The 72,089-nt window shown below is 36.8% G+C and overlaps 2 protein-coding genes across 3 annotated transcripts; both read right to left on the bottom strand.

Annotated features, from left to right (window-relative positions):
* Positions 1-28,201: 28,201 nt before the first annotated feature.
* On the bottom strand, positions 28,202-57,518 carry LOC149790562 (uncharacterized). 2 transcript variants are annotated; one of them, XM_089972626.1, is made up of 4 exons: positions 57,466-57,518; positions 36,637-36,920; positions 31,501-31,586; positions 28,202-29,174 (listed from the first exon to the last, which is right to left on the bottom strand). In XM_089972626.1, the coding sequence occupies exons 2-4, from the start codon at positions 36,711-36,713 to the stop codon at positions 28,759-28,761; spliced, it is 579 nt and encodes a 192-aa protein (XP_089828752.1). In that variant the 5' UTR covers positions 36,714-36,920; positions 57,466-57,518; the 3' UTR covers positions 28,202-28,758. The 2 variants fall into 2 exon arrangements, 1 of the variants encoding a protein (XP_089828752.1); XR_016423868.1 differs by lacking the exons at positions 36,637-36,920; positions 57,466-57,518 and adding an exon at positions 35,681-35,750.
* On the bottom strand, positions 50,627-58,473 carry LOC149790561 (uncharacterized). Its single transcript, XM_089972627.1, has 3 exons — positions 58,251-58,473; positions 57,469-57,536; positions 50,627-51,114 (listed from the first exon to the last, which is right to left on the bottom strand). Exons 2-3 carry the CDS (start codon positions 57,527-57,529, stop codon positions 50,726-50,728), a joined length of 450 nt encoding a protein of 149 aa, XP_089828753.1. The 5' UTR covers positions 57,530-57,536; positions 58,251-58,473; the 3' UTR covers positions 50,627-50,725.
* Positions 58,474-72,089: the final 13,616 nt, after the last annotated feature.

The raw sequence follows: 72,089 nt of genomic DNA, 5'->3' as shown, positions 1-72,089 counted from the left end.
AATTATGCGATGTGTTCATCAAAACATCCTGTACCATCTGCTGTCACATATAACTGAATCGCATGCATCACTTGCTTTCTTTGCATCACTGTTGATAACTGGCACGTATGTCACAACATTCCTGAACAGTAGTCTGCTGGAAATGCACATAACAACAATCTTTTGAACTTATTTGACTTTACACAAATCTTTGATGGCCTTGTCAGTATGTCTTTGTGCTAAGTCGTTAGGTCTGGGAGAACATCTTCTATTGTTGGAATTGGGTAATAGTTTCTCTTCAAGACTTATTTAAAGGTTGTGGGTCAATGCGCAGCCGTATTATCTTGTTGTTCTTCATAACCATCATCATGCTAGAATTCCAATCTGATGGTTCTTTCGCCGGAGTCAATATTCCAAGTTTCACCAGTCGTTCAATTTCTGCCTTCAAGGTCGGCTTAACAACTACTGGTTTAGCTTGTTCCGTCAGTTCAAGGTGGAGTTCTCCTTCCAAGCGACATTCTCCACTGAATATTTCTTCATTCTCTTGTATGAGGTTTTATGTTGTCTCTACTGCCATGATATATTATTCATTTACAGTCATACGTTTCATTTTATGCACTGCTTGTTCTCCAAGTAGGGGTCTTGCCTTCCTTTGTACAATTACAAACTCTAAGATGTAAACCTTCTTATTCTTTTGATTTTTAATGTGTAATGTCCTTTTACCCAAGGCTCTTGTTTCACTGGTGTTATAACAAGTGATACATTGTTCATTTCTGTAATGTGTAATGTTTTTTTACCCAAGGCCCTTGTTTCACTAGCGTTATAACAAGTGTCACATTGTTCATTTCCAGATTCTTCAGTTTGTCATCATGGCATACTGAATTATAATCTGTTTCAGAGACTATGTTACATGTTGAGCCACATTCTAACTGGAAAATTACATGACTCTCATCTAAAGTCAATTTGGCAAACAATTTCTTTGGGTATAATTCCATCCCATCCACTTCTTCGACTGTCAACACAAATTCATCACTATAATTGTCAAGACCTGAATCGCAATCTGTAACATGTACCCCTTCTTTCTGCTTGTACTTCTTTTCTGGAATTTTCTGCTTGCACTTTACTGCAAAATGTTTTTTTTTAAACCACGGTTTGCACACATTTTCCCCACGGCCGGGTAAACCTCTTTCTTTGTTTCATGTTTTTTTCCCGCAGTAGTCACACTCTTTTCAGATGATTTTACTTTTTTGACTTTTCACTCTTCCTTTGAGCTAATTCCGACACTTCTTCCTGATCTATAGCCTTCAAATGTTCTTGCGTTTTTTTGTTTGCTCGACAAACATCTATGAAAGTTCTTAAGGTTAAATTCTTGTCTTGCAACAATTTTCTCCTGGCGCTGTTGTCTCTTATTCCAATTACCATTCTGTCTTGCAACAGACTGTCCTCTAAATCACCATAATTACACGTTTGTGCTAGTGACTTTAGCTCAGCGACGTAGGCATCAATGCTCTAGCCTGCTTCCTGTAGTCAACAAATGAAATTGTACCGTTCAAGAGTATCGTTTGTTTTTCCTGTACAGTACTTTTCAAATTTGTGAAGCACTTTTTCAGGTTTATCTTTGTCTCCATCATTCTCAAATGTCATGGCATTGAACAGTTCTATGGTGTCTGACCATAAACACGTACGAAGAGTGGCTATTCTCAGTTTTAGCGCTTTTTCCTGCCAGCCCCGTAGCTACTTCATAGTTCACCCAGGCTCTTTTGAAGATTTTCAAGTTTGCAGAAAAATTTCCCCGAAGCCCCAGTTTCAGCGGAAAAGATATTGATGATGTAGGCGAAGTTGTTGTTGTTGTAGGGCTTAACGCCATTTTTCAGCACAAGATAGGCTATACATGGCGGCCAGTATTAATGGTGGAGGAAGAACCCGGAAAACCCCCGGAAAGAACCACCGACCCACGAGAAGCTACTGGCAAGCTTTCTCACATAACCACATTAGCCGAATCCGAGACTCGAACCTACGCAGACAGAGGTGAGATGGCAGTGATCCGTAACGGTGAGCGCTTTAGACCACTCGGCCACTCGGGGCCCCTGTAGGCGAAGTTGACATCCTTCTGACACCATGTAACGTCTTTCTGTGACAAATTCTATACATAAGACAAGGCACTCAACACGGTTAGGACTCACGGTACTAATACAATTCCCATAGTAATCCTATGCAAACACCATGATATTAAAAATTAAATAACTTTAAAGTTCTGAGTGCCCGTGATCGATCCTATATTTTTTATTATTAGATATAAAACCTGTATGTCAGTTTCTTTGTAGAGGAAATAATATCAGCCGCAGCATTTTATGAACATGCATGTGTTTGAGACATGTTCTTTCAATTTCGCACCGAAGAGTCAGATGCTAATTTTCGTAATGAGTGTTCCAAACTCAAGGCTGTTAAAGGACTTCAATTCTATCAATAAAACAATGTCTCTATTTTTTGTTCATTTACAACTAGGATGAGCTCTCAAAAGATTATTTTTCCTACAACAGAACTTACATTATTAACCAATCCTGGTCAGCCAAACCCAGATATATTCTATTTTACGTTTTGATGTGAAGCATGTACACCTTCACTAGTTACTCTGCAGTATGTTGATAGTGAAATACCGATAGTCGGCTAGGAAGAAGAGCTAGCCTCCAATAGCTGTAAAAAACATGGGTTTGGGGCAAGTAGAATATCTGAAAATCGGGTTGGATGACAACTATTTTCAGTTTCATCAGCCTAATTAGTACACACTGTTTTGCACAAGTGTCATCTAGGAAAAGGGCTTGTGTTTGCACTGTGAGCATCACATGGTGTCACAAATGACCTTCGGACATGACAATTGCCGGTAGAAATTTGGAGGTGGGGTGCAAAAACTTGTTCTGCTATGAACTGCCATCGACTTCTTTGGTCAAGTGGATACTATTCTTATGCTTTATTTTAATATAGGTATCCAAAATTATGGACCTTTTTAACCTCACCTGTATATTTGATTTTTTATGCTAGGTCGCGGATTGCGGCATTAAATTTGTACATAAAAACTGGCCCCTGTCCCACAGTACATGTGGCACCGTTCTAGGTTTTCGAAAGGAGAGCACAACAGTAAGAATGGAAGTAACTCGTACGACCTTGACTAATACATGTACAGTTGTATGTGGAATCGGGTCACAATTAATACTTTCAGATCAGTACCCACGAATGTGGTTCTAGTCCATTTTTAGAACATTTTTACCTCTCTCATTTTGGTGGTGATAGAAGAGTTTTATTTATGCTTTTTTGGTAGGGATTTAAAGGTAACTGTTTATTCTTGATAATATGAGCTCAGGGTGTTGTTGTATGTGTGTATTTCGGCGACAGTGCACAGTGAGTAATAATGCCTTGGTGATGATCCGGAAGTGAAATTCGTGTTCTGGTTACATGCTGCTATGTTGACAGTCCAGCGTCTCAAAAAAGAGGAGGTCAATCTTTGACGAGAACTTCACCGTGAAGTTATCTTTGAAGGTATTTTAGATTACCATATGATTTGTATTGATTGTCAAACAGTTGAAAGGTCAGTACTGAGAAACAAATGTAGAGAACATATAGTAAAATTAATTGTGTTCTATGTCCTGTCAGGGCAGCATTGATTCAACTTTAAACTGATATAAAAAATGTATTATTAACGATAGACACATGAGATTTTCCCACCATGTGTATATTGACTGTAGCAATCAGAAAATATAATTAAAATTTAAAAAATCATATTCTTTAACAAATTAATTTTAAATAATTTAAAATTTAAAAATAAATTTTCCTTATAAATTCACAGAAATGTTATCTGTTGGAGATGACACTCATTATTATTAGCTGCAATGTATTTCTACACCATATAGAAGTTGCAACGGAGGATTTTATTCAAAGACTGTCAGCGAAAATTACATTAAATTCTGTAATAGCACATAATAGTGTTTGTAAGATATGGACAGGAAATGTAACAGCCAATGGATTATATGGCCTATTGCCATATAAGGATCCCGTGACAAACACATGGAAGTAAAAACATGTTGACAGACTGGCACTGATGGTGAAGTTGAGAAGTCTGACTATACCAAAGGAGCTAGATGCATCCCATTTATGCCATAATAATTTGTGTGTGAATGTGGATCATCTGATTCTAGAGCGTCATTCCGTTAACAATAATAGGCAGTATTGCAAAGGTTATGGTCATTGCATTGGCCATGGTGACTATCCAGACTGCATGATAAAGTTGAAATTGTAATATGGAATAAATTCAGGTATTATGATATATCCTTTACACCCACCCATATCCATATCAATTTATGTCTGGCATGGAAGGAAGAAAGGATGGATGGATGTGTTGAGTAACAAGGAGAAAAGAAAGAGTGTGGTCTTTATTTTAGTAGACCATGCTGGTATGACAGTGCTTTCTTAAATACATTCCTTCCTTCCTTCCTTCATTCCTTCATTCACTCATTCATTCATACAGCTAGTCTAGTAAGTAATGTCTTGTCATGTCATGTTATTTTAATTTTGAATTTTTTGATCTTTATTTATTTTGTTTTTTAATATCGTTATTTGTGTCTTCATATTCAGAGAAAACTGTTTCGACCTCTCCATATGTCTCATCAGGTGGTAGTAAGTAACACAACTGCACATTACATGTGTTGTGTTATCTACGGATTTCCACACTACAGTTGTTTTCCCTTCTTTACAATGTGTTCTTCATGGTGTCTTTGAGCACTGTCATTTTGCACATGGAATTAAGATAACTTTTTCTGTCTGCAGTGTCCATTGGCTCCTGCTAAACCTTTGCATAAGAGTGATCGCCCTTGTGCCTAGCAGTCCTTTGCAGTAGTCAGACTTCATATTGCCTTGCTGTGTCCTGTACCTCAGATGGGCCTGTATCATATTTCTTCGTCTTGCTAGAATACGTTTCCTGGTTTGTTGATGCGTTTGATACAACTGATGGTAAGTGCAGTCTTTATCCATTGTCTCCAGTGATCTCGGAGTCCTTGTTGAAAATTTACCTCCCAACTGTGTCACTTTCATTTTCAGTGATGATCCCAGGCTGTTATTGAGTCTGTATATTGTTGAATGCACTCTTGCCTCAAAGTTTCTAGAATAGTTATAATTTTTACGTAATGAAACAGTAATTGATCTGTTCCCAGCTTCACATTTCTGTGTGCTTGTGTTCACTTGCAGTCTTTCTACAACATCACAGGGGAGTTTCGTATTCAGAACTTCTAGCAGGATATTCTTTATCATTTTCTGTCACGTTCAGATGAGTCACTTGATGAGGGTTCAGGTATGCTGATCGCATCCATCAGCTGTTAGTACTTCCTCCCCCACAGACCTTTGAATAATGCCAGCATTTTGAGCAGTCCCCTGAATAACAGCGCAGAGTGGCATCCAGTACTTGGGGAAGTTGACATTTAATTTTTGTATCATCACCACTATTGTCCTGCATCAGTTGTTTGAATATCAAACCGCAACGTGCTTTAATACCCTGGCTGACAATTTTCTGTTTGAGCCTTTTTCCTTCTCTTGTTCTTATTCCTGGAAACATGTTTTCACTAAATATTGCAGAATTACACCGTTTGAACTGTAAACAACCCTAATGGATGGGATCCGACAGTCTTTCTACTTTCCACATTGGATGCAAAATGTTGTAAGCATTTGGGAAGCCAGCATCAGCCTGTGCATCTCCATCTGTTGCTGCATGTCTAATGAGAATCCCTTGCAGCACAAACTTGTTTCCCATTTCTCTTGCCATTTCATACTTTGAACGTGGTGCAACTGCTGACAGATTTGCTCTGCAGTCAACATGGCCTACTGGACATTGCACATAAAACCTTTCCCCTTCAGCCATGCTCCAGTGCAACACAGCTTGTTTTCTACTGTAGTCCCCACAATGTATTGCTTCTCTGTAACAGTTTCGCAAGCAATTCCAACAGCTTGTGATGAACTTTGACCAGGTTTCTTTTCATGTTCAAATCTAATTGTATTGTATCTTGCATCAAAAACAACATTTATTTGCTCATGATGCTGAATACCACGCATGACATTAACTTGTCTGACTAGTTTTAGCTTGTCTGTCATGTCCATTTCATTGAGCTCCACAGTTTCTTTGCCTACAATGTTGGAGGCCCTTTGCATAGATGTTCTGCTAGGTGGCGGAATGTCAGTGGCTGCAAGCAAGTATCTAGCCCTGGAGTTGCCCATTGGTGTATCTTGTAGTCCAGCTTGAAACATATTTACAGTGGCAGAATTTTTTTTCTTCACAGGTTTATTTGTTTTTATCTCCTCATACAACTTATACTCTGGCGACTTAAATCTGCAGTTGTACACATCATAGTATGCTTCCAAGCAAGTCCCCATTTTCTTTCATTAGCAAGTTGGAACTCTGGTCTGCCACATATGTTGACTTGATTACCATGGCGATGAATGATATCATTGCACATTTCAACATTTTGTTTCATACAGATCATATGTGTCCCATCGTGCTCATTCAGTTTTGTCTCTTTCAGGCCCAGTTTTGCTTTGGATGATGGTCGTAGAATTTTTGCAGACCCAGGTGTACCATTACAGTCTGGTGCCTAAACTGACTGGAGTCCCCCATTTGTCGTCTTTGTCAATGATATAAGAGAGAACTTGTCTGCAGCCATCCTTCTGGTCACTGGAACAGATGCAGCACTGGAACTTCGTAGAGTATCATCAGTCAGATATGTGACTCCTTTGTTATGTGGAATATATCCAGGTTTAAAAAAAGTTGTCTTCCTCTTCTTGTACCCTTTCATGGTTTCAGTTACAATAACTGCATGTAAAATACAAGAATTAACCTCTCTCACACACTTATATAACTAGGTAAGAATCCATGCTGTTGCTGATCCATTTGTTATTTAAGTACCAAATACACTTCTCTGAACAACGAATACATGAAAATGTTGATGATGGTTACCCTGATAACGGCGCCTGGATTGCAATTGCCCTTTTGAGGACTTTTTTACTTTCATGTACGACTGATAGCTCTTCATATCGATGTAATCGTCAGTTGTCTTTAGATTTTAAATTTGATAGGGGCTGAACTTGTCAATAACGACGCAGGATGATGATCTACCCCTTGGAATTCTTGTATCATCATAATCGTGGCTGGCAAGTTAAAAGAAGTTCACGGATGTGTAAATGACAGGAAATGTATGTACACTTTTTTGGGACTAGTAGTAAAACAAATTTATCGAACTCTCAAATAGTCGGGAATGATAGGTTTTAAATTGATGAGTAAATATGCATGAGGTGTTTGGGTGGCGTCGTCATACGCATAATACGATGAATGTGTTCCGAACTGTTTGAATAATACATGCACTTGTGATTTACCTCTTAGACTTTTAAACAATACAACAATGGTTCCTGACCTGTTACGGACCTGCAAAGAGCAACGGTTGTATTACAAGGGAGCCTACAAGTAGAACTATTTATATATTTGAAATCTGGGGACATCGCAACATTTTGTGAAGTTAAGTAGGGATCATCTTACTCGAAAAGGTTTGGAGCCACTGCAAAACTATATAATGTGTATCGAGACTGATTGATAAAATACATTTTGTGTAATATAAAATGTAGCACTATGACGATATCCTTTTCTTGTAAACCACAGTTTCATCTTTCTTCAAATATGCCATCGAAGATGAGTGTTTCCAACAAACAAAATGGATCTCCCTTGGCTTTCGTGGATTAATGTTTAAGCCGATTGCTGCTCTTTGTTGCACTACACGATACGTTGTGGTGGATGATCAGCTAACATGATTTGTGTCGATCAAACGTTTGACAAATTTGGTTTGGTCTGAACCACACGGTCGAGCTAATAACATGTTAAGGGATGGCGAGGATACGAGACCTCCTAACTATGACGATATAACTGATCGCCAATCACTTTGAGGACAGAGGAGGATGCAGCCATCACCATGATATTGAGAATTTTTTAGATTACCTTCAACTCCACAATACATTTTATACATTTGATGCACGTTTAATTTTTTCAAAAGATGTAACCCAAACAATATTTACATTTCATTAATTAAAACACTAAAACAAAAAAGGCATCAATGTCCGTACATCAACGAGGCACAATTTAAAATGACAAAGGCTGCTTGTAAAGATATACGGGAAGAATATTCTCAATCTATTTGTGTCTCATCAAATCTGTGTACACTCTCTGGTGCTGTTCGAGTCTCTGTGAAATTTATTGTCTCTAATTTATCATGGAATGTCATTTCTTCCTCATTCTTTCATATTTGTATAATGGTACTACTGCCATCGTGGACTTGTACTAGTTCTTACTCTGTTTCAGGTTTTCTACCACTGATTTCAATATGTACTGATTCTGTTTTTTTCATTGATTAGTGACACACAAAGTATTTGGCATAGTCAGCCGCTTCTTGTGCACATGCATTACAGCAAAGCTTTTTTCCAGTCACGTACATCTCTCCAGTTGTAAATTTGTTGGTGCAACCAACTAGTTATACACGCGTCTTGGTATGTATGAAGCGATGGCACAGCTAGATAAATGTCTTCTTCTCACGGAGTTTCGTCTGTTGCAGATATAATATATCCAAATTTTATTTGTATTGTAGCAAATTCACTTGTGTCGGAGTTTTTTACCGTTGTTTGTCAAGGTTTTTCCTCCACCAGTGATACATATCTCGCGATCAGAAATGGGGTTAAGCCCAAAACAGCGACAACTGGTATAGTAATTGTGAGCACAGTTGCTGTAGCAAGTTATTAAATTAACAATATTGAAAACAAAATTTGATGAAGTTCCTATAATGTTTATACTTCACGGTTTTAAGTTAATAATTTAAGCAGTCTATAATACTTAATATGCAGATATTCATAGATAGAATCTATCTATCCTTCCATACATTCGTACGTCCGTCTGTCCATTTATTAATATACTCTTCTATTAGGTAAACATAATGGACATTCTGGTCTAAATTTGTAATCACGATTTATAGCATTTACTGCATGGTCCAAATTTTATTACATTGCGAAAAAGCTGCGTTCGTCCGATGTACAGTGAAGTATGATATAGGTACAAGGGTGGTTATAAATTACACTTGTTTTCAGTACCTTTATAGCAGCCAACATGTGCAACAAACTGGCAGTCTCTCTGAACTAACCAAGCGAGCTACCATGTCTAGCACGGCGTTAAATGCCCTTATCGCTGGTGTCCTAAGCTATATTTTCTACAAAATCGTCGCATTTATCGTATGGTATAACAATTTACGACATATTCAAAGATTGTCCTGGACCAAAATATGGACACAGGCGTCTGGGAAACATGCACATGGTACTCTCTGTCTCTAAACTGGTTGTTCAGTCCTTGACCTAGAGCAAATATCTGGTAAGGGATTTCATTTGTGTATTGAGGGAAGGGGGAATATGCGTGGGAAGGCTGATATTGGAGTAAGGCGGCAGCTATAGGCCCCCACTTCAATTCATAAAAAATAGGCGTACTACATACAATAGCATCACCAGCGTTGCTCGGTGCAAACGTGGTACTTGACATGAGATCGACAAACTTCATTATTGAAGACGACTACTGAGTACCTAACTACGGTACGGAAAGCAGTCAATCGGGCTTGTTGCAGCAAGTTTCATTATTCAAAATAATTTGAGTTCTTATTACTGAAAATTAATTTTATTATCACTATATATGCAGAAGGTAAATCTGACCGTGATGTGGCTTATTCCGACCTTTGATATGTGTAATACTGACCACCATATATGGACCGTACATATACAAGTTTTATCTATAAAATACAAAGATTTTGTTTATCTTGACAGATTTAAAAGATTTAAATTATTTTTACTTTTTTTCAGATAGAGATATAGCAGATTGAAAACGATATTGTTATATAGATAATTGTGCATGTTGTTATGTAGATAATCGTGGAAAGGAGTGACATTTTATTGCTATTTAAATTTCTACCTGTACTTTTTATTTATTTGTTTTTAATTACATATTTATTCCTCTTTTTTCTTCTTTAAAGTTCAATGCAAACGAATCCTAATTCCACATTTTATTTAAACTTGTGGTCATGGTTGGAATTGTCCTCTGATGATAAATAACCTGGGGTAAATTCGATCGCCATAAAGAGCATTGCATATTATTGTTATTTGCCATAAAATGGTGCAATTTTTACTTTTTTAACGAGACAAAACATTATTTTAAAGCTGCGATAACATAATTGTCATGTTATTGAAAGCTATAAATATCTTGGGTGATTGACGCCTGACTAGGTTCCTGAATAAATTTATTTTATGAATCCGCTTCTGAACTCGGAATGCCGCTTCTGAACTCGCGCAGAACATTAAAATATATCCAGCGATTAAAGGCAATCTGGTAACTAACTAATATAGCTCTTCGCATGTGTGTATTGGACTCGATTTGTCCCTGCGCATGCCCAAAAAGCTACCAATTGCAATGGCATCGGCCTACCAAGTCGACAGGTAATAATGAATCAAATTGACCAAAATAGGTTGTATTAGAAACAGCGGCATGTATTAAATATCATCTCTGATAATAAAACGTTGTTCTCGTAATGGTCTAAACTCTATAGATTTCTTGTTATCAGGCTAAGCTTCCAAATGTGTAATTAGTTGATAGTTCCGGTCAAATCATCTTATTGGAAGAAACTAAGTGCAATCAAATAAAAGGAAATATACGATCTTATGATGAAGTTATCTCAATTTACTTTTGGCACAGATATATGGATGTACATCGACAGATACCTATGTATCAGTACCACAAACGAAAGGGTGAAAGTCCTCCTAGAGTGAAAGAATTATTCATTTCCAACTTTTTTTTAAACTGAGGAGAAAGAAAAGAAGAAATTATATGCTCGTATTCATTATGAAATAAGAACAAAACAAAATAGATATTCATACATATTTAGTACTAAGAAAGTATAACAGAATCATAAATAAATAAATAAATAAATAAGTAAATAAATAGGTACGTGTGTATTTGGATTTTTAACGTGGCTTTAATAATTTGAGTCATATTCCTACGATGCCAGGAGTGTGGTGGTTTAGATATTTGTCTAGCATTGGGGCATCATGACACATTCACATTATCCTGAGTATCCTGACACCAGACAGACCAGTCCTAACACTAAACAGACAGACCAGTCCTAACACTAACCAGACAAACCAGTCTTAGCACTAACCAGACAGACCAGTCCTAACACTGACCAGACAGACCAGTCTTAACACTAACCAGACAGACCAATCTTAACACTAACCAGACAGACCAGTCCTAACACTAACCAGACAGACCAGTCCTAACACTAACCAGACAGACCAGTCCTAACTCTAACCAGACACACCAGTCCTAACACTAACCAGACAGACCAGTCCTAACACTAACATCTTAATGATGAGCGCCAACCAGAAAGCAGCTTGTACCATTGGTATAGGTCTTTGGTTTGACTCAGTCGGAGTTCTAACACGCAACGTCCCTCATCCGAGTTGACGCTTAAACCACTTAATCCATAAGGGCTGTCAAATAAATAAATAAAATAAATAAAATAAATGAAATAAAATAAATAAAATAAATAATTAAATAAATAAATAAATAAAATAAATAAATAAATATATTCCGTAGCTAAGAGGTGTATCTGGACAGAACAAGAATTATACGTAGTCCCCCGGAAGTCATAGGTAGAAGAACAATCCAATCTATTACCATCACAATCCAATCTAGTACCATCGCCAACAGTACTAGCAATGCTTACAGAACATGTGCACATCGGAGGTTCAAAAGACATAACAGTCACTAATGAAAACCAAAACCAGAATCATGTTAAGAACTGAGGTGAATCAAGGGTACCCAGGCACCTTGTATGCTAAATGACGCCATACAATCGCAAATCATTCTATTTTGGCATAGCTCAAATAAAATGACATATCCATTTAAATAGTCAAATGACTATTGTTATCATCTTCTTGTTTGGTACCTTCCAAACGAAGCTGAAACTCGCATGCATTTAAAAATCGACAGTGATTACCACATCTGGGACTTGTATATTCTTTCCTTTTTATAGCTATACGAATTCGTGCAAACAGATGGCATTGGCGTCAGTTCCCGTGAATACCGCAGTTACTACTGGAATGGAATGCGCGCTGCCTGTATGGATGATTCTGCGCTGAGGTTTGATGGGTATATTTGTATTAGGCTCGGTTAGATATTATTGAGGAAACATTTTTACTGGAAAGAATTTTTTTCCATATACACATTGTTTCTTCTTCAAATACATTATCCGATCATATTACCTTAGGAAAAAAGATAAGAAGTAGGAAAAGATGCATGCCTTAAACCGGTGAGACTATATCTGGTACACTTGCCAATGAGATACAGCTTCTAGGTAAGCAGACTGGAACACAGACACCCTATGTCGTTAAGCGGCTTCAAAAGAGAAATAACTTCCCTAATCCTCGTCCTAATGCAACTGTAGAGGCAAGCTGTTGCTCCATGTTTATTTGTTCCATCAGCTGGAGATGATCAATGTTATAGATAATGGCAGTTACAGAATAGTTTCGCTGAAATACAATGCTTATGGCGCCTGTTCTAACTTCATGAACAGAAATACTTATTCAATACATGCGATCTGGCTTTATTTCCAAAATAACACACTTTATCCAGGAGGAAGGTGTCTGTGCTTATATGTCGTCCTTTTCCCTCTGAGTAGTAAAATGAGGTGTGGTCCACCTCGACGAAAAGACGGGATCCTTATAAATACCACTTCAAAGCATGCAATGGGCCATGTAGACGACCATTTGAGGAATTTCCCATAGTGGAGATATAATTACAAACGTCTGATTCCCTGTGAGTGATATTGATCTATCTTGTCGAAAGTGAAAGTAGTTCTGGCCCAATGGTAAAGCCTGTGTTTATCTGATCATGTTGCCGTTGCTAATACGGTGAAGAAGTAGGTCTTGCATGAGAGGTGAACCACTAAGGCCATTGAGAGAAGTTCAAAAGTGTCTTGTTCAGCAAAGTTAGTACCCATTTTAGATTCCACCATGGACTCTTCGCCAACATCATTGGGAATGTGAAATCTAAAGACAGAAGATTGGAGAGGATGTCATAGATCGTAGAGCGGTAGCTACAATCAAAGAGCCGATTCAGATAAGTGCCTTATGGGACCGCCCAACGGTTGTCTTCCAGGAAATTCGTGATTTGAGTATTTATGCGGAAGTGGTACAGTGAGTTTTTGGGCACATCATTGTGTGGAGATTTCCTATTAGACATTGTATGTTTTTATAGTGGATGCCAATCGCGCTTTTGCGATTTTCTCCACCACTGGATGTTAGAGCCTTTTTATGAGGGCTAGTTTAATATTAGATAGACGTGAAGGTTCAGCTGGGATTATACCACATCGAATTGTAATTGCTTGAGAAATGAGGGATTATCGCGATAAATGTTGCGAGATTTATAAGATTTTTGATCAAAAATGTTTCAAATTTGAGCCTTCCTCGAAACTCCCCCCAACACCCCCCCCCCCAAAAAAAAAATCACGATTGTCTCAGTACCTGGAATGAGACAACCCTATCAACGAACTTAAAAAACTCTAAATAACTTACTCAGCCTATCGCTGATAAGTTGTTTTTGATCGCGAACAATCGCAGGGCTTCTTTGCTGCTATAAATTAAATCATTATTATATCAATAATGGCTAACATAGGTGAAGCGTATACCACTAGATTAGCTCGAGAGCGACTAGAGGCAATACAGAAATATCTTCCCGTACGAGATAGTGTCAGACAAAAATTACAAGGACGACAAGAATCTCAAGTTGAATTTGCAACTGGTGCAGAACAATTATTTAAACCTGTTACAGCGGTTACTGAAAGAGTTGCGACGGCTGCTGCAAAAGTAGCAGCGAGAACTAAACAAAGAAGATTTTACGAGCACTTCCAACTGAGATGGCTGCCGCACAACCTCAACCTAAAGAAGAAGAAAAAACACCAGAAGGTGCTGTTGGGGAAGAACCAAGAAAATGTGGAAAAAAAGGAACTGGTTTTATGGAGAAATTTACTGAAAACGGTATACAAATAATAAAAGGAATTCAACCAATGAAACCCGATGAAATAGTCGAGTTTGGTGCGTTTGCTGCTAAAAGTTATCGTCCAAGAACAAGTTTTTAAAACCCGAATATGTTAAAGATGTAAGTCGTGATACATAGATTAATTGGGTGTTTAAAATAAATCGAAATGTTGATCAGATAAACAAACGAGAAATATTTTATACCACATATTTATCAGGAGTAAACGAATATGATAAAATGATGCATGAACAGAAACAAAAACAAGAACAAGAGCGAGAACGGAAACGAAAAGAAAAGGAACAAAAGCGAGAACAGAAACAAAAACGAGGACGGAGATAGAAAAATTTACAGCAACAAGAAGAAGAAACGGTGAAAGAATTTTACGATGAGCCTGACATTGGTGTTACTGGTAGTTGTTTGGGAAGTGATATTACTGCCTCTCCTAACAACGTCCTTTCTGACGTACAACGACTAGAAATTCTGATTGGAGGTAAACGAGCTGGAAACAATTCTCCAGAAATAACCAATGAAGCAGCTGATATTTGTCGACGATTATTTCAAGGCGGTATCATGGACATCAATGTTTATCGGGAACTCGTTGATGAAATCGTTGATGACTATCATAGTGACTAGTTGTTATCGCGATTAGATAAATGAATAACAAATAAGATGACTATACATAATGCTCACCGTGGACCTGTAGCGGTTAGGGTGATAAATTCGCGATTACCAACTTATAAAGCAACTTATGGAGATGGATTCGGTGATGTTGTTCAGGGTTTATTCAGAAGGATAGCCCCCAAAGCAATACCGATCGCAAAATAATTATCAGTGAAAGCTATTGACTTTGTTCGTATTAAAGCTCCTGGTGCTATTGGTAAGGTTGCCAGTAAACATTCTCGGCAATCAAGGACATACTAGCATGATTAATACTCAGACCGAAAGCGGTCTAGCCATAACCAGTGAAATTACCAAGCACTGAAGTGATGCCCGCAAATGTCAGTAAAGTAATAAATCAAGCCGCAAATCAAAAACTAGCAGCGCTGATAAATCAAGGGGCTGAACAAGTAAATACAAGTCTGATATATCAGGAAGTGGTCTTCATGTTAGACGATAACAAATTATAATAAAATGTTTAAACGTATATCCGACCCAGCGTTTGACATGGACGCACCAGTACTCGAGGATGAATCTGTGCGTGATTATCAGTATTATTCTTATGAAGCACATCAGCAAAATCAGCGTGGGGGGGGGGGACAAATTAAATTATAAGTTCACGATACAAGTAGATATTTCTTGCCCGCTGAAACATTTATTGAAGTCGAATGTGAACTTGTAACAGACGTTGTCGCTAATACAGAATACGCAGCTGATGTCAGAGTTGGGTTTCTTAATAATGGAATCATGGCGTTATTCAAAAATGCTATATACATGATCGATGGAAAAGAAATTGAGACAATTCATGATAATGTTGACATTGCTACAACAATTATGGGTCTAGCAAGATATTCAGATGATTATACTAGATCAGCTGGTCCGACTATGATGTTCGCCAAGGATAATGCTGACCATCCTTATGGGAGACCTGATATTGTAAGACGACCAAGAATGATTGCCGACAACGCTGACGCTGATGTATGGCCGGTGGTTCATAGCAACCCAAATTATAGTGTAGGATTTAGAACACGTCAATTAATGTTAAAAGGTTTTCGTAAAAGATTTTCATGTGCAATTCCACTGTCCCACATCTTTGGATTTTGCAGAAATGTCCGAAAGGTTATTTTTGGAGCCAAACATACACTTGTACTTACGCGAAAAGGTGATGATAATGATGCTATCCGGCGAGTAGGTGGCGCTGCTGGTAAAGTAATATTATTTAAAATTTCGTTATGGATGCCGTAATGACTCCATCATTCGTTGAAGAACAAAAGTTACTTTCTTTAATGGATCAAGGCGGTTAATCGATATTATCATGGTTAACAACAACTACCGATAGTGTTCACAGTGCCATCGACGGTTTATTTACATGGCATATAGCATCACAGCAAGGTGTTTTTGCACCAAGGTATATCTTTTTTGTTTTTCAAGATGCTGTACGATTAAACAATCAAGAAAGAAATCCAATGGTATTTGACAACCTTGGTGTCTCTGAAGTATCTTTAAGAATAAACGGACATCAAAATTATGTAGCACGTGGATATCATCGTTTGATGACATTTATGGGACGTGATCAAAATATTGATACTGGTTTGCAAATATCACATATTTTACAACGCTGTACCCGATTTATTACTTTTCGCTGGAACATCTTGATTTAGTTAAGCAATCTGTCGTTGTTATACATTTTCGAGCTCTCGTAAACACAGGTGGTGTTAATTACAGAGTAAATGCTGTTATACTCAGCGACAAATCAATGTTACTTGAAGGTGTTGGTGGACGAATGAGAGTTATTGATGCCCCAGTGGAAAATATGTAGACAATTAGATCAACCGCGATAATTATAAAAATGTCATATACTAACGTCGATGTTACCTTGACTCCTGGTCAGGCGAAAAAAAATACAATAAAAAAAACGCAAGTATATGTGGGGCAAAAATAACATTAAAACATGAAGAAATTGCTAATGGTGGTCCAAATAAATTACCGTTGACTACAACTCAACTAAAACATTTCAATAAAGCGCGAGAATCAAAAGTCGGAGTTCAGTTTGATTTAGCTCCAAGTGGTGTCAAACAAAATGGTTACAGCCGGTGGTATATTTCCACTTCTTGCAGCAATACCAGCATTAATTGCTTGTGCTGCACCAGCTGTCGCAAAAACAGCTGCGTTAGTTGCTGTTGGAACCACAGCTGGAATGGCATTAAAGAAAGCAACTGGGAAGGGAATTTTACACAAGGAAAGCTTAAATAAAGGATCATCTCGGACACAAAAACCAACAAGGCGCCCATAAAAGTCAGGTATGCCTCAGCGGGAACGTCTAAGACTACGAGTGGAACAATACGGAGCGGGTCTAAGACTACCAGGAACTCTGCCCTCATGGTACGGAAAGGGTCTAAGACTACAAGGAACTCCCCCACCCGAATGGTGTCGTAAACGTCGTTGAGAAAAACACAGGGTGTTTCACCATTGTCAAATTTTGATTTACTTGATGATGCTAAGCAACTCAAAAGAAAGAATTTTAAAGGTGTTTTATGCAAGATCAATTACCACAACAACCAAACAGCGTTGAAACATGAATTATCAATCTTGATGGCAGCGTTGGTCCAGGAACTCATTGAGTTGCATATGCAATTGATCAAAGTTGAATCATTTATTTCGATTCGTATGAGTTAGCACCACCAGTTGAATTTCTAAAATACATCAACGGATTTCAAATTCCAGTTTGATACTCAACGCTACCAACACAAACATTAACCGATCCACCAATATGTGGCCGTGAAGTAATTAATGTACTTGACGCGTTATTAAAATGAACCAAACCACCTCACAAAGTCGTGCACGAATATACCGCAAACAGATTTAACCGTTTATCATCGTTTTAAACAAGCCTTAAAGATAATATGGTTGATATTTACGGAAGATCTCTCAGCAAAAGTAAAGGCAAAAAAGGCGATGATATCGATTGATCAAAATATGCGACTAAAGATGAAATCGACAATCTTATGAACCTATCCACGGTTGACCGAGATGAGGTTGTTGTTTTTCACGACCGATATGGTGTGTTAAAAACCAGCAATATCAAATGGAATGACATAGTTCGACGAGTACACGGTGCGGCCATGGATAACATCCCTGTGTTTACTGACAGCTGAAAAATCAGAGACTCAAGTATATCATTTACAACCATCAGAGACGAAATCACAAAAAGTGTTGCTAATCGTTTGCAATTAACTGGCGATGAAATAACAGGTAAACTCAAGATGAATGGAAATAAAATAGTATCTGTAACAGATCCAACATCTGATGAAGATGCCGCAACAAAAAAATATGATGACGTTAACTACACCACCGTTGATGGTAAATTATCCACGTTGCGGGCCGAGTTTGATGTTCAAGTAAACATGTTTACGAATCTCCGTAGAAAGTTTAGAAAAATTGATGAAACCGCAGAAGAATTCTTTGGTACTCCGCTCACTGCTGACATGAAAGTTTCTGATATCAAGACAAACATTGACACGATTAAAAAAACACTCGAAGATGCCGTAAGTGGAATTCCTGAGATCGTTAACAAAATTAATCTGATTAAAATCCCACCCGGAGTAACTCCGGGGCAAATTACTAACATAGTATACACAGTATCATCTGGATTCTCAACATGGTCACAGCAAAAACAAACTCTCAAGCATACCGCAACAGTCACTGGTGTATATAGGCTGTCTGTGTTCAGTGCTGAAAAATTCGAGATATTTACAACGTATCCATGGAGTCATTCAACTGATACGTTTTCCGGGGTTGTGACTATCATATTAAATAGCAGAAGCGAAGAAACATTTATTCTGGAAGCAGCTGATAAAAAATTAACCTCAACATCTTATTGGTGGTGTCTAGAATTTGTATCTGAAACACCTCAGTTGGTTACTGCGTAAAATAATGATGGCGTTGACAGCGTCAACAACATTAAATGTTCAACAATATAGATATGATCAAGCACGTGAATGGCAATCAGCGTTAAAAGCCATCATTGACCAGTATACGTTGAAAGTAAAAGATACAAGCGGCGTGCAGTTGCCATCGATGTTGTGGTTTATTCATTATCTGCGTTAGTTGCGTCAACCGGGGTAGTATTATCAGCGCTAACGCCAGTAACAACTGCAGTAGCAATAACAATATGCGTTTCATCATCAGCGGCGTTTGCAGGTGTTTTTAATATTATCGCGAAAAAGATATCAAAGTGCACGAGCACAAAACTCAACGACTACGTTGAAAATAAAACACGTCCACAGCCGAGTACTCGAAATTATCGCCGCTGATATCAAGCATCAACGACACAATGATATCAGATTTCGAATTTGCCTTAATGATTGATACATACAATGAAGTCCTTGATAAACGCGGCGACGCAGAAAACCACCATTTGAAAAAAAAATGAAAATAATAATGACAAAACTACTTCAGCAGATAGCCGCAAATACAACTCCGGCACGAACAACAATAGGTAAGCTCAACCAAGCTTGAATTTGGTATTAATTTTCCAACTGCGATTCCGGTAAAAGAGATCGCGTTAGCACAGTTGCGAGTATACCATAGTTGGCCAAATATCAGATCAAAATCATTTGGTGGATTACCAGCAAATAATTCATTTGTGTTTGCAAATAAAAATAAACCAGATGGTACACCCGACTGGAACGTTGTTGGAATGTCCACCTGCTGCTAGCAAATCGAAGAAATCAATGAGGAATTACAGCGCAGAATAAAAAGTATCACCGGGAAGAAATCCAAGATAGCAATAACAGCCCATGAACCAACACTGTCTGCCGCGATAGAGGTAAACCCTCCCGACTGCGTCATTGATATATATCAGTCATCGATCAGAACAGTGTTATGATGCCTAAAATTCCACCTGAAGTACCATAAGCGTTACCAGAACCAAAAAAGTCTGATTTCATCATGGACAAACAATCATACCACGAAATTACCCCTTCGTAAAAACAACATTTAATTAACATAAGAACTTCAACGTTGGGTAGTGATTTAGATTCATCGCCGAGGGCCATATGGTGAGGTATTTTGATTATGAACTATCCGCCGCTGGAAGTGTTTCTGTGGTTATTAACCTAGAACAAATTATTAAGTATTTTGAAATCATTAATCAAGAACATAAAATACAACAACAGCGACTACGGCAACACTTCCAAGAATATCTTTTTGATATAGCAAGTTCACGCAGAGAAATCATTAAACAAATATAAATATTAAATCCGCTTCTATCCGACATGGAATATCTTCACCAGCTAGTAATTCAGGCAACAACAAATGCTAGACGGAAAGACCACAAGCAACAATTTCTTAACAAATACAAGATAACATAAGCTGATCTACCAAATTTTAAAATTCACGGGTATAACATAGACGAACTAAAAACATCCGTAGATGCTCTTATCAACGAAAACTTTTCTGAAGTACTTAAACAATGGAGAAAAACACTACCGTTACCAACTATTATCCGATACAACAATACTCTACACGTAGAAAGCCCACATGTATCTCCGGAAATCGTAAATATAACTCCAGCGATCGCTATCATTCTTGTGTGTGATGTAAATGATCGAAGTTACAACACAGACACAATGATATCAAATCAAGCGCAGCAAGGATTTATTCTTTATTCGTTCACACCGAAAGAACCACCCGGATATCTGATTGTACAAGAACCGATCAATCCGGTCTATCTACGATGTCATAATCCACTGTTATCAAGAATAAATTTCAAACTAACTGACCAGTCCGGGCATTTCTGGATTTAAGGAATGAACGCTAAGTATACATTTATATGTAAAATGCTAATAATCTACGATTTTCAAGGATTTTTAAATCTAAGAGTGTTATCAAGAAACAGTACCCAAAACAATAATTCTCCTCCTTGTCCTTGACAGTCAAGGTGGATATTTTTTTGTACTGACAAATGAACTAGACCCAAGCTGTAGCTCAGATTTCAATAAAAAACATATGTTACTGATCACGGTGATAAAAATAATTATTTTGTTGAATATCTGTCAAAATTGTTAATTCTGATAAGGTAATAGGTAGGCAAAATCGTGTAAATCAACTAATTTGTTAATTCTGATAAGGTAATAGGTAGTCAAAATCGTGTAAATCAACTAATTTGTTAATTCTGATAAGGTAATAGGTAGGCAAAATCGTGTAAATCGGCTGATCTCTCAATTCTGGTAGGGCAATAGGTAGTCAAAATCGTGCAAACTGACAGATTTCACAAAAAACACATTTTACAGAAAATTGGTCAGTGGTGAAGGACAAGGAAAAATTCTCCTGACAGTCAGGGACATACTTTCATTTTTATTTCCACAAATGAGTCTAACTTTCATTCTCATTTCCAGATATAATCTTTCTTAGTTGCATCACGCGAGAATTATCTGTCTTTTTTGCCTCATATTCACGACATAAATCTGATCTAATGTTTTCAATGGCCTGAAGAGATTGACAAATTCTTATACTTCACTTTCTTTTATTGTAGCCAGCGATTGACACATAGCCGTGTGAATTTTCTTTACGTGTCTGTACTCAGATGGCAGCGTGTATGCTCCGTCTTCTTTTCTTTCCTGCAGTGTCTCAAAATCAGAAATAATTTTTTCAGGATTTAGTTCATCAGATAAATTTATGCCGTCGCGCTCTAATTTTTTAATAGCAGAAAAAATATCATTGATATTTTTGTAATTCATTATATACTAAATATATATTCAAAACAAAAATATTTTACACCATTATGTTGGCCATACAACATCCAAGCAACTCCAGAATGGTGTCTTTTATACACTAAAGACGACACATCCTCATATGAGCCTATAGGGTGCTATATGACATCCTACCAGGCTCAGGAGCACGGAAACACAACCCCCATGTGAACCCCTAACCTGTCAAACAACAGTCTAGAAGGCTCAGGAGGGCGGGCGTTTTCACAAGGACGAAACATTCCCCATGTGAATCCCTAGCTTACCAAATGATATGCTAGCAGGCTCAGAGGAATACATCTAATGACAGCACAATATGTAGTATATATAACTACGGCACATTCCCCATATGAGCCCCTAGATTTCCTTACGACATTCTAGCAGGCTCAACGGGTAGCATATACTGTTAATTCTAACTTATCCTAAGGACAGCACAACATGTATATCTACACCATTTACCGTGCCTTCCCTAGATTGCCTTATGACATTCTGTTAGGTTTGACGGGTAACATGTAATCTTAATTTTAATTTATCATAAGGACAGCACAGCATACATTTTTAACTATAATCTTATGTGACCCCCTAGCTTACCAAATGATATGCCAGCAGGATCAGCAGGTACATATAATCTTAATTCTAACTTATCCTAAGGACAGCGCAACATGTAATTTTTAACTATAACTTAATTGTAAGGACAGCACAACATACGGAGGCCTTCTCTACATTCAACATATTTCAGCACACTCAGCAAAAGAGCACTACGCCGTGGTGAAGACGTGGGGAGAGTGTGAATTTTTTCTGTTGAAGTTCGAGCTTGGGGTGAACTCCCAATTATATATAAAATCGCTAAATATCGCCTACATCGACAATATGCCAGTCACTAGATTCGAAATCGAAGTGTCGAGAACGATAATTCAGAGCTCTAACAATGCGCCACGGAACCTTGTTATTGATATATGTTTCAGAAATTATTATACATCTTACTTTTGGATTGCAATAAAATAATACAACTTGAATTTAGTTCTACTTAACAAGTCAAATTTGAAAATTTATTCATTTTCTATATAAGATATAATTCCTATAAAATAGGAAATGGTGTGTATTTCAACATTATTGTGCAATCCTCTGGAAGTCAAGGGAGGGAACTCTCAACTTTTGCACAGTCGGGGCAAAGTTCCTCAATGCTCGCTTATATTTCTATAACTTTATTATCAATGATAAATTGATTTCCTGACACCGCGGTCAGAGTTTCCACGGATTCATTTTATATCGATAAAATATTCAGAATTACTGGCTCGTTTTACAAGTACTGATGCATCATGGGGTTCGTGGAGAATAAAACAAGAAATGTTACATCATTATTGTGAATCCGCGGATGTTACGATTAAAGATAATTATCGCAGCGATCAGATATCAGAATTGTCGTCGGCGGCATCCGTGTATGATCCAGTATCCCGGCACAAAACCGTGTACTTGAACGGACCGGGAGGTTTTGGCCTGGCAAGACAACTCGAGTTATTGAATTATTTCGACAGAATTCAGATGACATGACTGTGTTAACACCAACACAGACTCGCCAGGGAGATGAAACAAAGAGGGGTGAAATCATGTACTTATCACAGCTTTTTGAAATACAGCGGTGGCACATGGACTCCTGACCGAATGGGAGAGAAATATATTCCAAAGATCATCATTTGGCATGAAGTGTGCACAGTGTCGTTAGAAACATTACAAACGTTTCTTGATTGGTTGTTACTGAAAAATACTGCTGTGATAATGTGCGGCGATCACGGTCAACCACCACCGTTTGTTGGACCATCTCCACACGATTGGTTGAAGAATTTTGTAGATTATTACTCGGAGATCGATGTGACCACGGATCTATTGATGAAGAATTAAAGGAATTTAAGAAATTAATCAGACTACAACCTGATAAAATTCAGTGTAAAATAGCGCGTAAAATAATTCCAGAAACTTCTTTGAACGACTTTTGGGCAACACGTATACCAAACGATTTGATAGTGCCAAGTAGAAAGATAGTCAGAGACACGCTTCAACAGCGGTTATTTCAGTTACACAAGGAAAGGTGCTCACCATTACGTGTACCGTTGTGTTACAGACTAGCTGATACGCGACGACAGAATATCGACGTTGATATACCAGGACAGACTGAAAAACAGAATCTGGTGTTGAATGATATTGTTTTAGTCCCTGTCAATGTTGTCGAAGATGCGTTATCGCTGGACAAATCTCCGTGGACGCTAGGATATGCAATGACAGTACATTCATCTCAAGGATTACTTTAACTGACACGCGAGTTTGGATCGTTGATGATCGTATTGAATGGTCAAACTAAGTTTATCTCGCTGTACCTCGAGTTAGAAAAATGTCTCAACTGCGAAGGATTGTCATGGGCGCGTCAGAAACCATCAATGATGATATTGACAACGATATAATAAGAAAAAAATTACCTAGTTATAAACAATGCAACAAAACAAAATAAACGCGATTTTAATCTTGACGCCGAATTTATCTACGCGCTGAATCAACAGCAGAATAATCATTGTGCAAGTTATAATTGTAATTGTATAATGTTGTGTGAGTACTCGAGTAATAACCCAAGACAATTTACCTTGGATAGAAGAGATAGTAGTCGCGGTCATACACGCGAATAGACGATGTTGACCTATCTTGAATGTAATCGGCGTCGACGTGCTAGTTAAGTGATCGGGTGGTAAGTGTGTATCCTCGGGAATTACTTGTAATTGTTCACGTGTAAATCCACGTTGAGGAGCAGTTGAATCCAGTCTGTAGATTGCAGGTCTACCAGCAGATCTTACCACGCTGGAAATTTTATGTGCGTTGATACTCCAAATAGGACCAGTCGCTCTTTTTTTTTACCACCTTCAAGTTCACCATATCTTACAGTCACATTACTTCATACCGGCTGTGCTGAAACATCACGTCGTTGTATTGATATACGCGCGCTTGTGATTGCATTAACGGGTTTCAACGCAGTTGTTCGAGTTATTTCATTATTTAACGCAGTTATCACACTTGGTAATCTTGCAACCCATTCTAGAGACCTCTTGTCTTGAATGACTTCCTTCGCGTATTGATATCTAAATAACCGCTCAGTAAGTGTTCGATTAAATCGTTCAACAATTGCCTGATCACGATGAATTGCAGTATGTCCTCGTCTAATGGGGACGTTATGTTTTTTCATTACAGACGATACTGCGCCCTATAATTCTTTGCCAGGATCAACGTAGACCACCTCGTCGATAAATTCGTTTAAACGCAGAAGCAACTTCATTTGATGTTTTAGTTGATAACGGCTATGCTTCTTTGTATCTACTTGCAACGTCAACGACAGTTAACGATTATTTGTATGTTATTTGACGTCTTCGTATTTTAATGGTATCGTGTGGTTAAAATAATATATCAGCCTGATGAACTTCATTTGGCACGCTGACATCAAAATGTGCGTACTCGATTCGTTTAGGTAGTGATATATAAATTTGCCTTATTGCCTGTGGTGCTAACCACGCTTCAGCAGTAGAACGTTCGGCGAGTTTACTAATCGCTGTTCTACCTTTCCAATATCCTCTTGGAGAATAATAAATCGATTCCATTATAATAAAAATCGGTTGATTAATTACCAGCTTAGGAAACTCCCGTTTCCCAATACAAGCTTACCTTTCATTGCAGATCTTACTATCACTGCCATCTCACCTGTCTGCGTAGGTTCGAGTCTCAGATTCGGCCAATGTGGGTATGTGAGAAAGCTTGCCAGTAGCTTCTCGAGGGTCGGTGGTTCTTTCCGGCGATTTCCCGGGTTCTTCCTCCACCATTAGTACTGGCCGCCATGTATAGCCTATCGTATGTTGAAAAATGGCGTTAAACCCTACAACAACAACAACTATCCAATTTGCTAATAGTTCTTTAAAAGATTTATCTGTAATCTTATTTAGCGCATGAAATAATTTTAATCTGCGATATGTCTATGATGTAGAACTTTACTTTTATAAACTACATCATGAGCATGACAAGCTCGATCAATTTCATTTATTGGATATTCATCAGGTATTGGTTGATCTTGATTATCAAGTCTGATATCAAGTCTGGTTCAAGGTCCGCAGTAATTATATCCTGGGAGGTGTTTTTCTCCTGGGTATTTAGCCCACGGAGTCCCCGGTAATTTTCATAATTTTGCTGCAATATCACCTCGGTTTTTTGACACTGACTTGTCACCCGATTTATCAGCAGCAATATAAAAAAAAAATTTGTACCGCATCGTTCGCACTTACCTGTAAGTGCTGGTCTGTTATTTTTTGTTGTAATAGTTCTTAGTGTACTTGTTGGGGTACGCGTCCTGCATTTCACACACTATAAATCCATATTTATTTATTATATTTCTATAACATGAATGTAATTGATTTCTCAGCGACAAGAAAACAAGATCCGGTCAAGCATCAGGCTGCTCTACCAACTTCTGTTTGTATGATTATCATAGGTCCATCTGGAAGTGGAAAGACGCAACTGTTAGTTAATTTGATAATGAGATGGCTCAAGTGGGATAAGTTGTACCTGGTTGCTCCGTTTATAGATGACCAGCGGTGCTATGATGTACTTAAGGATATTAATGAAAATGCAAAATCGTTAAATCAAAACGGAGATGATGTTGAATTTATCACTGATATCGATGAAGCACCAAGTATTGATGATATTGATGGCTTTATTAACAATTAAATTGTGTACGATGATGTAATGCTGGACAAACAGTCCAATCCAGCTAGAATATTTTCTCGAGGCAGACATAAAAACACAGATGTGATTTATGTAACCCAGCGGTATACGCAAATTCCTAAAGTGATCAGGGATAATTGTAATTTTCTTGCTGTGTTTAACGGAGTTGACACTCGCACGTTACGAAATATTCATCAGACCTGGTGTAGCGGTAATATGGACATAAAAAGTTTATAAATTTATTTAGTCAGGCTCAGTTATCTCCGCATGGATTTATCACGATAAATTTACACGTTATCGAATTGGTCTTGATAAAAATTTTGGATGATAGCAGCAACGAGGTCGCGGTCTAAAACTTGGCACAGGCGCGATCGCTGAATTTTTGGGATTTTCGAGGAAGGCTTATTTTGCGAAACGGAGTGCAAATCAATTAGAGCTTGCCTAGCCTCTTTGCTGCAGCTTAAAATGGCAGGATATCCATAAATAGCCTCAAGAAAATATAATTTATAAACAACCCGATATAAAGTCCAGATAATTTGTGTTGCCTTCACCCAAAGCTGAAATATAATTATGTAAAAGATAAAACTGAACAAATGAAAGCCTGCGTTAAAGTCGGTTTTGTACATCATCGCCCGAATATAAATATATAAAAAAGGTGCAGAAAATAGATGGCCGAGTCCAACATAGATGTGAGAGAATTAATACAACTTTCATGTCTCATAGAGTCTGTTTAAGTGGCACTGGAAGATCAATACAAACGACGATATTGGGAGACAAAGAGCTAAGTAACTGAAAGAGCTTGTCACAAATGTACAAAATAACGTTCTAGTACATGTATAAACCGGAATATATGCCCGTATTGACCTCTAACCATATGTCATTAGTAAAAGGGTCAATATAAAATAAAGACCTTTCCTTACCCCTGTGTGCCCGCACACCGCGTTTTTATACTATAATAAATGACATTGGCTTTGATTTCTCTCCAGGCATTACATTGGCCTCAGTGACTAGTCATCACTGTGATTCTGAGTATGTTGAAGCTTCCAAATCGGCCAGGATTCTTATGCCGTAATGGCAGCGTGATCAATGACTTTTAAATATAGTTTATTAATCCTACATAAAATGCTTTTTATGACTCGTGATTTTTGTATGATGACTCAGGTTTTAATATTTTTTCCACCAACACTAACTGTACCTGCCACGACTGATACATCATGATAGCTGTTCCAATGCCCTGCCCCCACTGTCAATGATGTGGCTATTCCAGTCACACCAAGTCCCACTGTAGCCTTGCTTCCTACGCCACATACGACGTCAGTGATACAACTCGTACATTTGTAGCGACGCAGTATACCGTGGAGTTTGCAGATCTCAGCACATTTGTGTACCTGCATCGTTGATTTCATTAAGTCGATACTGCCGAGGGACAGTTATGTGAATATGTGTATTCTAATGATGGAGTCAAATTATGATTGAATAATTACAAAGCGGCTCACACGATTATATATAAAAGTTCAATTCAGTAGACGTAATCTGCTTGAGCAACTAACTAAGCAGTCATGGACCCAAAGTCTTATTAAAATTTCACATCTGTTCCAAGGCAACTTTATTGAATAACAGTATATTCAATTATTTGTTTAATAACCCATTGCACGCCTAGTGAAAGGAAAAGTAAATATGCATTTGCCTAGCTCATCCTTGCTCGAAGCTACCATATTTTTCAAAGGGAACAGTAATGTAAAAACACGTGTAGTTAACATGGGGAATCTGAGTAAATATAGCGCACACAAGTCTCCACCAGTTATTTGTCTCATCTCTTCAAAGATTTGTAATAATGTATATGGAAACAGTATTTCTGAATTACACGTAAGCCGTATCCTTGTAAAATATAGCGAGGTAACAACATAACAGTCCAACTTACGAAAACTCGATTGTCTACACATTTTTATTGCATTTTTTATCGTCATCGGCTAATTTACTGATGCACTACTTTAAGAAGAAATAATCGTCAAGTTTAACAGTGACTTCGGGTTTTCAGGCACATAAAATTTGCAATTTTGTTCTCACGAATTTCACTAGCTTTGTAGAGTGCTCCTCAAAAGTTACATCGATGCTTACTATCTAAATGGCCTAAATTTTAACATAGTTCTGCTTGGTTTCATTATCGTTCGGTATATAAAATGCCTTCCAATGAATTAAGTGTTTTCTAAGATAGATAAATCTGAAACAAAAGTTCAATTCGATAATAAAGTAAAGATGAAACAAACAGTATTCGCAACTTTCTTTTAACACTCATCTGAGCTCACAAGAGTTACTGCAGTAGAGGATCAAACTTAGTCCACAGCTGGTTCTTTTTAGATTATTCTGTTTCAGCTTATACACTGCCATCTCCACTGGGATTTTACTACATGTAACAACGTCTCAATTATTTTCACGTGCGGTGATTATAAGATTTATGTCAAGTGATTCCAGATAAAAGTAAATTTAAATTCGTTTAAAATCATCATGTCCAATCATGCTGGCTGCCCACAGCTTGTTGGGTTCCATGTATCTTGCCAAGATCCAGTGAGTATGAATCATTTCTTCGGATGCATAATGAATACCTGTCCAGCTTGTCGTGGAATTAGAATTTCCCATGATGTCATTATTCCATGCAACCGAAAATCCTACAACGCAGTCCTGGTTATTCGCCCCAACCATATTGTATAGTCCAAAAAGTCTGTACAACCCGTTTGCATTACCAACGGCACTGCTGTATTTACCATTCAGATAACCATTTTCGCAGGAAATGTCCAGTATGGACCCCAGCTGATTCTTCCATTTTCCAGATATACCACATGTATCAATTGAGTTCAACCATGGTGACGTCGCTTGCTCGGTGATTGTTGGGTTGATGATATCTAGATAGTAGAAACAAAATCAATTTTTTTAGCTTGGATAATAATAATAATAATAAGCAGCAGCAGAAGAAGATTTCGTGCTACGGCAATACTGGCTTGACAATATCGTTTTAGTTGTTCATATGTATAATGGTAGCTGTCACGGAATTGTGTATATTTGTTGTTAAAGTATTATATTTGGATTAAAATGTACTGCGGTTTTGTTTCTGCTTAAAGCGTTGCCTGTGGGTGTTTTTTTTATATTTATTTTATTATAGCGTACATTATTGCATTGTAGTGGGCTTGGTCGACTCCGAGCACGAGCAAAGTGCTTATAATGAGAAAACCGATATAATTCCAGCTGACGGGCCGTGCATAGCAATATAACCAGTCCACTTTTTTTATCTAGTTTAGTTGTATATATTGCATTAGTCTAACATATTACCTCGCAGATATATGGGAACCATTAATTGGGACACCTTGTCTGCAACATTCGCGGAATTTCTTTTCATTTCGGCAAGTAAGAAAATCATTTAATGAATCTTGCGCCCAGTCATTTGTTTATAGTTGTTCGCTCATTGCTTTGCCCTTGAAGAATAAAGTCAACCCTATTTAGCACATCTGCGTCCCCTTCACATCAACCACAGTCAACTACTGTTGCTAGGCATGTGTGTTGCCAGCTTGCCGACAGGCGTGACCGTAACAAGGTGTTACCTAGCGACGACAGTATTTCATGCTGAATACATATGGGAGAAAACAGCCTAGTAAGTTTGAGACAAGTAGGCTAAAATATGAAGGATACTTAAAATAATTTTGAGTTGAATATAATTATTCTTTATATTAGCTTTGATGTAGAAATTAACGTAAACTTGTTAACGTAAATATGTGTGAAGTGTACCTATAAGATATATACGATATTAACAACGGTGTTTCATCCTGTCAATTATTAACAAACACTTCAAACTGATTATTCCAAGGAATCTATCAAACAGCAGTATGACAGTCAAGTATCATTTATCACACAAGCAGTTTTCGATACAATTTTCCTGCAAATGCGAATGACAGACAATACAATTTGGTTCTTGGTGATTTTTCATAAAAGACTTGCTACACCTTTCCAAATGTGCATTTATGGGTCTATACGAAGCACAGAGATAAATCGGGAACAGTTGAAGAGAGCAGATCTTCCTTGCGGTACAATCCTCAGGCGTTATTAGTGGTAACACAAAAGCCAGCTTAACCTTCATGTAATGTTAAAGGAACGAAAGTAATAAGCATATCCCGTCGAATTAGGTAAGCCGTGTATTTTCCTACATGCCATATATATATATATATATACACACACACACACATACATATATATGTATAACGGCATTGGAGTCAAATCGTCCGTGTTGCATTAACGTGTCTAAACATAAGAATGTAAACCTAAAAAGTACTCTCCGATTAAAAAAGCGACTGTCCGATGCCGAGTAGACGCAGATTAAACCGTATATGGGAGTATGTGCGTTATCCAGGTTTCGAGATATGATAAATTTGTGTTGCCAGAATCAGACCAAATGAAGTGATAATCATTGATGGTTGTCTTGCATATATAATTGTTGGGAATGTAACGGATGTGCAGATACAACGTCTTTAAAGGATTGTGCGCAGTTGCACTTCTTTCAGTATGAAGGGGGCAAATGGTCTACTTGTATATGATGGAAGGCACATGATGTATGCACGTACATACAGACAATGCACATTTGAGTTATAAATAAAACTATACTGAATCCATTGATTTATGTGCAGTTATTTAATCTGAGCGACTGTTAAACAACAATACGAATATTAAAATATATAACATTAAAACAATACGAGTTCATATAATCGATCAGTTAACAACATCAGCTTATTTAAATGTGTACTAAATTGTTATAGATGATTTTCATAAATATAGAGACTAAGCTCCATTACGGGGTATGTACGTTCCAAAAAAACACAGACATACAATACAGATAGAAAGCAGACATACTTGACAGATAGACAAAAAAGTATATACAAAATTGCGTAAAATTTTCGACTGCAAATTTATATCATTCATATAAAATAAAAGTAATAAGGTTTCACATCAAAATTCCAATCAGGATTGTGTCAGGTAACATATGCAATTTAAGGAGCAAAATCGTTAATTTCAAAAACCTCTTATACCTCGACAAATTTCAATAATAATCTTAATAATAATAATAATAATAATAATAATGACGTTAATGAGAATGATGATGATAATAATTGTGGAAATAATTTTAAGTGCTTGACAATTCAGCTAACAAAAATTGAAGTGCCAAGAGAGTAGCAGAAAACTTACAACGACTAATAGCGTCACCGTCACCGAACTTAAAAAGTGCCCATACAAAAATCAAGACAATTCTTTGGGTCATTCTTGTATTCGGGCTGAAACGAAACAAACTTAATATAAACCTCACCACTGAAGCCACCCACCCATATATATATATATATATATATATATATATGTATATATATATATATATATATATATATATATATATATATATATATATATATATATATATATATATATACACACACACACACATAATACGTACATACATGCACACATACACACATGCACACATACGTACATACACAAACACGTACACAAATAAATACACGTAAATACACATACACACACACATACATACATACATGGTTGTGGGCAGGTGAGCTAAACACAGCTACCGCATTTTACAATATTATCGAGCTAGATTGATATATTGACACTAATATTTGTTCATTAGGCATCTCGTTATTCGTCTATGAGACTCTTGCACAGCTCCCATTGATCTTGGCCACGCTATAGTCTTGTGGAAAATCCGGTGAAGATGCTGATTGTTTGATACGATTGTTAATAGTGGGCTATGTGTTTCCAACTTGTAGCAATATAACAAGGTAATCTACGAATCCTCACTCCTCGGTAATATACCAATCCTCACTCCTCGGCAATTCCAACCCTGCTACTTTGTCCTAATTACCTCTGCTCATTTCCAGGGTACGCCAGCCGTAATGAAGAATGGCTCAGTTTCCAAAACAGCTCAACAAGCTTCGTCCAGTTCGTGGCATAATGCAGAAAAGTCAACAATTCTTCGCAGCAGATTTTGACTAAACGAACAGTACATGGAAGAAAGATGTCAGCATTCGGATAATGTTAGATTTCACCACTGACAGAAAGGTAAGATCTAAACAATCTCAATCTCTCTTACCTTTCGGAAATACCAAACGGTGCGGACTCTCGTCTTCCCTTGTGTTATATTGTTACAGGCTGGACACACCCAGGCTTCTATTCATTGACAAACAGTTCATTTTCTTGGTAACTAGTAATATTACATGCACTGCTCTAAAATCTACTAAGGGCTACTGGTAGTGCGCAATTCAGTACAGGTGGGTGGGGGAAGGTAGTCTGTGTGCAAGTGGCTAAAAATTATGAGAAGTCCCTCAGTTATGTATCATGCAGCATTTTGCAGTTACATGTGTAAAAATAACTTAAAAGTCAATTTCATACCCTTTTTACAGCAGACTTTGATGCAGTGTACATCAATATGCAGTCTGTATGAGATGAAAATGAAATGTCACTGACACTTATGAACAATCCGTTAAGTGGCAAGGATAAGTGGATTAAAACATTGGGGAAAATGAATACTCTTTTTGCACGCATCATTTGCAAATAAACTGGATCATAGTCAGTTCTCAACAACCTTGACAGTAGTCCCTAAAAATGTTAGCACGGCCTGTAATGGCCTTAAGCAGCATTGTATGATGAAGACAATAACAGTTCTCCGTGCTTTTGGGTAATAATATTTATGACGTGCTTTTGTGTAATAATATTTTTGACGTGCTTTTGGGTAATAATATTCATGACGTGCTTTTGGGTAATAATATTTATGACGTGTTTTTGGGTAATAATATTTATTACAATTTTAACCCAACACATTACAATTTCCCCAAAATCAAGGGTCTGGAATATTTTTCTTCTCGGCTCACGTCTTTCTGTATATACTGAACTAGCTATTGTACCACAATTAGTAATCAATTGTCTAGACTGATTAATGAATGAATTTAGTTTTAATCTCTGACCACTTTTTCTTGGCATCCTAATAATAGGTTCAAAACAAAATGTACGCAATCCAATATTGTGGTACATTTTCTCTTTATGTAGACCACCAGCCACATTCAACTAAGTTTATCCTGGTTTCTAAAGCACCCATGTCCCTGCAAAAGACTACACTTTACAACAACAATTTTTTTTATCCAGTCCAGTGTTGAAACGGCATACAACGCACACCCCCCCCCCAAATAACTTGCTACCACAAATACATAAAAATGTCACTAAAGTACCACTACCATGAACATAATTGTACATACAAGTGAAAACTATTTTCCTATATGTGGCCCATTGGACACACCGTACAATCCAAGGATGCTGTTGTTGTTGTTGTTGTTGTTGTAGAGCTTAACGCCATTTTTCAGCAAAAGATTGGCTATACATGGCGGCCAGTACAAATGATGGAAGAAGAACCCGGGAAAACACCGGTATGAACCACCGACTGACGAGAAGCTACTGGCAAGCTTTCTCACATACCCACATTGGCCGAACCCAAGACTCAAACCCACGCAGACAGGTGAACAATCTAAGGCAGAAAAAACACTTGGATATATATATATATATATATATATATATATATATATATATATATATATATATATATATATATATATATATATATATATATATCGTGATAGACACCCGAACTGAACGAAGTACCATATTGCAAATAATGCAAATGCTGATGTCTTTGTTCAAATTTGTCTTTTTCTCAATTGGATTCAATCTTGTTTTGCAGTAAGTGACTCCTCACTCAGTAGCGGAAACCAGAATAGTTCTCCGTTTTGCAAACCAATTCATTATTTATGTATACATAAAAGGTTCATATAAAATAAGCAGTTCATGACAATTATTCTCCATTATCAAAAGACCGGTATTAACGACGAAAGACTGATGATAACCGAAGTTGTAAACTTTGACGGGTCAATACTTACAGCAATACATGTCGTTAAGTTGTAAAGAACAGAAGTAAAATGTTAACAAGCAACTCAGTCATCTTACAGTATGTATTTCAGGAACGTTTTGTGATTCTCTTTTATTATCGGTACCGGCCATAACTAATTTCAAAATTGAAAGTTTAATACCTGTGTTATATGACTCGTTCAATGAACCAAGTTGACGAAGACCAATATGGCAACGTCCTTTGCTTGGCATCATGATGTTTGCCAGTGCATTGTACGCAAGGACAAATGTATAGTCTTCAGGCAACAAGATTGTTACAGTGCAATAGCTCAGTACTATCTTAATACCGTGATGTATCGCCAGAGCACGAACTGTCACTTTAGTGTACGATATAAATGGTGAAATTTTAGAGTAAATGGGGGGGGGGGGGGGGGCGGGAAGCAGGCAAAGTGAAAATAAATCAACGGCCACTATCGGTAGCGCTCGTTGCAAACACCTTAAACACTCATTTGGCGTAGATCTCGGGGATATCAAGCCAGAGTGCGTTTGATCGAGACAAGAGAATCGTGCAAATCGCGTGTGACACTGACTTGCCAAGTGCATACAAGTACAAGGGCTATATCGTTACATGTTAGACCCCCTCAGACCTCGATTCATTAACAGATACTCCTAATTTAACTTTGTAGCGAGCCTCTGTGCATACAAGAGCACGAATTTCTCGCTTCTTTCCCAATACATGCTACCACCTCTTTGTTCTTCGAGCTCTACATTACAATAATAATAATAGCTGTCAATTTGTGGTACCCTTTGCAAGAAAATACAAACATTTGTCTGTGTACCATCATTTCTGCATATTCAGTTTTTAATAGAGAAAACTCATCACGACCTTTTGTATTGTCATACAAATTTTCATTTTATCGTTATTCACATCACAGTAAAAGTATCTAAACTTCACGCAAATCAACGATTCAACTAGATCAGTAAGAGATTAAAATTTATGTATAATTTTATGAATTATACTTACCGTTGTGAACTGAGTTTGAAAGGACACAATGTGCTATGTATATTCTCGAGTCGTTACTTATTTTCGGATTTAAAAAATGTCACAGACAGTAAGCTCTAATAAAATTATTCGTTGCTATAAAATGTGAACTTGTCGCAAAGGAAAACTTGGTAGTGGCGTGAGATTTGAACATCCATCATTACGAATGTAAATCTAACATTTTTTCCACTAGACCATAACAGTCCTTATATTTGTGAAGTGAATAAGTGCAGAAATAATCTGTTCGTAAATCTGACCAATCCCCCCAACACAAAAAAAATTACGACACGGTAGTAACATAAAAAAATTAATATATGTTCTCATTAAACATTTTCTTATTACAAGGAAAAATAATATTGTGTTCATATTTTAAGCCACATTATATTAATGTTGCGTAGCCAGTAGGTAAAGAAATGTACTTACAGCGAATTGGTGTGACTCGCACAACGGGTTGAAAAGACTGCCGTAGGGAAATAAACTGTACAATGCTAATTTTATAAGGACTTGGAAGCGTTTTGATTGGCTGGTTTCATAAATCCTTCATAACAATATAAAATATAAAGAATTTATATGATTTATAATTAAATTATGGAATCGTCATCCATTTCATGTGTAAGGAATATGTTAGGCGCAAAAAAAAGCAAAGGAATATTAAAAACTGAAAACGTCTACATGTACATTCCGGTGAATGCATACAAAAACACCGCCACGAACTATGCATATCAGTAGTGACTCTGAATGTAAACATCATTGTTTTCATCATTAAAAAATAGCATTGACACGTACCTTATTTATAAATACATGCTGTAAATAAACATTTGTCACTGTTTCATTTTATTACCAGCTTTACTCAAGTTATGGAAAATAACGCTATTTTTTTGAAGTTGTCCGTATTCGCTACGGATAGCTAGAATATCAACACAATATAGCTGGTTTGTTTCTTGTACCTTGCAGTAGTGGAAACTGGATTACGTTCGACAACCTTAAGAACTAGCACGATAATCTTTAATACGTATACGCATATATCAAATAATAAGATTGCTAACAAGTAATTTGATTTCGAGCCAAAGGTTGCGCAAAACAAATTCACTTTTCATCACATGAACACATTGCTACCCAATTACTTAGGCGGTCTAACCATGTACTTTATTCCAATTGGATCATCATGGTCCCTCACAACAGGCATCGCTACATAGTCAAGGTTTATCCTTCAGGAGTTATGCATGAGTCAATTTTGTGGCATAAACGTGATCTGCACAATGTCATCTTACCTCTGCGATTTGTTTTATGTGAGTGGTATTAGCATCCAACGATTAGTCACGTGTTTGAAGTTTGTTTTTTTAATGTCTTCTTTCATTTCACACATGTCGTGCTCATACCTGAAATCCAATTCGTGCTCACGGATGTCAAGTGATACATGGTGGTCCATTATACCTTTACCACCTCTTATCTGCATGTTTCCTGCTGGCTTGCCTCTAATTGTTCCACGAATATCATCGAAGTTTCATCGGCTTCTGGTTTTCAATCTTTGCGGTTGGTCCATCGGGCCGACTGGAGTTTCCGGAGCCTTGTTTTTATTTGCATACACGTGTAACGTTGGTCACAATGCTTCGAGATTGTAAGCTCAAATGTGGAGTTGCACGTCCAAAACATGTGCGCTTGACTGAAACAAGGAGAAAAGAAGTATGTCGAGATAAGTTCTTTTGAATATTACTTTAAAAGAGTAATGTTGAAACTCTAAAATGGGCCGATGTGTTTGTTAACATAACACAAAACATCTTTTTGTTTATCCTAATGAGAGTCTTTATGTTGTTCTGTTAGCGTAAGGGCAGAATAACAGATATATTATATTTACTTAAATAGATCATAACAGACACATATTTTATATTAAACTAGTTCCGCTCAGTACAGAAAAAATACAAAAAATTATATTATTTTTGAGGATATTATCCTTTTGCGAACGGAGCGAAAACACAGAATTTAAATCAGAAACATATATTGCACACACACACACACACACACACACACACACACATATATATATATATATATATATATATATATATATATATATATATATATATATATATATATATATATATATATATATATATATATATATATATATATATATATATATATAAAGATAGATAGATAACATAGACATATAAACTTACCTTCCAAACATACCAACCATCGAATTAATTAGCATAACATTCCCCATCCATTCATTAAGTAATATACAAGAACAATATCCTTCACAAGCGCCTACTTAGCAAATGCAATGGCGTATACATGCACTTACGTAAATACAGGATAGCAAAGATAAATCCTTGTTTAAACATGATCCTTTTCGGTGCGTCAGATACAAATATTGTCAGCAGACAGGTTCCTTAAACGCTCAGGAATTGCTATCTAATCACCTAAAGAAAATACATCACGAAACACTACTTTATAATTGCATAGATTTTCTTGTTACTTATTTGCATAGGTCATCAGTAAGCCTTTCTAAGCCGAATATCAGTACTTCACACGATGCATTATAAAACACTACACAAACACCCAGTCCAACGAATTATTCCTATCTCAAATTACTAAACGTGTATACTTACATATATTAAGATTTCCCCATTTTAAGACATTGGGTGGGACCATTTTTAGAAAATAATACATGCTGTTATAAAGTCTAGTTACTTCAATACATTAAGGCGTCTGCTCCTAGATATTCGCTAATTACTCACATTGACCAATATCTTTCGAACACAGAGTCCCCATAATCAACAAAAATCACTAAGAATGGAAAAAAATAAAGACACGGAGACGTAACCACAAAACGCACATATCGTACTTACTCGTCTCTCAGCCGGAACGGTTAAGTGAATAAATGCGAAACGGAGGCATTGATACTTATTTCCTAGCCATCCAAAACAGTCTATCAACCAACCAATTACCCGACCTGCCCCTATCCATTCATTAAGGTATACTCATGAAATTCATATAGAGAGAACTAACATTATATATGTATCTTTACATAAATACGTCAAAGTATCGATATGTCGAAGATTAAACTAATTCCGCTCATTTCCACAATGTATCAATATCATTATGGATATTGTTAAGTAGAAGAACGGAACCGCATTATACCCACGCAGTTCATTAAATTAGCTACTGATATCTCAAAGGAAATGCTTCTTGGTATATGACTATCAGAGGCATATACAAGAAAAAATCACCCAACCAGCCAAATACATCTACCTACCCATATTCAACTGTTAAGTTATATGTATGCATATACAATGTTGTAATTTCATACAAACGGAATAGCAGACACATACATTTTTATAAATATACCTTAATACAGAGGTCGCTTCGCTTGACTTTTGTTTATTCTGTTCCGCAAAATACCCATATCCTTCTGTTCAATGGTCTTACGTGGAACGGAACAGAACACATGTACGTCTTTAAGTATTCCAAATGCTCTCATTCATGAATTGATTCATTCGTAGCATACCACTACACCTGATGGAGATGCAACAAAACAAGCAAAAAAGTTTCCACAAATATTATTAAAGAAACAAAAAACAAAACATCTTAAAAACATTACTTAATGCATAATAAAAAAGCAATGTACTAAGCACAAACATGTCAACAAAATAAAGTATTTCAGGCAAACTATTATAATAAAACACAACCTTATAAAAGATAAACATTTCAAATATAACAATTAACATATTTTAAAATAAACAAATCAAAATAAACAGCAAACAACTTTAACATAAAGTAAAACGTTTATAAATATTATAACACAAATTAAAAGAAACAAAATATAATTTAGTTTTAAAACCTTTAAGAGTTTAACGTTGTTGTTTTCTGAGTATAAACTGTCAGGGCGTTAAGTAAGCTGTCTGAATCGGCAACTGACAGTTTATACCACGAAAACTCATTTTTAAAAAACAACGTTAAACTATTATAATTGAAATTTCAATCATTCATCTTGATATTTTGTTTGCATCATCATAAAACAGAAATCTTAATTGAGTGTAGTAATACATGTTTGGGGTTTTCTGTTACATAGCTATTTATAGCACTTGGGATTGCCCTGCTTGATCGTAAATAAGGTCATCATAATACCAGTCCTTCAACCAATGGAAGCCAAATTATTTTTAATAAAAAATGTTAGAATGTTCTTTTCTGTAATGCTTACTTCGTGTCTACCTTCACTGGCAGTGTTTATCTTATGCTGTACACGTGACTCTATTTATAGAAGTGGATATTCTTAGAAACGTAGTTCTCCTTAAAGTTCATTCATAAATAAACGCAATTCATTTTGATCCCGTGGTAACATTCTGACCAATGGAAATGTTACCTTCCTTAGCCAGCTACTGGCATTGCTATTATTTAAACATGACCCAATTTAAACAAACACATCTTTGCAATAACTATCAGAACGAAACGTTAACAAAACAAAATTGCAGAAAAAAAAAAAATTAAAAATAAGAAAGGATCAAAATGAAACGAAAAAGAAAAAATGGATGTCATTTAAAACAAACTGAGCAAAAAGTATTGAAACCTTACAAACTCTTTATTTTTAAATGTTTTAAATTTAAACAAACGTTTTGAAGAAAGCCGAAAAGCCTTTAATTAAAACTAAATATTGTAAATATTACAAACTTTTTTAAAAAAATAAACGTTTTAACAAATCTTTAATAAATATTATTTTAATATTAAGCGTAATGAAATATTTAACATGTTATGGAAGAAAAGTTATTTTGAAAGCATCCAATTAAAAGACCTACCAAGTTACAGAAAAGTTAGAGCATTACAAAATTTTATAAACTGTCAGAAATTGTTTACTTTAATACATTCTATTTTTTTCTAAATTGCGAAAGAAATTAAAATGAAAATTTAAACCGTGTTCGAATATAAAATTATTGCAAATTTTGTATTTAAATTGTAAGTATTTCACATAATATGTACAAACAATATGAAAAAATTAATAAAAGTAACAAACTGTCAAAAATAACGTGTGTGTGTTTGTATGATTTAGATTGTTAACGTAGCTTTAACAATGTTCCAGTCATATCGCTACGATGTCTGCAGTGTGGCAGTTTAAAGTGATGTCTAGCACTGGGGCATAATGCCGCAGACACAGTATCCTGACACCAGACCGACCAGTCCTACCACCAACCTCTTAATGCTGAGCCCCTAGCGAGGCAGCTCTTAGTACCTTTTTTTATAAGTCTTTGGTATGACTCAGCCGGGGTTCGAACCCACGAACTCCCGCATCCGGGGCGGACGTTCTAACCACTAGGCCACCGGAGCGGTATAAATAACATGTTAAATTTATTTTTATATGGTAACGTTTTATTAAATTTGACATGTTTAAAATAACACGTAATATTTAATAAAACGTTACCAAATAAAAGCAACTTAAAATTGAACACACTAATAAAACAATTATAACACTGAAGCACATTAAAAAATTATAAAATGTGTGTAATAATAATAATAATAATAGTAATAACAATAATGTTTCTTTGTAACATAGACCACTTGCCCATGATACATATACATACATGTTGCGGTAAATAAAGGGGTTTGAGTATGAAACAGAGAAAATAAATGGTATCCATGGAAAATGCTATTCATGCGAGTAATTAACTATTATATATTGTTTCCATTCGGTGAAATACAAATGTGTATTGCACAGTAGTCACTCATTATATAGTAAAGAGAACCCTAACGCCTGCATGGAGCAAAGACCTTTTTTGATATTGGACTAGGGTCTATATAGGACGAGTTGATAACAGGAAAGCTTCTCCAATCTGTATGGCTTTTCTACCTAATGATGCTAAATTAATTTTCATAATTTTTCGAATATCATTTTGTATAAAAGACCTAATTTTTTGCTAAAGTTCGGTTTTGATATACAGAGCTGGACAAATCTTTTCTTCGTAATTTCAATAGAGCGGATAAAAAAGCAGTAATAAAATGGAATTCATTTTCGATTTTATCATTACACATTTGACAATCTTTCTTCACAAAAATATTTTCATAGCTTCATTTGCTGTCTCTGATTGGCAGGTTCTCCACTCTAAGCACAGTGATTACGTAGCAAAATTCTCAATGTCTTATCAATTCTACATATCTTTGACAAGTGAATTATATTCTCAGTGACCTATAGAAAAGCGGTCTTTCCAATGACTTGACCTCATCATGCAGCTGTCTCTTATCAATTCTAGGTCTCTTTGACAAGTAAATTATATTCTCAGTGGCCTATTTCAAAATACCTTTTACTCTGCATATTGTTCCTAATTAAGTATGCACGGATGCGTTTGGAATTGACCTAGACGTACCAAGAATATATTTGCAAGTTAACAAATGAATTGTTATGATACCATTGCGTTCATAAAGCTTCCAAACCAAAGCTCCATACTTAAGAAGTGGAGCTAACGTCGAGTCAAGCAGACGAAACAATCCAGATGCAGGTAATTTTACGGATTTTGAAAAACTTTGCTTCAAAATATGCATAGCCTTCATCGCGTACAAAGACAGTTTTCTGGCACATGGGAGACGTTTGACGAAAACATTCATTATAGATACTACAATATGATTCAATCTTTACATCTTTATGGTCATGATTTCACTTTTCGTAACTTCTGAAATAGCCACCTTTGCGAAATACAATCACACGTTTTACTGTATTTACTTTTTAAGTTCCACTTTAGGTAATATATATGTGGACTGTTGCGCACAAGTTGCAACTGATGAGCAGTGTCAGCAAAGACAATTAAATTGTCTGCACAAACAGTAAAATAAATTATAATTTTTCTACCGAAATTTACCTGTTACTTCACCTAAAAATTGTTTCAGATCATCCACAACTAAAGAAAAGAGGACAGAATAAACCCAAGATTGGCGTTCACTCACGAGACAATTAAAGACATCGATACTAACATCGTTGTTCTTCACAAAGGCCTTTACATCATTATAAATTGCCTTAATGATCCTTAACATGTTTTCACTAATATCTTCATTAACTAGCTTCTGGTACAGTACATGTCTCTCTACCATATCAAAGGCCTTTTCATAGTCAATAAATATTACATATTATCTACCCCTATGCTTATTGTCCCTATTATTGTATATAATATAAATATATTATTTGCTGTAGAATAACCCTCTTGCTATTCGCCCAGCAATTCGTTTTTGACCACACATTTATTTATTATATTATTTATAAGCGTTGTAAACACTTTACGTAATGCTGGCAGCAGACTAATGCCTCTGTAACTGGAGGGTTCATTTGCATCCCCTTTCTTCAGAATTGGTATTATGAGAACCGTTGCCCAATATTCTGGATAATATTCAATGTAAAACAGTTTTGTTAGATAAAATTGTTAGTATTGATGCAGTTAAAGAAATCACTGGATAAAGCATCTTCTCCCCAAGCACTGAAATGTTTCAGGTTCCTCAATGCTCGGCGAGCCTCTTCTTCAGTGATTGTTATATCTAGAGGTTCATGAACCAGTTTAATGATTTCATTACCTGTATCAGGTTGACGAACAGGAAAAATTAAATAAAAATAGTCATACCAAGTTGCAAACATGATACTGCTTCGTATTTCAGTACACGGATTCTTTACAAGGCGCCAGAAACGTTGTGAATTTATAGAGTGTAATGAATATACAAGGCATTTGTTTATTTAATTCATACTGCTTTTGCTTCCTTGCTTCTTAAAGAGCTTTATATATATTTCTATAGAATGCATACTCTTCAAGTGTTTCATTTGTGCTTCTTAATCTAAACTCTCTTAGATATCTCAATAATAATAATAATAATAATAACCTAACGGTTTTGACCGCATGGTACGTCTTAAAATTTATTAATTCAGCAGCACCGGTAATTTGTAAAAATTGCTTGTAATACCCTGGATAAACTTCAAGAGAGTTAGACTTCACAAAGCATACTAAACATATTTATGCAATGTGTAAAATTGACAAGAAATCGTAGAATGATAAAACAAATTCTAATCCCACGTATCGATTAGCAGAAATTCTGCACAGATGCGGATATGATACCTTTGTTTCTATGGTGTGTTTTGCGGACTTTTCTTGTATTGTCCATTTTAATTCTTTTTTGCAGTCACAGATGTGAAAAAGAAACTATTACGACTTTCTGTATTTGTGTGACATGAGACCTACATAATTTAACATTTCCTAGTAGTAGTATATTGATGACGGGGGCGGGGGAGTATTGAAAAGATTCACTTTATCATCATTATTGACATTCATGAGATGAGGACATTTCTGTTGCTGGAAATAACTGCTAATAATGATCGCATTAAAATTGGCGATAACTTATCCTGCTACTGTTTTCAATGCATAAAAGAGTTATGTTCTTGTTGCAAAATCCTTTGCGATTGCAGCCAGAGGTGTTATATGCACAGAAGGGAATACGATATTGGCTCGATGAACTCGCAGAAATTTATCCAACTGATCAATTTCTTGTAGTGTTGGGTGTGCGTGTGTTTGATTTGAATTGTTAACGCAGCTTTAACAGTATCTCAGCTTTATCGCTACGATGTCTGCAGTGTGGCAGATTACAGTGATAGCTAGAACTAGTTCATCATGCCGCAGACATGTAGCATCATGTCCCACCCAGTCACATTATCCTGACATGCTGACCAGTCCTAACACTAACCCCTAAATGCTGAGCGCCTAGCGAGGTAGCTGTTAGTACCATTTTTATAAGTCTGTGGTATGACTCAGCCGGGCTTCGAACCCGTGACCTCCTGCATTCGAGGCGGATGCTCTAACCACTAGGCCACCGGAGCGGTAAGTTTCAGTGTTGGAAAATATGATAGCTGAAGATAAACATACACATACAATTAAAACAATGAATAAGTATCAGAAGAGAAATCATCCCACAATTTATATAATTAATAGCAGTGCTAGGTGAAAAATAAATTTGACTCGTTCAATAACCAAAAACAGTTACGAAGAAATACTTGATACGTGCTGAGAAAAGGTCACCAATGATAACCCAAATAAAGCTGTATGACTGCATTTTGTCCCGACATCAAGGCGAACTCACTTACCTTTTACACACCTAATACAGTATCTAAACCTAAAATAGACAAATATATTATACCCGTGAAAATGTATCCTTTATAATATGTACAAGGAAAGAAATTGATATATTTCACGATGTTAAGAAAAAAGAAGCCTTAAATTTAATCACTGAAATAATGGTTCATATTAGTTAAACAGACTCGAAAATGTTCAACAATATCAATTGCAACTTTAGGAAACACAATTCCAGAATAAACACTAGATAAATCAAAGAAATAAGTGAAATCTCAACATAAAATAGAAACACAGGTTTTACTGTTTCGAGGATGTATGTCTTTTTTATTTGTTACGATAAATCAAATAATCAGCAACCAGATTGATTCAAAGAATTTGGGTTTCATACGCTGGTGTCACGTTGTTGATTAACCGGCTTGCTCGATTTCTATTAGAAATTTCCGACACCTTAAACGCCGTACAGTTGGATGTTTTATATAGAAAACTGTTTTGAACAGTTTCGGGGATCGGAAAACTTGGCGAATTATTGGAAAATTCTAAACCGTTTTTGACTAGACCTCTGTGTAAAGACGACAAATATTTACAACTATGCAAATATATCTGGTGTAGGTGCATCAGGGAAAATACTTTATTGAAAATTTATCCAGGGATTAAAGGCAATTTGGTAACTCATATCGCTCTTCGCATGGGTGTATTGGACTCGATTTGTCCCTGCGCATGCCCACTAAGTTACCAATTGCAATGGCATCGACCTACCAAGTCGACATGTGATAATGAATCAAATTGACCAAAATAGGTTGTATTAGAAACAGCGGCATGTATTAAATATCATCTCTGATAATAAAACGTTGTTCTCGTAATGGTCTAAAATCTATAGATTTCTTGTTATCAGGCTAAGCTTCCAAATGTGTAATTAGTTGATAGTTCCGGTCAAATCATCTTATTGGAAGAAACTAAGTGCAATCAAATAAAATAAAGAAAAAAAAAAGGAGGAAATATACGATCTTATGATGAAGTTATCTCAATTTACTTTTTGCACAGATATATGGATGTGCATTGACAAATACCTATGTATCAATACCACAAACGAAAGAGTGAAAGTCGCCCTAGAGTGAAAGAATTATTCATTTCCATTTTTTTTTAAACTGAGGAGAAAGAAAAGAAGAAATTATATGCTCGTATTCTTTATGAAAGAAGAACAAAACAAAATAGATATTCATCCATATTTAGTACTAAGAAAGTATTACAGAATAATAAATAAATAAATAAATAAATTAATAAATAATAAGTATGTGTGTATTTGGATTTTTAACGTGGCTTTAATAATTTGAGTCATATTCCTACGATGCCAGGAGTGTGGTGGTTTAGATATTTGTCTAGCATTGGGGCATCATGACACATTCACATTATCCTGAGTAACCTGACACCAGACAGACCAGTCCTAGCTCTAAAATCCTAATGATGAGCGCCAACGAGGCATCAGCTTGTATCATTTCTCTTTGGTTTGACTCAGTCGGAGTTCTAACACGCAAACTCCCTCATCCGAGTTGACGCTTAAACCACTTAATCCATAAGGGCTGTCAAATAAATAAATAAATAAATAAATAAATAAATAAATAAATAAATAAATAAATGGCTTCCGTAGCTAAGAGGTATATCTGGACAGAACAAGAATTATAAGTAGTCCCCCGGAAGTCATAGGTAGAAGAACAATCCATTCTACTTCTAGTACCATAGCCAACAGCACTAGCAATGCTTACATAACATGAGCACATCGGAGGTTCAAAATACATATAACAGTCACTAATGAAAACCAAAAACCAGAATCATGTTAAGAATTGAGCTGAATCAAGGGCACCCAAGTACCTTGTATGCTAAATGACGCCATACAATCGCAAATCATTCTATTTAGGCATAGCTCAAATAAAATGACATATCCATTTAAATAGTCAAATGACTATTCATAACAAGTAAGTACTTTCGTTAGTACTAGTCTGGATATTTCTTGTTTGCATTGTTTTGATTGAATATCGTCTGTACATTGTTATAATCTTCTTGTTTGTTACCTTCTAAACGAAGCTGACACTCGCATGCATTTAAAAATCGACAGTGATTACCACATCTGGGACTTGTATATTCTTTCCTTTTTTATAGCTATAAGAATTCGTGCAAACATATGGCATTGGCAGCAATTCCCGTGAATACCGCAGTTGCTACTGGAATGGAATGCTCGCTGCATGTATGGATGTTACTGCGCTGAGGTATATTTGTATTAGGCTCAGTTAGGTATTATTGAGGAAACTTTTTTTACTGGAAATAATCTTTTCCACGTACACTTTGTTTCTTCTTCAAATACATTATCCGATCATGTTACCTTAGGAGAATAGGTAAGTTGATGGAGATACAGGCCCTTAAACCGGTGAGACTATTGCTGGTACACTTGCGAATGAGATACAGCTTCTAGGTAAGCAGACTGTAGGACAGACGCCCTATGTCGTTAAGCGGTTTCAAAAGGGATATAACTTCCCTAATCCTCGTCCTTATGCAACTGTAGAGTAATCCTGGAGGTAAGCTGTTGCTCAATGTTTATTTGTTTCATCAGCTGGAGATGATCTATGTTATAGATATTGGCAGTTACATAATAGTTTCACTCAAATACAATGCTTATGGCGCCTGTCCTAACTTCATGAGCAGAAATACGTATTCAATGCATGCGATTTGGCTTTATTTCCAAAATAACCCACTTTATCCAGGAGGAATGTGTCTGTGCTTATATGTCGTCCTTTTCCCTCTGAGTAGTAAAATGAGGTGTGGTCTACCTCGACGAAAAGACGGGATCCTTATAAATACCACTTCAAAGCATGCAATGGGCCATGTAGACGACCATGTGATGAAATACCCATAGTAGAGATATAATTACAAACGTCTGATTCCCTGTGAGTGATATTGATCTATCTTGTCGAAAGTGAAAGTAGTTCTGGCCCAATGATAAAGCCAGTATTTATCTGATTATGTTGCCGTTGCTAATGCGGTGAAGAAGCAGGTCTTGCATGAGAGGTGAACCACTAAGGCCATTGAGAGTAGTTCAATAGTGTCTTGTTCAGCCAAGTTAGTACCCATTATAGATTCCACCTTGGACTCAACGCCAACATCTTTGGAAATGTGAAATCTAAATTGGACAGACGATTGGACAGGATGTCATAAATCGTAGAGCGGTAGATACAATCAAAGAGCCGATTCAGATATGTGCCTTATGGGACCGCCCAATGGTTGTCTTCCAGGAAATTCGTGATTTGAGTATTTATGCGTGAAGTGGTACAGTGAGTTTTTGGCCACATCATTGTGTGAAGATTTCCTATTCGACATTGTATGTTTTTATAGTGGATGCCAATCGCGCTTTAGCGATTTTCTCCACCATTGGATGTTGGAGCTTTATTATGAGGGCTAGTTTAATATCATCCAGACGTGAAGGTTCAGCTGGGATTATACCACCTGCAATCGTGATTTGCTTGAGAAATGAGGGATTATCGCGATTACTGTTGCGAGATTTATAAGATTTTTTATCAAAAATGTTTCAAATTTGAGTGGATCAATTAGTACGAGACAACACTCCGATTCTCTTTCTTTCCGTGTCACCATCGGAATCAGAAATATTGGAGGGTAAACGTATGCGTCCAGGCTGTACCAATGAATGGAAAGAGCACCTGTGGCCAAGGCCTTAGGATCTAGGACTGATGAGGTACATGTTGGCGGTTTGGAAGACAACCATTTAGCGGTAACATATGGCACTTATGTGAATGAAAACAGAGAAATAGTGAGACCATTCCGTATGCGTAGTTGCTTCTTGTGGGAGAGAGAGGCCTCTAATATATTTAGTCGACCTGGAATATGACAAACTTGAACGTGAATTTATGGTTGAGGACACCAATAAATTAAAGTTCTGTGGAATTTGTTCCATCTTGCCGATTGAGACAAATCAATACTGTACAGGTGTCGGACAGAATCATAGCTTACCATTTCGATCTTCCTGCAACCAATGAAACGCTTTCGAAATGACTTTCATCTCGAGCATTATTATATGTAAAATGATGAGGGGGACGGGGAGCAGCATGTCAGACTCCAATTCCTTTTAGAAATGATGGAAGGACGTGTACCCCCATCGCTATTTATTAGTATCCTTAAAAAAGGATTTCCGGAGGGTATACTTACAGTGGTAAATTCTACTTGAGGCAAGTGAGGTTGCCCCATTTTCTGAGACAGAATCTCATGTGTGCAGATTGTAAGAGGCTGGTTCAGTGGGCATTGTCTCGGACTCCATTTGGCCAACTGAATGATTCGTAACTGGCGCATACACAGACGTCTTCGTCCTATGAGTACGCTGCCGGATTAAACAAGTTCAGCAGAAGGATTTTTTTGGGCGGATTGACTGTATAAGCAAGGCAGCTACCACTGTACTGATTTTCAATGCTCGTTCCTGATCAAGACTTACTGCTTTTACATGAGTGATACAATTCACATGATATTTTATTTGTAGAATGTCTTCCAGGTATTTTAATGTTTCTGCCATGGAAATTGTCAAGACAAAGGTCGTCAGTTGAGAGAAAATACTGGGAATAATGTAGAGGCAGAACTGGAGTGCCCTTACTTGCTAAACTGCGACTTTAAAGTCGAATCGTACGAACTTGCTGGATAACGTGCGAATGAGGAGGTGAAAATATACATCTTGCTAGTCCTCATTGATTGTGTCTTGCTGGGCGGCATTTTATAATCCTTTGTGGTGTTTCCATCTGGATCCTAGGGGCGCGAATGAGTTGAGTGCGCAAAGGTGTATGACAGAACGAAGAGTGCCATTCTCCTTTGGAACCAGAAAACAGCCTCGTATAAAAATTCGGATAATTTTTTCATTGCGAACGATATCTACCACTCCTTTCCGGAGAAGTCAGCCTTTTTCAAGAGACGTTAGTAGATTTCTTGCTGCAAAGTGGCAGCTTTGATTTGTTGGGGACGTTTTCTTTGCATCTAAGATTTCTTTCCAAAGTATCTTTCTTTTATTATGCAATGTGGAATTCGCTCTCCGAATTTCATTCGAGTTTTATTATCTAAATTATACTCGTATCAAACTGGTTTTGAGGTACAAAATAAAAAATTACATAATTGGACTTGGAAACATGCATTCAATAAGTATAGCAAATTGGTAACATATCTTGCATTAATTGAATCATTATAGATACGGATTTATAAACCTGCCTGCAACATTCCGAATTCCACCAAATTCTCGAATCTGATAAATACGATTCAGGGATTTCTCTGCGCAAAATTTCACAAATTACGATTCGATCCAATTCTTAAATCACGCACGAATCACTCTGCGCTGATTTGTAAAATGCCGGACATAACACGATTTCTAATCTGCACATTAGGATGGATATTCCAGAACAGTCGCCATTCTACACATCATAGAGAAAAGTAAACAAGCTTATATAAATATAACATGTTAGGAGAGGAATTTCAAACGAGATCTGTAATCCACGAAATCTGTCATTATTATAAGAGATAACGGCTGTGATTACCACTGAATAACATTAATAATTCATCTCGCATAAAGCGGAGTAATATTATGCAATTATTTGAATAACTGAATTGTGCTTTGCTTAATAATGGTCTTAACAGACTCACTTTTATGTTTGTAATTTTAGAAGGCTCAGAATAATATGTCACGTGTTTTTTTGTACAGATATATTGTTTACAAACTTTTGTAAATGATGATAATGTTCTTGCGTGAAAGGCAATATTGTAATTTGAAAATAGGACCTAAATGTCCTGTATTTTTAACTGAATGCCAGATGTATGAATATTTCTTTCTGATTTAGTTTCTTCACAGGTTAAAATGAAAATCACCTTTTTGTAGTAAAGTAGACTTGACATGAAAATCACAAACGCAAATAAAAAAATGACGGGAGTCAAACCAATATTGACATGTTTACAGCGTAGTTATATACAAGGATGTCAAACTCTAATCGTATAAAATATTCTGAAGTTTAATCTATTGGATCGTGCAACACCTCGTGATAAATTCACTTCGTTATTATCTGTGATGCCTATTAAGCATTTCATATCCGAGAATCATATTTACGCTACGGTCTTTAGAACTCTTTTATTTTCATCATTTTCTTTTTTATTCCACAAGAATTTTGGATGAAACAAAGAAATAGATATAGAGATGTGGTCATAGCTATGTTTACTGTCAATTCCGTTTGCAAGAATTACAAATACCACTCGCTTCCTGTCAACCATTTTTAATAAGACGTATCAATATTTCAAATCCTTCCAAGTACATTGATTCTAGATGCAGACTGACTGATAGCTGATAAAAATAAATTTATATTCGACGGAAATCAGCATGACCGACTAGATTTGATGCCCACATGTTGCCACGTTCCATGTACCTCGTCAAAATCCAGTGAGTGTAGATTACATCTTCGGATTTGTAATGCACACCAGTCCAACTTGTAGTGGAATTCGAGTTGCCACTGATATTGTTATTCCAAGCAACCGAAAAACCAAAGATAATGTCCTGATGTTCAGCGCCGGTCATTGTATATCTGCCAGAGAGCCGATAAAAGTCCTTTGCTTCGCCTACAGCACTTCTATATTTGCCGAACAGGTTTCCATTTCCACAAGATATTTCTATAACAGAGCCCAGTTCATTCTTCCACGTTCCAGTTATACCACAGGGATCTCGAGAATCTCTCTCATTTTCGCCGAGATCTATGATAATAATAATAATAATAATAATAATAGTTTAAAAAACAATAATAACACTAACAATAATATTAATACTTGTGCCTTCCTGTTCGACAAGAATATCAGTATGTACACATATCTACCTGCAATTCAATTAAACTTAGCAACAACAACAACAACAACAACAATAATAATAATAATAATAATAATAATAATAATAATGCTTGTGATTTCCTGTTCTACGAGAAGATTAGTCTGTACAAATATACATCTGTAATTAAATAAAACTTAATAATAAAACCAATAACAATAATAATAAATATTAATAATAATATTAATAATAATAATATAAATAATAATTAAAAAATAATAACAATAGTAATAATACTCGCGCCTTCCTGTTCAACGAGAAGATCAGTCTGTACACTTATCCATTTGCAATTCAATTAAACTTAATAATAATAATAATAATAATAATAATAAAATGCTTGTGCCTACCTGTTCGACGAGTAGATTAGTCACTACACATCCATTTGCACTTCAGTTAAACTTCAATAGGATTTATTCGTTTTAATTTATAATAAATTTGAATATGACATTAAAAAAATCGCAAAACGGATCAAGGTGGTAATATGGTTGTACTAGGGATGAAAATAAACGAAACGTATTTGTTTGCAATCAATATGCATATGCAAAAATAATGATTTTCCGGATTTTGACAAAATTATTAGAAATTAAGGGATATAATTACATTAAGTGGACTTTATGGTTCTTTTAAAGAATATATTGCATACAAATCGGACAGGAAGCAACATTTCGTGCTAATGTACGTATAATGACACTATATTTCTCCAAACAGTTGACTCAAGTTTATATTCTAAATGCAATCATTTAAAATATAAGATTACCATAGACAGTAGTAACAATGATTCTCTCTCTCTCTCTCTCTCTCTCTCTCTCTCTCTCTCTCTCGTTTCTTCGTGACTGAACAACATGTCTACATGTCTGGTTTTAAATATATGTTGATGACTTAGAGGGAGATGACAAATATGTGCCGTACGACCCCCCCCCCCCTCCTACTGACTGGCTAATTGTAAGGAAAACTGAAAGACTGTTTTGAAACAAGTAAAATAACGATATGTAAATAGAGAAAAAATAATACATACATACATACATACATACATACATACATACATACATACATACATACATACATACAATAGATATTTATAAAGATATTTATAAATAATTAAAGATAACATTCCGCAAACCTCCATCCTTGCCTAATGAAAACAGTTTGATAAGAAAGTTTTGCAAATTTTCACACATCAGAATAAATTATTTGTCACTGTTAGTGACAGTGGTAAGGGTGTTGTTTTCAAACTCAATAAATATTAGTCTGAGATGACCTCTAAGGTAGGATCAGTCTGAGATGACCTCTGAGGTAGGATCAGTCTGAGATGGCCTCTAAGGTAAGATCAGTCTGAGATGGCCTCTAATATAGGATCAGTCTGAGATGAACTCTAATATGTGCATCTGGGCAATAAACGTTTAAAACGATCTGACATAATTAACATTCCATACGTTAGTACCAATGAAAACTAATCCACCGTTCCAGTACCCTAGTGGTTAGAGCGTCCGCCGCGAATGCTGGAGGTTGTGGGTTCGAACCCTGACAGAGTCACACCAAAGACTTATAAAAAATTATACTAACAGCTGCCTCGCAAGCATTAACGGGTTAGTGTTAGGATTGGTCGGCCTGGTGAAAAGAGAACGCTACTGGGTGGGAAATCATGCTACATGTCTGTGGCATGATTCTCCAGTGCTAGACATCACTGTAAACTGTCACACTGCACAGACGTCGTAGCGATATGACTGAAAATGTTTCAAAAATCCAAATCACACACACACACACACACACACACACACACACTAACCACGTCGAAACTCACATGTATATACATGAAGCTATTCATTGCTTATTTGTTACGGTCTTTGGATAAATGACTCGAAACTAGACTATATTAATACAGAATCAAATCGGGTTCACCTGCAAGGAAACGATTCAGATCAACCATCACGCATTACCGATTCAGATCAACGACCACGCATTACTGATTCAGATCGAACATCACACATTACCGATTCAGATCGACCATCACGCATTACCGATTTATATCAACCATCACGCATTACCGATTCAGATCGACCATCACTCATTACCGATTCAGATCAACCACCACGCATTACTGATTCAGATCGAACATCACGCTTTACCGATTCATATCAACCATCACTCATTACCAAATCAAATCAACTATCACGCATTGCCGATTCAGATGAACCATCACGCATTACCGATTCAGATCGACCATCACGCATTACCGATTTAGATTAACCATCACGTATTCCCGATTCAGATCGACTATCACGCATTACCGATTCAGATCAATCATCACGCATTACCGATTCAGATCGACTATCACGCATTAAAGATTCAGATCGACCATCACACATTACTGATTCAGATCAACCATCACGCATTACCGATTCAGATCAACCATCACGCATTACTGATTCAGATCGACCATCACACATTACCGATTCGGATCAACCATCACGCATTACCGATTTAGATCGACCATCACGCATTAACGATTCAGATCAACCATCACACATTACCGATTAAGATCAAGCATCACACATTACCGATTCAGATCGACCATCACACATTACCGATTCAGATCAACCATCAAGCATTACCGATTCAGATCAACCATCATGCATTACCGATTCAGATCGACCATCACGTATTATCGATTCAGATCGACCATCACGCATTACCGATTCATATCCACCATCCCCCGTTACCGATTCAGATCGACCATCATGCATTAACGATTCAGATCAACCATCACGCATTACCGATCAGATCGACCATCACACATTACCGATTCAGATCAATCACCACGCATTACTGATTCAGATCGAACATCACTCATTACCGATTCATATCAACCATCACGCATTACTGATTCAGATCAACTATCACGCATTGCCGATTCAGATGAACCATCACACATTACCGATCAGATCAACTATCACGCATTACCGATTCATATCAACCATCACGCATTACTGATTCAGATCGAACATCACGCATTACCGATTCATATCAACCATCACGCATTACCGATTCAGATCAACTATCACGCATTGCCGATTCAGATGAACCATCACGCATTACCGATTCAGATCGACCATCACGCATTACCGATTTAGATTAACCATCACGTATTCCCGATTCAGATCGACTATCACGCATTACCGATTCAGATCAATCATCACGCATTACCGATTCAGATCGAATATCACGCATTAAAGATTCAGATCGACCATCACACATTACCAATTCAGATCGACCATCATGCATTACCGATTCAGATCGACCATCACGCATTACCGATTCAGATCGACCATCATGCATTACAGATGCTGATCAGAGTCTATGTTATTTATTCTCCTTATTCAGTGTTTCTCAAACTTTGTTGTCTTGCGGCGCACCAAAAAATGTTTGTGGTGAAAAACGTATTTATTTTTACCTATATATTAAATTTTATGTGAAGGATGTGCCTGCTTTCGAGAGCCAATCAGATTGAAGCGAGGCTCCAAAGTCGACAAACAAGCGCGCATTTCATCGTCGATTTTAGGAAGTCTCTCTCTTTTTCGATTTGATTTTAATGAATGCTGAAAATCCAAACTCACAAAACCACGAAGACACAAATGGCAGAATTACTTTGATTGCTTTTGAACTAATTGCAGGATATGACTTCTTGATTGAGATCCAGAACTCATCCAGGCTCTGTTCGGGAAATGTTGACTGAAAAAATGTATCGTTTTTTAAATCAATGAGCTGTTCTTCTTCTTCGGTTGTAAGATTTGTAGTTTCGTTGTTTCCAAATGGATTGATCACCCATTCATATTCATCGCTTGCATGTGATGGGAAATAATGCTGCAGTGCCGATTATAGGTCTCTCATTGTGTCCAGAAAGCAGTCGAGGACTCACTTCGAGACCTTACTTTGCCACAGCGACAACATTTCATCAAATGACTTCAGTTTTGATGTTGCAGTGATGATGTTTTCCGATTGTCCTTGAAGACTTAAATTCAGCGAATCTAATTTGTCGAATAAATCGGAGATAAATTGAATCTTCAGACACCTGATTTCGTCATAAAGAGAGAATCCAAAGTATGTTTTTTCAACCTCCAAGAACGAAATCGCTTTAACACTTTTCCCCTTGAATGCCAGCGAACGTCGGTATGGTACAGCAGGCATTTGTAGTCCAAACCCATCGCTTCACAGAGTTGAGAGAAAAGTCGAGATTGAAGCGGTCAAGATTTGACGAAATTTACAACTTGAATAACTTGGTTCAGAACAGACTCCAAATCTTTCGGCAAAGATTTGGAGGCGAGAACTTCTCTGTGGATCATGCAGCGAACAACTAACACGTTTGGATTTTCATTGGCGCGCGAGAGTGACGAATCCATTCTTTCTTCCCTGCATTGAATGACATCCATCGGTGCAAACGCTGACACAGTGGTTTCACTGTAGGCTGAAGAGCAAAATGGTTTCATTCACCAAACGGAAAATGTCTTCGCCTCTCGTCGTAGTTTCTAAATCTTTGCAAAATAAGTACTCGTTCACAAATTTTCCATCCTTTATGAATCGAATAAAAGCCAACAGCTTAGCTTTGCCACTAACGTCTGTAGATTCATCAACTTGAAGAGACCACAACAGAGACAATTCATCGTCAGGCGCGTCGAAGTGTTCGCAGATTTGATCCTTTAAATCTAACGATAAGTCTTCAATTCTGCGCGAAATCGTGTCATTTGACACAGGAACTTTCTTTACTTTTTCGGCAGCATCGGTTCCAAGCATAGTTACAACGACCCTTGCTAATGCTGGCGCAATGACTGATTCGGCTCTGTATGTGCTTTCTTGCGTTTTGCCAACAACTGAGCGACCTTATAACTTGCAATCAATCCCTTTTCGTACAGCTTCATGTAGTTCGTAAGTTTCTTAGCTTGTTTATTTTGTTGAACCACGAGATTTTCGATGTATTCCTTTGGTTTTTCCTTTACAGCTGGATGTTTTGTTTCTAAGTGTCTCTTCAATTAGCTGGATGCAAGCGCCTCGTTCGACAAAACTGCGTCGCAGATCAGACAGAATGGCAATTGAGCATCTGCAGATCCCAAAGCGATGAAACCATACTCGATGTAATCTTCTTTGTTTCCTTGCTTTTCATTTAACAGTTTCTCTTTCAGAGTTCCAGACTTGATTAAGTATTTGTCCATGGCTAAAGAATGAACAAACTCTATTTATAAGCATCAAAGTTAGAATGGAACGGTCTGATTTGTTACGTCGTGTAATTATTATTTTAGCGTGGAAAATACCAGAACATTCTATAGCTGCCACCCCTAGCGGCCACATGTAGCGGTCTAATTTGTTACATCGTGTGTTTATTATTTTAGCGTGGAAAATTCGAGAACATTGTATAATGAGATGCATGTATTTATTATTGGACTATTATTATAATTAGAGCGATCGAGTTCTCCCGAGATCTCGCACAAGTCTCGCGTTACGAAAGGAACCAATGAATGACAGACTGACTGAGATTGCGCTTTTATATATGTTACTTTTTAACTTTTGCTACATTAATTTACCATTTAATTTTTCGATATGTTCAAGGTTTCAATGCGCTAGCAATTTTAAATATTTTTCAAAACTCCCACGGCACACCTTCAAATCTCTCGCGGCACACTAGTGTGCCGCGGCACACAGTTTGAGAATCACTGTCCTTATTAGACCTAACAAGCTGCATATATACTCGTATTTATACGCATTATGCAAGGATCTGTGACATTTTAATGTCGATCCGACTTGTAGGACAGTATCCACGGTACTTCTATTTTAAGATTTTAAAAAAACACCATAATCGGAGCAACAACATCAGCAAAAAGACTAACAGCAATTATCATCTTAAAAGAGTAAACAATAAAAATGTACAAAGATCAGCACCTCCCGATCACGAAGGTCAATAAAGATAAATTTCACAACTTTGAACATTTACGAAACGTTCCTTACAGGTGTGGTGTTGTGTAGGAACTAGTTGGTTTAATGCGTCCTAGATGTGTTACACTATGTACAAGAATGATTACGTTACATAACTTAAACATTCCAAGCACATACTTTTACACCAGAATCATCTGTTCGTCTCACCACGAATTTTATGCTTTTTGAAAACTATATCTGATTGGCATGTTGTGATGAAATCCTATACAAATTATACCAAAAAATAACTTCAAAATACTTACTACCTATCGCTGTAATGTACTTGAGGATGAGTATTATAAAAACCTGGACACCACATCTGATCATCGTTGGTCTAAGTTAGAAAAGAGAGAAAAGGATGATAAAATACAAACGGGGGTTACGGCAGGGAAAACCCGTGATGCATTTAGAACACATTTGGTGATAAACCGACAATACAATTTTACAATATGTAATTCATTTGACTAAAATGATGTTCATTTCGAGTTAATACACTTAAATACAATGTATTTGTAAGTAACGTGACATGAGAGTGACGACTAATGTTTCACCGTGTTCCAGGCATCGTCGACTTGTCAGGCAGTCTACTACCCTTCACTTATCCTTGGCCTCATTCTCGATACTCTCCTAGCGCGGGCGACAGGCATGACGCAGCTGCGATTGAAGATTGCTACACATTTTAAAAAGAACACAAAAAACGACCCTATCAAACTATAGTCAACTAACTCATGGATGGATTTAATATTTTCTACAATTGTTCTTTAATGAAAACCAAACAAGATATATGAGAAGTCGGTCTACCGATTGTGCTGTTTTGCTTTTGATAATTCTTTGAAAATGTAAGTACAAAAGCACAGCATATAAAGAAGTTTGCGCATAATATAAGTACAAAAGCACAGCATATAAAGAAGTTTGCACATCATATAAGTACAAATGCACATCATATAATACAAATTCCCATCTTAAGACAGCTCTGGCGTTCTATAGTACACTACTAAAATAAGCAAATCTAATCTAATACCGCAGAGGAGTGAGAGTGCATACTAACCTTTCTTTCCGCTCCTTGTTCGCCAGGCAAATCGTAAGCAAGTTAGCTTTTCTGATATTAAGCAAAGATCGTGGCTAGTCTGTGACCTTGCAAACTAATGAACCCGAAGTGAAATTTAATTGGCCAGTTCATTTTCTGGAACACACACGCACACACTATGATCAGTGCGTGATCGGAATGATCTAGGACCAAAGCTTCCATCACACCCACTATCTTTGGAATCGGCCCGTTTCGCGTATTATTTAAATGCATTGAGAGCAATGGCACATACAGCTGAAATAAAGGGAAACACGCTACACGGCATCATGGTGTTGTATACGTTCTGATAGGTGCTCTAAGCTCCCATATGGAGAAAGATCAATATATATATATATATATATATATATATATATATATATATATATATATATATATATATATATATATATATATATATATATATATATATATATCCATTTTTAAACCATATGCCAACTTCGCAATGTGAATAAATCATATATATATTAAAGATTGATTATGTTTAATTAATTAAAAACTCAAGTCAGATTGTGCGTGATGTGTTTGAGGCTTAGATTCCTCCTATTCTAACATGTTCAGATAATAGGTCAAACACCGATATCACTGGACAACAAATTTTTACAAAAGTCATGTTACTGAAATAAAATTAGTCAATTCTTATCAATTTTTATGTGCTGAACACGAATATGACAGTCAAATTGCAAAATTGGCTCTAGTTTTTTTGTAATCTGCAAGAAATTAATGTTTACATAACGAAATGCATTCCAATAGTAAAAGGTCAACTGTAATAGCCTACCTATAAAAAATCAAGTCATTGACTACATCTTAGATTTCTTCGCCTGTCTCTTGTACAGCTGTTCGGGAGCATCTCTGAGGAGTGTCCAGCAGTAGTCAGCCAGCATTGTAGTGGACCATTTTCCCTGGTATCTTTGTTCCATTGTTGCGATATCTTGATGAAAACGTTCGCCGTGTTCATCACTAACAATACCACAGTTGCTAGGAAAGAAATCCAAATGGGAATGAAGGAAGTGAATCTTTAGAGACATATTGCAGCCAAGTTTCTTATACTTCATCAACATGTCTTCTACTAGTTCCTTATAGTTTTCTGCCCTAACATTTCCGAGGAAGTTTGTAGAAACTAGGCGAAAAGCATTCCATGCTTGTTTCGCGTCACCTTCCAGCAAGTTGTTGAACCGGTCATCTTTGAAAAGCTCTCGAATCTGAGGACCCACAAAAACTCCCTCTTTAATCTTTGCTTCGCTGAGTCGAGGGAATTTTTCATGCAGGTATCGGAATGCTGGCAAAGTCCGGTCAATGGCTTTCACGAAGTTCTTCATCAAACCTAGTTTGATGTGAAGGGGTGGTAGCAAGATTTTCTGAGCCTCAACCAGAGCTGGGTGTTGGATATTCTTCTCTCCAATGGCTACATTCTGCCTGTGAGTCCATTCCTTCCTCATGTAGTGCATTTCCCTTGCTCGGCTATCCCACTCGCATAAGAAACACATGTATTTTGTATATCCTTGCTGCAGTCCCATTAAAAGGGCAACTACCTTCAAATCACCACAGAGGTGCCAGCTGTACTTGTTATACTCAATGGAATTCAGTAGCTGCCTTAAGTTATCGTATGTCTCTTTCATGTGGACAGCATACGCTACTGGAATAGATGGAAGAATGTTTCCATTGTGCAAAAGCACAGCCTTGAGACTCAGTTTCGAAGAGTCCACAAATAGTTTCCATTCTTGTGGGTCATGAGTGATTTTTAAAGCATTCATGAGGCCCTCAATATCGGAACAGAATATCAGATTACTTTCCTTTCTGAAGAAAGGCTCCAATTGCTGGTGGCGCTTTCGATATGCAGTAATTGTGACATCTTCTTCTAGAAGATTCCATTGTTGGAGTCTTGATCCTAGCAATTCTGCCTTGTTCTTTGATAAGTCCAAATCACGAATCAGGTCATTTAGTTCTTCCTGTGTTATTCTGTGTGGGGTTGATGATGCACCACAGTGAAAATCTGGATCACTGCATGCTGATGGACCAGGAGAAGAACAGGTCGACTCACCTTTGTCTTCGTCAGATGAATCAAGAGAATATTCTGCTGGAGGTTCTGGAATAGGAAGTCCCTCACCATGTGGAACTGGTCTCAATGCAGACGGAATGTTTGGGTAGACTATTCTCGACTTCTTTCGCTTCGTTATTCCGCCGGAAAGAGGAGGAACCAAGCAGAAGTAACAGTCATTTAGGTGGTTGCTTGGCTCTCTCCACACCATTGGGACTGCAAACGGCATTGATGACCTTTTGCAATTCAACCACTGTGAAAGCTGTGTTGTACATGTAGCACAGCATATATGCGGAGCCCAAGGCTTGTCTTGGTCACCAACCTTGCATCCGAAGTAAAGATGATATGCCTTCTTCACTTGAGAATTGATACTTTTCTTCTGGTTGGCAAATGTCACTTCCCCACAAATATAGCAAAAATTGTCCGCGGTATTAACACACTTTCAAGGCATTACTGTTCTTTATTGTACGTAAATGGATAAAATAATAAGTTTTATGTAACAGTAGCTTGAACTGTCTCGCACAACGTCTAAAATATTTTAAATGCTGAACCTATCTGATTGGGCTTTATATAGTACACTGCTTACGTCAGCTTCAGCAGCCGCCTGGCATTAGTATAATAGGCCTACACATGTATAGTACACTGCGGACGTCAACTTACTTCAGCAGCCGCATGGCATTAGTATTGCATTGCATCAGAAAATGATGCAATCAACTGTGGATGATGTGAGCATGATGGTATTATGCAATGTTACATCATTATTCCGGATGTTGCTGCAGTCCTACTGGAGAAATTTACACAGTGAAACATAGAAAATGAGGTATATGAATATCTTCAAAACGAGAGCCAATACAAATTTTTCACGGTTATATTCGTGTTCGGCACACCAAAATACTACAGATTAGGGCCTTTTCAAGTCAGTAATGATTTCACTGTTGACCAGTGTATTCTTGAGGAATCTTCGTGGTTTGGCGATTGGATAAAGTGAAGTATATTTATTAACAATCGTCAGACACGTGTCTAATCATTATAAATTATTTAGTGAATAATTACATGAGCGTACACGGCAAAATATAACGTACATATATTTCCATACTGGTAGTCTGATGACTTTTAGAATACACCAGTTATATATTGATAGAGATACTGTGGGTATCCCATACATTCTAACCAAATTTAAATATCTCCTTAAATACAATGAAAGAGGTAGATATGTCAATAGAAAATAACGGCTTACATTCATCCACTAAACCAAAATAAAAAATAAAAGATGGGGAAATAAATTTTAATATATGAATAATAAAAAATATAATACTAATCGTCTTTAGATTATCATGTACACGATAACAGGCAATGGTTGGTTTCATATTTGATTTTTACACAGAAGTGATTGCACAAAATGACTTGTATTACTTATATTGAAATCACTGGAAATATTTAGTGTTAATTACGCAAAAATATCGTGAAAACCTCACGCATTTGCATTTTTGTGGCTTGTTCTAGGGGTGATATTTTTTTGGGAAGCATTTGTAAGTGGATAAAGACATTACTTGTACGGATATTCATAACCATAAACCATATCTTCATAACTTTGAAGAAGTCTATATATTAGTCATATTAAACTTTGGTCATCTTCGATTTACAAATAGAAAAATGTAATGCCTCAAATCTTGTACGTGGGAAAAATTCTATATAAAATGGTGCTCGTAGAGAAATTGATTTCCCTATTTTGATCTTTGTAGGTAGGGTATTGTTTCATACTATTATTACATATATCTTTAAGTCTTTCTTTCTCTTATTATAATAATATAAGACTCTTTTTTAATAGTCTACGCTTATCGCGTATTTATGTACGTGGCAAATTGCGTTTACCATATATTTTAATACTTTTTATCTTGTCTGGCATATGACAGATGACCTATCCATGACCAACCTATGACAGGAAATAATTTTAAAAACATATATAATTCAGTTTGCAGTTTCACGAGTCATTCTCACAAAAAGACAAGAAGTACTCAGAAACAAAACAAAATAATACGAAAAAATACAACCAGACAGACATACGTAGGTCCAGATATGTGAGTAAATGTAAGAGCGATTACCAAACAAGGTCTTTTATGCCGAGCTGAAGGAGGGAAAACGACCTCAGAGTGGTCAGAAGAAACGCTTCAGAAGTCCACCCAGTCATCACAGAAACACTTCAACACTAACATTGAGTTTTGACAAGATCTTCCACAGTATCACTGTACCTGGCGGGGTCTCATCGATGCTTGACCTATATACCTTGAACGGAGGGAAATTTCAGAGTCAGCACAGAAGTGTGAACTTCCTTATCCCAGAACTACAGCATATCCTCGATTGGTCATTCAATCCCCTACCCCCGTGAAGCATTTCCTGTCATGTGTGCCACAAACAATTCAGAGCACAAACTGGTCTGATCCACCATTCACATATTCACAGAAACCAAACCAAACAGGGCTGGTCTCATTATGTATATGAAGATTATGTTTCTTGTATATTTCCTAATCAATGAAGTGGGACTGATTCATTGGTTGGTTTGCAAGTTGGAAAGTAGATGTATTTACCTATATATTTATAAATCTTTTCTGTATCACAACAGTCAGCATTAATAATATTTATAGTGTTATTGGTATTGTATTGAATTGTACATAACTGAAGTAACGCAGATTTATCTTTGCAATGAGTGATTTGAGTATGTTATGTATATTGAATTTATTGTGTTTGTGTTGCCTTTCTCCGTAATTGAAGGTCGAGTTGTTAAGGCATACCTGACTTCTTTAATGCTTCTTAGAGTTGTTTATTGTCACTTGAGTAAATGGTCCTGCGAAACCTTTCGAAGAGAAATTTTGACTCACATCGTGCTTATTTGTTTGTGCCTTAGTTTTTCTTATAAGGTCATGGTATAAACAAAAGTTATTCTTAATTTAGGAACAGTAGGTAAACTGACGTCTCTGTTACTTCTAAATAATCTCAGAAAATATGTAAAAGAATATCAAAGAAAAGGAAATGATCCGTTGGCGTTTATTGTTCCTTGTAATCTCTCTCTCTCTCTCTCTCTCTCTCTCTCTCTCTCTCTCTATATATATATATATATATATATATATATATATATATATATATATATATAGTTACGACTGTTTGCTACGGGTCTTTCAGTCATAACATAGTATGGGTTCGCCTGGTACTGGCTTGAGGTGAAATGAATGTAACATTTTAATTGTGGTGTTTGTATTGATATTTCTGGACCATAAAAGGCTAGAATGACAGTGGAGATGATAGAGAAGAACGAATAAATATGTACCATTTATGATGTAAATAAATACAGTATAAATTATATTTTTCCGTTTTTGTGTGTTCTCTTATTTCCTTTTCTGGGGGCCCCGAGTGGCCGAGTGGTCTAAAGCGCTTTCCGTTACGGATCACTGCCATCTCACCTCTGTCTGCGTGGGTTCGAGTCTCGGATTCGGCTAATGTGGGTATTTGAGAAAGCTTGCCGGTAGCTTCTCGTGGGTCGGTGGTTCTTTCCGGGGTTTTCCCGGGTTCTTCCTCCACCATTAATACTGGCCGCCATGTATAGCCTATCGTGTGCTGAAAAATGGCGTTAAACCCTACAACAACTACAACAACAACTATTTCCTTTTCTTAATACACACAAGATCACAATTACATTGACATACACAATGATAACTTTACTTCATGACCATACATTTACCATACAACTTTTATATATATTGTTTATACACAACGTTTATGTATATTTTAAGAAACAACGCTTTTAGCATAAATGTTTTAAAAACATAATTTGATAAAATGAAGATTGTTTTATAACAGCAAAAGTATAATCTTTTTTGGTGAAGAATTATACTAAACCTATTTATATAAACTCCCTATAAAATAAAACCTTCAAGTCAAAATCTGGACAAATCCGAATTTTGGACAAATCCGAAATTTGTATAAATCAAAATCTGGGCAAATCCGAATTTTGATATTGCATTAACATAACACTTTCAGAGATGGGTTTTACTTGAATAAAATTATTCATGACTGATACAAATTTGGATTTTGAATTTTGAAAGGAGACGTACGGTTCTGACTTCAGCGCTGTCAGTCTGTCGTCTGCTTACTTACTAACTTGGTTGGATTAAAGTGATTTTCGCTCCAATGGAGCATGTATCACTGTTTTCTGCAAGCACAGCGTGTTATTTAATTACTCCTGGGGGGAAGGAAGGAGAACCACATCCCCCAGGTTTTTATGTCTTCAATGAACAATTATTAATTAGGCCGTCAGATCGAGGTACTAATTAGTTCCTAGCGAACTGAATGTATGGCCGAAGTGAGTGAAATTGGACCCAACTCGCACTCATTACTTAAGTTGCACTATTTTGCTGATTGAGACGAGTGGGATTGGAAACAGCTCGCACTCGTGTGTACTGATATTTTGGGGCGTGCACTGTACGCGTGATGTTTTGATGTCCGATTCTGGTAGAGGAGGTAAGGTTTATGGATTGGGAAGCGGTTTATGGCAAACTTTGGCGTTTCTAGACTCCAGGGTATATTTTTCTAAAGTGTCGTCCTGTATAATTTTGAGGATAACTCTGTGCTGCTTAGAGCTGGTTAACGATAGATACCCAGGTTGACAGCCATAGGTTTTGATATTGCCACCTTGTATGGCGGGCCCTGATGGTCTTGGGTATTTGAGACCACCTTCATTGATATTGGTTTTAGGGTCTTAGTGGTCTATCAGTGCTTGTTGAGTTGCAGCCTTGTGCTGCGGGATCTGATGGTCTTTGGAGTTTAGAGCACCTTATGCGTGTTAATTTAGGGTTATATTTCCTAAGTCTGAGTTTTTGTTATTCAACCTTGTGCTGCGGGATCTGATGGTCTTCTGAGTTTAGACCACCTTATATATGATAATTTGGTGTCTTTTGTTCCTATATATGTTTAAGTTGAGCCACTTAGTGTGGACGGTCCTGATGGTCTGGGTTCAAGACCACCTTGTTTTATCTAACTTTGTGGGTCCTGTAATTATATGCACTTGTATTTTTATGGCTGTCACCTGGGTTAAGAGAGTGGATTCGTAGAGCTCTTATTTTTCATGCGAGATTGTTAAGATGTTGCTTAAGAGATAGAAAAAGAGAGAAAAAATGAGGGAAATAAAATAATTTAAATAAATTTCGAAATTTAAATTTTTGTTTTTATAAATTAATTTATTTCGAGTTTGAAGTCCTATTTTTGATTAATTAGATAATTAGAACTCCACGCTAGACTTAATTTACTTCCAGATGGGTGTCTTTGCCGAGCTTTCGGGTCTTAGGAAGACGCTCAAAGACACTCAGTCGGGGGGGGGGGTCCTTACTTTAATTAGCCTGTTTTTCCTATCTTGATAAGTTTGTGGTCCTATTTTTGATTAATTAGATAATTAGAACTCCAGCTAGTCATAAATTAGGTTCCGTTGGGAGTCTTTGCCGAGCTTTCGGGTCTTAGTAAGACGCTCAAAGACACCCGATCCGGGAGGTCTTTATTCAATTAGCCCGTTTTTCATATATTGATAAGTTTGAGATGTTACTTTTATTTGTTCAGCTATTACTTAAATTTATTGTGATATTAATTGGTTTATTGTTTATTTTTGTTTTACTTGATAATAACCCGTTTTCTTGCATTTTTCTTTAGTTTGATATTCTATATTTATTTAGCTTCTTATTGGTTTTATTATTTAGTTTTGTTTTACTAGATTTATATTTATATTGCTATTTATTGTTCTGGCTTAGACATTTAGAATTTCTGGCCATGTGATATTTTTGTTCCAGATAGTTGTCTTTACCGAGCATTTGGGTCCCGTAGGACGCTCAAAGACACCGGATCTGGGTTCCTTAGTTAATAGGCCATATCAAACTGTTACATAGATCTCGTTTGTGCTTTTGTGTCGACCTTGAAGTGTATTATTGTTGGGCTGCCTTTGTGTTTAATCAGTCTTCAACGGATGGTATAACAAAGCGCCCATAAACAGGACATTGAGCCAGAATAATGGACTTCATTCCAGAGTTACAGAAATACAGCATCTATCTTAATGTGCTAGTGGATTTCCTGACACATCAATAGTAGGTTGATTAAAACAGAAACATACAAACATCGATTGGCCTTTCTCACTTCAGTTGAGCTTTTATGTTGGTAAATATTGCACTTGAGTTCTTCCGTGATTCCACATACATAAGGGGACAAGCACACGCCAGGTACCACCAACCCTTCCGGAGACAGAGAATACACGCCATTAAGCTCACTTGAATACTCCAGATCAACTTGAAGGATGTATAAATGGTCACTACTAGCGTCGTTCCTCATGTAAATGCTAACTAACATCCACAGATTTGAGACCAATCCGTTCTAAACAATATATATATATATATATATATATATATATATATATATATATATATATATATATATATATATATATATATATATATATATATATATATATATATAATTCCAGTACACTTACGTCTTTCACAGGAACGAATCCCAGGCCATTATTTCCGCTGACGAAACGTAGTGCATGGGATCCAGTCTGTAATCACGCAGCAACAATACCAAGAAGCATCCCAAACATATATGCGAGCAGCATCGCATCGTTGTGCAAATGCAGATTATGGTATTCACCACGATCCTGAGAACCAAACGCGGACCACACATTGTTTCCATGTTCGTAGTCGTTAGCGGAAAAAACCTGCACGAAGCAATGATGAATGCAATGTCTATCTCGATGGTAATTAAATTTCAGCAAACTTGTCCAGATCTCTCATTTACTCGTAAGGATGAATTGCTCTGTGGATGGGTAAACTTACTGTTCCTTCCTTGGCATCAACATAAGAACTAGTGATTGAAATCGATCAATGTTAATTGCTGAAAGGTTGTATACGGCGTTACCTAGGCTGGCATTATGGAATTGTAGTGATTCGATAAATTGCAACTGGTCGAACCTAAGCATTTATTTTAGATCATGTTTGGAGTACCGCTGCTACTGTTTTCATCAGTAAATGTATAAATGTCTGGATAAAAGAATAACTGTAGACTCCATTCATTGGATGGAGCTTTCGGTATGTACCATTAATTATTATCAACTTTGGAAATCTCAGTTACGCCGCTTTCAGTCACAAAGGGACCATCACAGATCCAGCAATGAGTGGACAAAGAATACACATAAGTGTCATCATTAGCCAAGATCATATATGTGGATAAAGCATGCTCTTCGCCGTATCCATTTTACTGTAACATAGAACAATTTTATAAATACTTTAAAGTGTCCCTGCCGCGGTAAAATATCGACCCCATCATACTCCGCATATAACGTGTTTAGCAACTTGTACATTATTCGACGAAACAACAGGTACGTTCACACGAATGTTAGTGTTCAAAATCGATGAAAATTGCATTTTGGAAATTCATTAATATTTCTACCGGAATGGATTTCAAAACGTTCTTGTGAGGTTTTGGCAGTATTTTCCGCTGTATTTTCTTCTTGATTCTGTGATAGTAAAAGATGGGATTTTTCAGCAATTCATGTGTACTAAACACATGCGTGACAAATTTGCATTGGAAATTTTACCCCTGTATTTGTTATTACAATATGCAACCTATGACAATTACTTTATCCAGACATAATGATAACACAATAATGAACCATTTACTTAGCATAAAAACAACAAGTAAATGTGTACATCGATATTGAGGACATTATCTAAAATTCATTTGAGCGCATCAAACGATAGCGAACATTGTTGTATGATGCTAATCCGAAATGGTATATCGGGCTTTTGCAAATACAGGGCCTGGTTCCTTTCGGAAACTTTTATAGAATACTTTCCAAGATGACTTCAGCCCAGATGAGCTCAAATGATCATTCGCTAAGTATTGCACCAACTCGAATTCGATCAGTCATTGCAAGTAGTGAATGGGGTCACCATAGGGTCTATGGGAATTAGCATTAAAAAACACCCTGGGTCGATATAGGGTCTATGTAAATTTAACATGGACAAAATTCCTGGGTCGATATAGGGTCTATGAGGAATTAGCATTACAGACCTCTCTGGGTCTGTATAGGGTCTATGTAAATTTAACATTAATCACCCTGGGTCTGTATAGGGTCTATGTAAATTTAACATGGACCAAAAACCCCTGGGTCTTTATAGGGTCTATGTAAAATTGAAACAGGGAGGGTCTCTATTTTTTTAAAAAAAAAAATAAATAAAATAAAATAAAATAAAAAAGGGTAGGCAATTCAAAGACTATCTCTTTTCGAGAAATATGGCTGGCCCTGAAAAGGGCCTTTGGGTTTTCTTCTGCTTCTAATTTCTTCTTTTCCTCCACCAAGTTCTTATTTTATCTCCTACACTCTTCTTCTCTTTCTTTTTTTTCTTCTCCTCTTCTTTCTTCTCTTCCTCCTCTTCTTTCTTCTTCTTTTCATTTTCTTCTTCTTTTTCAATTTTTTCGTTCCAATTGCGTATTCTTATTCTTTCCTCTTCATCCTCCTTCTCCTCCTTGATCTCTTTCATGACACCACTAATCTTGTCCTTTGCTTTCCTTAAGTTATTAATTTCCATCTTCACACGATGGGGACTATAGGAATAATGGTCTTCAACCAGTCTTAATAGCATCTGTTCCATTATTCCTAAGTTGTCTAAAACGTCTTGCAAGGTTTGTAATTTGTCCATTTGGTTTGACGCCATCTTCTTTGTATTCTTTGCAGAATGGTTTGAACAACTAATACTGTGGGTTCTTATACGAAAAGCGCGAACGTGAAGGAAAACATCCCCCTAAAACATAAAATGGATCTTACCTAGATGATGACCAAACATCGCGCGGACGTGAAGGAAAACATCCCCCTACTTTCTCATTTCATATAATATAACCCTAACTATACTCTCCACATTTGCTAAGAAACCCATAATCTACTATTCACACAAACATACCTGAGCTCTTACAAACACACAAACACACTAACACATACCCTCACAATATCTTAATAAAGAGTTAGTGTTTATTTTCACACTACTCTACCTACACACATTGGCAAATTAATAGTTATTTCTTTTCTAGAGTATTGGGTAGCCCTGAAAAGGGCTGTTTTTTTAAACTCCAGATGCACCTATCTAATGGTTGCACCTTCCTGGCCTGGCGCCGCACACGCATCTTCTTCCCCAGTCTTCTTTCACCTTTCTTCTGGGGAGCGCAGAGGGAGGATGATTCGCTTCAGCACCCCAATCCTCTGTTTCAGGAATATTAAACGACATCATCTCTTCTCTTTTCTTTTCCTCCTCTTCCCTCTGTCTTCTCTCCTCTTCTTCCTTCTGTATTCTTGCTTCTTCTACTATAGCCTCCGCTGATAGTTCGTTTACTATGCGCCTGGCATATTCCAGGTGCATCTGGAGTTCTAACAGTTTCACTATTCTGCTATTCATTCTTCTGGCTGTGTTGATCAATCAACAAGGGTAGCTGGACTGCCGAACGAGTTTCAATTTATACTGAAAGCGCGGACGTGAAGGAAAACATCCCCCCTAAAAACATAAAATTCATCTTACCTAGATCATGACCTAGAAACAACAACAACGCGCGGACCTAAAAGAAACACTCACTCACTTTTTATGCTACCCATCACTATTGTAAAATTTTTATTAATCACTTCAATTGACTGTCCTCATACGCAAAGCAATCCAATCTAACCTAAAATATATACCTCTAACAGCCAAAAAAAACCAAACATCATTTTAATCTACTATCCACACCAACCTACTTTATCACTTACAAACACAATCACACAAACACATACCCTCACATTTTTTTAAGAAAGAGTTAGTGTTTATTTTCACACTACTCTACCTACACACACTGGCAAATCGATCGTTATTTCTTTTCTAGAGTATTGGGTAGCCCTGAAAAGGGCTGTTTTTTTTTTTGTTTTTTGCTATGGCATTCTTTTTTAGTTTCTAAGAATGCGATGTCCTCTGAGGATAGACTTTCTGGCGATAGGTCTGCTTCTTCGGAAAGAGAAGAAGAATTCTTTGGTGTCGATACGACAATCGACAAAGCCTCTGTCAGCTTCAGGTTGCTGCTGTTGCTGCTGTTGTTGCTGCTGTTGCTGCTGTCTCTGAAGTCTGTACTTCTCTGTCCATTCTTCTTTCTCCCTGTTCATTTCTTCTCTGAAGAGCTCTTCTATCAGGTCTTCAGTGATTTTTAACATTCTCACATTCTCTATTTCTTCTGGCTTCGGTATCAGACTGTGTCTGACCCTATGCAAATTCACGTAGGCTTCGTTGAGCTTAGCTAGTTTGGAGCACATCTTCTTAGGAGGATGAGTCGACAATGGATGGCTAGACTGGGAACAACCCGGTTCTTAAAGTTAAAGCGCGGACGTGAAGGAAAACATCCCCCACACGGTTTTCGAGCCGCAACGTTTATGAGAGGGATAGTAAGAAATGAAAGAGCATCAATCCAACATTCTTATAGCTAAACAGAAGACAAAGGCATTTTTTTCTAAACACAACATTTTTTATTCAAAAATCACTTAACACTAAACAACAACATTTTTAACAATAATCTAACACTATAACATCAAACATTTTTTTCTTCAATTACTAACTACTTTGAACAGGGCTGACAACGTTGTGAATGAAATTGTGATTTCCACTGTTGGAAATCATTAGGCCATTGATGGACACTACGTTTCCTAGCTTGAGACAAAAGATAAGCATAATGGTCACAAAACCATCGATCTACTTTCACATCGTTTCTAGCAGAAGAACGAGGATCGAAATGAGTCACTAAATGTTCTAAGGAATAGCCCAGGCTGCGATGATGCAGAAAATACACACAGTACTGTCCACACACCAAGGAATCTGTGCCTTGTAATTTCACATTATTGAATCGGGTGGTTTGAGCATTTCTTTTCATAAAGTCGATGATATCGTCTTCCAAAGGGGGCAATCCGTATGAATCGAAATATTCCACACAGCCTTCTTGAGGAAAGTAGACGGCTACCCAGTGGGTTCCTGGGAGATGACTGTCGTCCGTGTTGATCACGTAAGCTTGATGGTCTTCAGGTTTGCGATGAGGGAGTTCATCTTTAGCACAGACGACGGGATTCCAAGAAGCCGTATAAGAACTGTGGTTCAAAAGGTAATAAAGTTCCCAGGTATCCATTGTTTTGTGTTTGTTTTTCTTCTTCACAGGTAATAATACGTTGTCAATTCGATCCTGACTTTTTGCTTGAAAATGTCTGAGGAATAAACGGTTATTCGTTCTGTTTCCTCACTCTGATTCAGGAGAGCTTCGATACGATGGATCTCTTGAGTGGTTAATGGTGGACAAGAATGTTCACGCAAGTCTTTATACCACTGGTGCAACACGTCTTTGTTCGAGATGAGACTCCAAGCTTCGTCCAGATATTCGTCCAATTTTTCTTCTTGACTCAACATCAGGCATTTATCGTGTTGAATTTGACTGGGATGATCGTTTTGACATCCATAGCAATTTTTCTTGATCAATTCCGTCATTTTGTCGACCAAGTGTTTGGCAAAACAGGAGACTAAATGGGCTTCTTGTTCTGGCCATCTTGACTTCATCATGACAACTTCTTCGTCTTTATCTTGAGATTCTTCTCCTTCCACGGTCTCCTCACATTTCATCTCTAAAGTTTCTCCACTTTGTAAAGAGGGATAACAGTCTTCCATGGCTTTCTAATAATCTAGAAT

This window comes from Sinohyriopsis cumingii, chromosome 10 (genome assembly GCF_028554795.1).
Source record: "Sinohyriopsis cumingii isolate HCF-2022 chromosome 10, ASM2855479v2, whole genome shotgun sequence".
Lineage (NCBI taxonomy): Eukaryota > Metazoa > Mollusca > Bivalvia > Unionida > Unionidae > Sinohyriopsis > Sinohyriopsis cumingii.
Note: the sequence above shows the minus strand (reverse complement) of the source record. Positions and strands in the feature narration are given on the sequence as shown.

Excerpts from the sequence above, each read along its gene's own strand:
- LOC149790561 (XM_089972627.1), bottom strand. The coding sequence starts at position 57,529 with ATGATCAGATGTGGTGTCCAGGTTTTTATAATACTCATCCTCAAGTAC. Across the intron at positions 51,115-57,468 it reads CAAGTACATTACAGCGATAG|ATCTCGGCGAAAATGAGAGA; the intron begins GTAGTAAGTATT and ends TTATTATCATAG.
- LOC149790562 (XM_089972626.1), bottom strand. The coding sequence starts at position 36,713 with ATGCAGATAAGAGGTGGTAAAGGTATAATGGACCACCATGTATCACTT. Across the intron at positions 31,587-36,636 it reads GAGCACGAATTGGATTTCAG|CCCGAATACAAGAATGACCC; the intron begins GTATGAGCACGA and ends GTTTCGTTTCAG. Across the intron at positions 29,175-31,500 it reads CGGTGACGCTATTAGTCGTT|ATATCATCAACCCAACAATC; the intron begins GTAAGTTTTCTG and ends TCTACTATCTAG.